The sequence below is a fragment of the Lathyrus oleraceus genome, chromosome 1 (assembly GCF_024323335.1).
Source record: "Lathyrus oleraceus cultivar Zhongwan6 chromosome 1, CAAS_Psat_ZW6_1.0, whole genome shotgun sequence".
Taxonomy (NCBI): Eukaryota; Viridiplantae; Streptophyta; class Magnoliopsida; order Fabales; family Fabaceae; genus Lathyrus; species Lathyrus oleraceus.
The window spans coordinates 415,056,242-415,128,330 of NC_066579.1; the positions used below are offsets into that span (position 1 = coordinate 415,056,242).

Below are 72,089 nucleotides of genomic sequence, written 5' to 3' on the forward strand. Positions count from 1 at the left end.
AATCCCAAGACTGAAATTGACGGAAAATGGCGATATTAGGCGTTTTAGGAGGCCATTGGAGCCACAAGAGAGCATTTTCTAAGTGATTTTTCATGTGCTTTGAATCTACACTTATGTTATATCAATTTTACACTACGAGTAGCTAGGTTTCTTCTAGGTTATGTATTTTTATATGATGCCTATACTTTTATTCTATTGGAACATATGAGTGGTTGATATTAATGTTATTTCCCTGACATATTGTTATTAGTCAATCATCACTTGTGTTCATTACCTATTGTATGTTACATCACGCAATCTGATCTAGGTAAGTAGTAACATACTGGCGTAGGGTTGATTATCGAAAATATGATGATTGTTTGATTCTCTAATTAACTAGGCATGATCTAATTAAGAATTGTAACTTAAGGATTAACGTGCTATAATGCATAGTCTGGCATTTTAATTGGTCTGAGGAATTTGAGAATTAACAATTAGACTGTAATACCCCAATTTTGACCCTAAGGTCCCTCATGTTATCTCATCATATGCATTGACATTGGGATCACACCTTGGCATCCTCCTTACCCCTCATTCATTGGGTTTCATTGGGAGAGGTCACCAAACACTTTTTATTATATCACTTTGTTTTTAATTATTTTACTAACCAAAATACCAAAAATATGTCAATGTATAGTATGTTGCTTTTATAGGTAGTGTGTATGCTCACCTATGCTCTATCAAGCTCATATATGGGGTTTAAGACCCTCAGTGCAAGGAGCACAATCAAGAAATGATTCAAATTGACTCTAAGCATCATATATGGATCCCCATGATCTTCACATGTTATTTTGATCAAGAAATCATCAAGAGTTTGAAGTTTGTTTGCCTTGGAAACCCTAATTCATCTGGGTATCTTGTATGACTTCTTCAACAAGTTTCTTCAACAATTGATCAAATATTTCAAGGTATACTTCAAATTACATCATATTATGCATACATGATCCTCCATGAGTCCCAAAAGTCAAGATAATATCAAGCTAGCAAGTTGGTTCATGGTGGTTGATTAGAGGAAGTCAACTAGTCAAAACTGGGGTTCCCTAGACCCCATCTCTTACAATTTTTGTCATATGAAAATTATTACAAGAGAAAAGTTACTTAAAATGACATTCTAAACAAATTTTATGTTGAGTTAAAGATCTAGTTTTGCTTGGAAAGTCATTTTGTATGGTGAAAGATTATAGGTCATTTTGTCTGAACCCTAGTTTGAAGGTCAACTTCCCAAGACCATAACTTGCTCAATTTTTGTGAGATGTAACCCATTAAAATTGCATGATCAAATTCAAGATGTCTACTTAAACTTTTATGTTTAGAGGAAGTGAAAAATCAACTTGAAAATGCATGTGCCAAGAGGAAACATTATAGGTCATTTTGGGCCAATATCATTGAACAAGTGATTTTCCTCAACTTCTAAAATGCATAATGCCTTCACGATAAATCCAAACAAGGTCAAATTTGTGAAAAAATTTAAGGGTTTTGAAATAGATACAACTTTGATGAAGGAACTTTTCTCATTTTAAGTCCATAGAAAAAGTTATTCAAGGTGGAATAAGTGAACATTTGACTTGGGACTTAGAAAATTTTCAAATATGTTTGATTTACCAAAGTTCCACCTCAAATTTCATCATGATCCAAGCTTCAAATTAAAAAGTGTTCAACATGAACGTTGTTCCCCTTAATCTCACCTTTCCAAAACATCCAAGATCATCTCATTTGGCCAAAGCATGAGGGACTGGCGCATGGTTCCACTGTGGGAAGTGTTTTGGCAAGTTTTGAACTTAAATGATCATTCTTCTTTGCATGCTTCCACATGATGAATTCAGTACACTTTGCACACGATTTGGAAGTGGATTACATCACTCCTTATGCCCAAACCATTGCCCATGCATCCATGCAAGAAGCTTTCCAAATTTGGCCAAAATTCAAGTGGTGCAAAAATCAAATGCATTGCCTATTTAAACAAGCTCAAGGCTTCAGAATCAACATCAACACCTTGCACAAGCTTTGTTAGACTGATTCAAACCCCCACTGCCATAGAATTTATGAAGATTTCTCTTGAAATCGAGCTTGAACTTTATCTTCTGTTTGGAAGTTCAAACTCTAGAAATTCACTTCCCTTTTCATCTCAATTGGTTTCTGCAAGCAAGAGGAAGAGACAACAATCAAATCCAGATCAAGATCAAGTGGAATTGGATCAACTCGAAGCTGATTTTTCAGAAACTTCATCTCTTTGATTCTCTCTCAATTCTCCACCATTCTTTGTGATTTTTGGTTGTCTGAAGTCCTATCAATGTAGGCAAGAAGATTGAGTTGCTTTGAGGTCAAATTGAAGCAACTCAGTTCATGATCCTCAAAATTCAAATCCCTGTATCTTTTTATATACTTGGAATTAGACAAAATTGAGGACAGATTCGTGCTCCTGAGCATTTTTCCTTCAAATTAGTGTACTCACTTTTCATTTTCCATTGAGTTGAGCTTGGACCAGTCCGGTGGTCCTCACCGGAGAAGATGACCGGAGCTAGGGTTCCGGTGATGTGTTGGCAAAGTTCCAACCATCTGATCTGGTCCATAGCTTCTAATCTCATCCATCCAAATTGATTACCACGCGTGTGGGACAGTTGACTGAAGTATTGGTGTAACATGCGTTTCCAACCATCTGATCTGCCACCTCAATTAATGAGGGAGATCAGATGGCTTTTTTTTTGAATTTCTGATTATTTCATTTAATCCATTATTTGTAATTAATTCATATCAATTTCATTTTTAATCCAAAAAATATGAGACTTTCACCAAAAAAATTCAAATATTTTACTCTTTCATTTTCTGAATTAAAATTATTTTTTGGATTAGTTTCGATATTTTTCACGATTTAATTGTTTTTGTGCATATTTTTAATTGTTTAAAAATACTTTTGACTTTTCAAAAATAATGATTTTTTTTGTCTAAGGTCATTTGACCTTATTTGACCTAGGATAAATCTCCTGGCCATTTATTTGGTATTTTGAAGAGGTTTTAGGTTTTTGATCAAACATAATTTAATTTAAATGCATTTTAATTTGATTTTTAATTGATTAATTGTGTAGAAATTATGTTGAACCATTTTTATTGACTTGTGAAATTTGACTATGTGTTTGGGCCTTGGTTAAAATTGATTTGACTTTTGTTGGATTAAAATCATTGGACTTAGGGGATTGATGAAATGTACATTTCATCTCCCAAAATGAATGAATGATTTTAATTTGATAAAATTCCTCCCATGACCAATTTGTGTTTGTCTCATCTCCCCTCCTCTTCATCTTCAATCCCATTCTATCCCATTCCTTTCATTGACCAATGAAGTCTCAATATCCTAAGGCTAATTGGTTCATCAATAACTTCATGTTAGATGAACCAATACAAGTATGAATGATATTAGGTCCATCCCTTGATCATTTTCTTTTTGTGTGTGGTACGTTTTAGGAGTATGGTTCATTATACCATATCTCTAACATGCATTAACACCAAAATTTCTATTGCCCGACCTCAGATAGTTGTGATTTTTACATAAGTCCAATTATGTTTGCTTAACATAGTGCTAAATTTTGACCAGAAGACATAGCATTCTAGTAAGTGAGATTGTAAGTCTTCCCCCTTTCATGGTATTGTGTGGAAACTTGACATTTTTTCCTTCCTTTGGAAGATGTCTTGGTTCAAGGATCCATGCTTATGAATCGACAGTCGAGTGTTCTCCAAAGAATGACTTAATTAATTGAAAAGCAAAACTTCACTAACATCTAATCAACTAACATTTGACTAACTTTTATTATTATTTCTTTTAATTTTAAGTCATTTACTTTATGCAATTTAAATTCAAGTCATTTACCATTCCATTTGCCATTTTACATATCCTTTAACTTGTTTATGTTTATGCCATTTTCACTTTGCTCACTTGACCCATATATTGTGATTGTACATATTTTTTTGTGTATTTTGTTTTTGTTTGTGGTCTTAGGACCTTAAAATACCTAATAAACAACAAAAGCCCTAAAAAATGTTTGTGTTGACTGTTGGATTTGATCTGAGCTTTGAACTTAGAATTATGCAACATTTCCTATGCAAAAGGACTTGACCAATGCCAACATTTCTGAAACCAAGTTATTGTGATTTGAGCTTTCATCTGATGCAAGTATTGGGATCCATTTGAGTTCATCTGCTACATGGTCTTGATGCAAATGTTACTTTGAACCTGTGTCTAATGCCTTATTCTGAGCTATTCAAGGAGTATGTCATCTGATACATGGGAAGATTATGAAGAAGACTATGAAGTTGCTAGCTTGGATGTGACTATCTTTATTTGATGTCTTGCTCTTCATTTTGCTACTTGCTTATTGATATTGCTTGATTTAAAGTCCAAAGGAAAATTGGGGTTCTATATGACATTCTTGTCTATTGGATTGCATCCCATTGGTTAGATCTTTTCAACTCTTAACTTTTAAATTTTTGCTTAGGATTAGTCTCTTCATCTCCTCCCATTTCTTAAATTTCAAATCTCCCCCCCTTTTTTTAAATCTTCTTTGCTTGTGATTTCTAACTTAGACCTTATTGCAAATTAGAAACTTTGGCCTTATGCCATTGCATTTTAAACTTTTTTCTTAAATCAAACTTGTAAATGAATCTAATTATATTGCCTTAAAATTTCAAAAGACAAAAAGAACTAACACTCATTCAAACTTTTTTAGGCCATTTGTGCCTCATTTAAAATTTAAATCTTTGTTAAAGTAATTCACTCACTTTGAAATTGATACCACGAACTACGAGGTTTTGATCCCTCATTTTTATGTTGGTACGTCTGAAGGTCTTGTCAAACACAAAAATATAATTAATGAATTCTTTTCTCATCCCCACACTTTATTTATTACAAACATCTTTTATACCAAAAACACATACACACTAAAAAAGGACTCCCTAGGAGTACCTAAGACACTTTGGGTGCTAACACCTTCCCTCTGTGTAACCAACCCCCTTACCTATAATCTCTGGCATTTTATTAGTTTTGATTTGAAAACTTCTTATCTTTGGGTTTTGTTCGTACTTTTCTCTTTTCCTTTGGAAACAATAAAAGCGCGGTGACGACTCTGGTTTTACTGACGTTAAGTTTATCCATAGCTTGATGGTCATGAATTTATCGCTACATAGACAAGTGAGCTGCACACTTAGGGATTGGGTGTAGTGCTAGAGTTAGTCTTTAGTGTAACTCTTATGTCTCTACATATTTGTTAATGTACATTTTATCAATAGAATAAAAGTAGGAGATTCTAACGAAAAGACCTAATCACATTTATCATCTTATGTTTTTCAAAGTCAATTTTCTCTTGTTTTCGGATCAAACAAACAATTTTCAAACAAAATCTTCTTTTTAGTTACTTTATCTCGCACTCGTTTATCTTATTAAAATTTAATCTTCGTGAATACGAATTCTATAGAGACAATGTCTAGATTATTATAAAATTTTCTCACTTATAGCTAGACATGAAACTATCATGTTAGTCATTGCTCTAACTTGTAGCATAAATTGGTTCTTATTCAATTTATATATCAAATAAACATTTTTAAATGGACTATTAGGAAAAACTATATTTGTTAAGTAACCTCTAAGGATTGAAATTAATGATAAAGAAGATAGGGTGTAACAAACTCATTAAAGATTTATATGGCATAAAGCATGCCTCAAGAGCATGGAGCAAGAAAATATAAAAGTTCATTGTTGAGCAAAAATAAAAAAAGTGAAATGTTGAGCATGATGTATATGTGAATGAACAATGAAGAAAGCACGCACTTTTCATATGCTTGCATGTAGATGATCTTGTAGTAATATGCAACTGCAAAATTGATATTGAGAGCTTTAAGGTGGCAATCAAGTCCAAAATAGAAATAACAGATCTGGGAAAGATTGCTTGCTTTCTTGGAATCGAATATCTTGAAACCTCAAAGAGTTGAATACTCCATCAAATCGTTGAATACTTAGTCAAATCAAATATGAAACTGAGATTTTGAGGAAATATGAGATTCTTGTCTACAATTCTTCAGTAACACTTGTTGAAACAATATCAATAACTAGAAGATGAAAATAAATAAGTTGAAGACCCTATATTGTTTAGACAATTCATTGGTGCGTTAAGGTACTTGTGCCAAAGCGGGTAATATATATCTTCCTTTCAGTTGGGCTGGTAAGAAGATTCACCAGAAAACTATTATGACTCGTTTGTTTTCTCTTTTTAAAAAATAACTTTTATAATGTAATATAATTTTTTATAAAAAATAAATTTTAAATAAATTTTTCATAAAAGTTTTAAATAAAAATTTAATTTGGATAGTAAATATAAAATATTATTATAAATATTTTACTATTTTATTGATTTTTTTTTAAAAATCATTTAATTTTAAAGCTATTTCAAATAATTTTTCATAAAAATCATTTTTAAGATATAATTTAAAAAAAAAAATCAATTTCAATTATTTTTTGATCATCGATATTCTATATTTATGTTATATGATGTCAAAATTAATTTTTTAATTTAAAAAAAACTTATAATATTTAAAAAAAAACAGTTTTATAAAATCCATTTTAAAAAATATAAAGAAAAAATCTATTTAAAAAAAATGAAACATAGATGCGCTAAAGCCTCATCTACTAGCTTCCAAAAGTGTCTTTAGGTATATCAATGAAACGAACTATTATTACGTTATATTTTCTACATCGTTAATGACTGAGAAGTTGGAGTTAGAGGGACTTTTAGATGATAATTGGTGTGAGGATAAGGTGAATACAAATGGCTACCTATTCAAGTTTTAAGGAAAAGATCATCAATCTCTTGATTAAAAAAACATGTCATTTCTCTGTCAAGCCGTGAAACTAGATATATTGTAGGATCACTAGTAACGTCTCAAGCAAATTATTTATTGATAAATGAGTTGAAGATTAGTGATAATCTTCCGGCCAAGCAAATGATTGACCATAAATCTTTCATAAATCTAGTAAAGAATCCGATCTATTATGAAAAGAGAAAATATAATAAAGTTTCATTTTTTAAGAGATTAAGTAAACTAAGACAAATTGATTGTGGAATATTGTATAATACAATAGTAACATGTTCATTCGTTTAGAGAGAGAGATAGAGAAAGAGTTTTTGAAGTTAACATAATTTGAATTAAAGAGTATTAGTTGTACTTCAAACTAAGTAAAGTTAGTTATTTACTTAGTAGTTGAGTTTCTTACAAGTATGTTGGTTAAATTCTAAAGGTGGTATCTCATAAATTATATTGTTGCAGAATTTAGAGTAAATTTTTTTGTTGAAATACTCTGATTTTATTGAATTCACCACACACTCACTACATACAACTTAACATTACAACACCTTTATATAGGTTTGAAGGAAACTTACAGAGAAAACAATAAGTTGGTAATCATGATAAAGACTCTTTGGTTCTCTCAATCTTAATGATACAACTCTATTTTAAATCTAAATAAAGACAATAATTATAATGTGATGGTTACAATTCTCTCATAATGCTTACTAAAGATAGTGGTGGTTAGAACACATTAATTTTAACACTCCCCCTTAACATGTTGCTCTTTAACTCTCATTGCTTCTCTAAGTTGCTGAAATATTCCTCTTGATAGTGCTTTAGTAAAAATGTATGCAATTTGCTCTTGTGAGCTGCAGAAAGCTAATTGCACATCTCCTTCTTCAATCACACTTCGAATGAAGTGATGCTTTATATTAATGTGTCTGGTCCGACTATGAAAAACATGATTCTTTTCCATGACAATAGCTGATTTGTTGTCACAATGAATCTGTAGACTTCCCTCTTGCTTCTCTCCAATATCTTCTATTATTCTTCTCAACCAAAGTGATTGTTATGTAGTCAAATCAGCTGCTAAACACTCAACTTCAGCTGAAGATTGTGCCACAATATCTTGCTTCTTTGAGCACTAAGAGATCACACATGAACCAAATTTGAATACATAACCTGAAGTGCTCTTCATATCATCAAAACTTCGGGCCCAATCACTATCACAATAACCTTTAGCTTCGAGTTTAGAATTCTTCTCAAATTTGATTCCATACTCCATGGTTCCCATGACATACCTTAGAACTCTTTTTGCTTCCCCAAGATGTAAATGACTTGGTTTACTCATGAATCTTGAGAGTAAACTAGCAACAAACATTAAATCGAGTCTTGAAGCTGTAAGATAAAATAAGCTTCCAACCAAACTTCTATACATGTTTGCATTTACTAATATTCCACCATCCCGCTTTTTTAATTTTTCATTCACCACTAAAAGAATATCAACAGGTTTGCAGCCATACATGTCAAACTTTTTCAAAATATTTTCGACATATCTCTTTTGACAAATAAAAACTCCATATTCATTTGGTAAATCTCAATACCAATAAAATGATGCAACAAGCCAAGATCACTCATCTCATATTTTTTCATCATTTCTATTTTAAATTTTCAATCATTTTCTTGTTGTTACTCGTATACTCTAAATCGTCAACATAAAGGTCAACAAGAAGGATATCATATTTATCTTGATGCTTCACATACAAGGTAGGCTCACTTTGACTTCTTTGAAATCCTTACTGAATGAAGTAGCTGTCAATTTCATGATACCACACTCTAGGGGCTTATTTCAACTCATAAAGAGCTTTCTTCAACTTGTAAACTTTTTCCTTTTGGCCTTTAGTCACAAAGCCTTGAGGTTGTTGTACATATACCTCTTCTTTTAATTCTCCATTCAAGAAAGCTGACTTCACATCAAGTTGGTACAAATTCCATCATTTTTGAGATGCTAACACAATGATTGTTCTCACAGTGTTCAAACGTGCAATCAAAGCAAAAGTCTCACTATAGTCAATTCCATGTTGTTGTGCATAGCCTTTAACTACTAATCTAGACTTGGATCTTTGGATTGAACCATCTGAATTATGTTTCAATTTACACACCCACTTTACTCTAATAACTTCTTTGTCATTTGGCTTTTCAACTAGCTACCATGTTTTGTTCTTCTCAATTGCATTTATTTCTTCTTGCATCACATTCCTCCAAACATCTTCTTTGATTGCTGCTTCAAAATGTTCTGGTTCCACAACACAATAGTTTCACCTTGCATAAATATCACTCGAGTTCTTCAATTTTATTGGAGTTGAGCTGGGAGTTGATGAACTTGGAATTGGTGAACTTGGAGAGGATGAAGAACTTGGTGTACATGGGACTGGTTGCTCATTTTCAGTTGTTGAATTTTGTTGTACTAAAATTGCAAGGAATGTTTTGTCCTTCATTTTGTCTTCTTCCGAATTCCAAGAACCCTTCTTATCAAATACAACATCTCGACTAATGATCACCTTGTTTGTCTGCAAGTTGTAAAGTCTATAGGCCTTTGACATGGAACTATAGCCAATAAAGACACATTTTCACTTGTTTCTTCAAGCTTTGTCCTCTTTTGTTTAGGAATTTGAGCATAGCAAACACACCCAAAAACTTTAAGGTGGTTAACTGAAGATTTTCTTCCACTCCAAGCTTCAAATCGAGTTTTATTCCATACCTTTGTTGGACATCTATTAAGACAATATGCAATAGTATTAAGAGCCTCATGCCAAAAGGTTTTAGGCAAACCTTTCTCAAGTAGCATAGACTTCGCCATCTCCACCACGATTTGGTTATTTTTTTTAGATACACCATTTTGCAGAGGTGTATAGCCAACAATGAGTTGTCTTTCAACACATTCATCTTCATAAAATTTGTGAAATTCATTTGAGGTGTACTCCTTCGCCCTGTCACTTCTCAACATTTTTATAAACCTACCACTTTGTGAAATTCATTTGAGGTGTACTCCTTCGCCCTGTCATCTTCAAAAAAAGCTTTAAACTTCGTAAAAATGACAAAAACATAAGATTTTTGTCTCATAGAATATACCCATGGCATGCAGGTAAAATCATCAATAAACAAGATAAAGTACTTGTGTTTTCCATGAGACAAAGTATTCATAGGACCACACACATCTGTGTGTACAAGTTCCAACACTTGTTTGGCTCTCCATACCCATTCCTTTGGAAATGGTTAGTGGTGGTGTTTGCCAAACATACATCCTTCACACACACCCGATTTTTCTTCAATTATTGGCAGCCCATACACCATCTTCTTTTGATAAAGCAACTTGAGACTATTGTAGTTCAAGTGTCTAAGTCTCTTGTGCCATAAACACGAGTTATTTTCTTCTCTAACCATCATGTTGAATTTTTTTCATAATTAAGAGAAAGTGGAAAGCTTCTATTGCTAGTCATTTTTGCAACAACAATATTTCTTCTCTTTGAATCAAAAATTTTGCACTCTCGATTCTCAAAATTAAGAGAATAATCATGCTCCAAAAGCTTTCTAATGCTTAGCAAGTTCTCATCTAACTCCGGCACATAAAGAGTGTCATGAATGACTTTGCTTCCTTGATTTGTTGTAACTCCAATGCTACCTTTTCCTTTTACTTCAACATGTTCTTCATTGCCCAATTTAACTTTTGAGCCAAATGAAGAATCAATGTTGATAAAAGCTTCTTTCTTTCCGATCATATGATTGCTACAACCGCTATCCAAATATCACAAGTTTTTATCTTCTTGAAATGATTTTTGGCAAGCAAAAAAAAAATTACCTTCATCATTTTTTCCTTCTTCAAATGAAGCATGTTGTTGATTGGAAAAACGAAAATCCTTTTGAATGTGCCATAATCTCTTGCAATTGTGACATTATGGTTTGGCCTTGTCCCAACAATCCTTCTTGTCATGAGTGTTACTCTTACAAATTTTGCACAATTTATTTGATGATCCTTCATACCATCTTCCGTCATTCGTGCCTCTTCCTCTTCCTCGTGAGTTTCTTCCTCCGCCTCTTACAAATCTGCCACCTCTAGAAGGCTCACCTCTATTTTGTATTGGGGACTTATTTTCACCATTGTTGGGCTAAATGTTGAGTTTAGATTTAAAGGCACTCTCAACTGATTTTTCAGAGTGTCGTAACAACCTTTGCTCATAGGACCTCAAAGACCCCATTAACCCTTGAACAAACATAGTTGATAGGCCCTTCATTTCTTCTATATCAGTCACCATAGGATCAAATTTTTCTGTCAAACTAATCATAATTTTATCAATAATTTTGTGATCATCTATTGTATCTCCATGCGACTTTATTTGATTCACCAATTCAGAGAGTCTATTAAAGTATTCATTCAAACTCTCATTCTCTTTTATTTTTTTCATTTTCATAGTATCTCTTAAGAGATTGGAGTTTCACAATTCTCACCTTTGAGTCTCCTTCAAACTTTTGTTGTAAAACATTCCATGTCTCCTTTGATGTTTTTGCTCTCATAATCCTTGAGAAAATGGATAGAGAGACTCCTATTTAAATCATCCCGAGAACTCCAACATCTGTGATCTTCTTCTTCTTCAATTCTTCAAATCGTTGGCTTGATTCGTCAATCTTTTCATTTGATTCTTCAACCTCTGTTGGTGCTGGTTCTTCATACTCGTTTTGGACGAGCTCCAAGACATCCAAAGTGGTGAATAGAGTCTCCATTTTAACAGTCCAAAAATCATAATTCTCTTCTTCAAACAAAGGAACTATAACATTGTTATAAACTGTGGAAGAGTTGCATGTGGAAGCCATATTTTTTTGTTGTTTCTGCTGCAGCTGTAAGGATCTGCAGCTCTAATGCCACACTGTTGGTGGTATTTTAGAGGTGGTATGTGATAAATTATATTGTTGCAGAATTTAGAGTAAGAACAATTTTTTTTAAATACTCTGATTTTATTGAATTCACCACACACTCACTGCATACAACTTAACATTATAACACTTTTATATAGGCTTGAAGGAAACTGACAGAGAAAATAATAAGTTGGTAATCAAGAAGAGGACTCTTTAGTTCTCTCGATCTTAATGATACAACTCTACCATAAATCTAAATAAAGACAATAATTATAGTGTGATGGTTACAATTCTCTCATAATGCTTGCTAAAGATAGTGGTGATTACAACAAAATAATTTTAATAAAATTAAAAGTTAGTTAGTTTAACTAACTATGTTTACTGGTTTACTTGTGTACATCCCTGAATTCTCTGAGGCCGAACTTTGGAAAATCGAGTACGAAGAGACAAGTAGGCCGAACAACCATAACCTTACACAAGTTGGAATCCGATTAGAGTTCATTTAAATACAAAGCAAGCACATCGAAATCGGTCTCATAATAACACTAACAGAAGAACAAGTCGGATCCGACCTCAGTACTAGAAGGTCATATGAACAATCACAATGGATAGTTACAAGATATCCCCATGATTGCATGAGAGTTACATAAACTAAGGCAAAAAGCGTCATTGATAATTACAGAGAGTGACAAACGTTATCCAAAATCACCTTAATAAGGGGTATGAAGAAGCATCTCTTAAAGATCATTGATGGGTGAAGGAGTATAAAAAGAGACTTTCCCCATAAAAAAGAAACAACAACTAATATATCCTAACTAAATAGGACAACTCTGATCTCTCCCGATTAAATTTCAGAAGATTTCTCCAAATAGTGTTTAACCAGAACTACCTGCATTACAAAGAAATCAATTTATTAGTTGGAAACTCACCGATAAAATGTGACCTATACTTATAATGATTATTCAATTTATACTCATAACTCAATTCAACAATGCCTCTCATTTTCTTATAGCTGGTTTAAAATCCAACAAACTTTACATTAATCTTGATAATTGATATTCTAAAAAAATGGCATATGTATAGGGAAAGTCATAAGATTCAATGAATTATGACCATTATCAAATTATTTACTTTCATACTCAATATTTAAAAATTGTTGTCTGGTTCATCGGTCACACTTGGATTGACTACACCTTATAAGACATTGATGATAAAAGGTGGTGGGGCTTGTAGTTAGGTCCTGGCTTTGTATGTGACAAATCAACCAAAGCCTTGCAAATTTTGTTAGTGATTATTTGTACATGAAAACACATCTTTCACTTTCCTTCTCTTATATAAAATCCATTCATAATTTCATACGCATACAAACATAGATGCCTTATAAAGAATACATATTACATACATCACAACATGTATCAAGTCTTGTTATAACTTGAAAGGTTTGTGAGTTGTGACCAATGTTTTAAATCAAAACCACAAAGTCGCAATTTTTAACATTTGTGAAAATTTTCAATCAAATGACCTATGCAATTTTTGGTTATTTCGACCTAATTTCAATCAAATTTTGAAGTTACACACCTTCAAAGACGAATATGTCTCTCACGAACAATCCGATTTAAACTAGATCTTGTTAACAATTTGAATTCAACCACATTACTCTCTCAATTGTTGTTACATTTTCTAAAGTTTTTGTTTGATTGTGACTCAAATAAATGTGCATAGTATGAAATTTATTGAACCATGCACATGAGCTAATTCACATGTCTCACCAATATGGTGTTAAAATAGGGTCCATATAATACTGTAAGTTTATGGAGAAATGGTTAATGTCCAACACGATACCTAGCCGTATCACTTTGGAAGCTAATAAAACATATACAAGCATTCAATTCACCTCTCTCTCAGCTTTTCTCTGCTTCACTTATTTTTCTTTCCTTTTACACGAAATTTACATTTTTAGTGATGTGCACTCTTGCTTTGAATATGCTGAACCGAAAAGGACATTCACTTTTTGAGTTTTTTCTGTGGAAGAAACAGCATGCGAAAGTTTTATCTGCTTTTTTGATAATACATAGCTTGTTCCTTCACATGTTAAGCTTTATATGACTTTTTTTGGACTGTTCCACTTACCACGTTATGGAACATCAATGGCAACTGCATGTATGTAGTAATCTGTCTTTTTAGCATGGCAATTATGTTCTTGTCATACCTATAAATGTGCAATGGTGCACAAAAATAATAAAATTTAAATGTGAAATGATAGATCGTTTTTAGAGGTTACCACTCTACCTTCTTACAGAATTTCAGTTGCCGAAAAGTCAGTTGTATTATATATGTTTTTGATCTGAGTGAAATTGGCAAAATTAGGATGACATCTTGATTTAGTTTAAACTTTAAAATGTAGTTTTTCTATAAATAAAAATCATCATATGCACCACAATTTTGTTAAACTCACGTCAATCCAAATTTATATACTGTATAAATTAACTTTTTATATTATTATTATTATTATTATTATTATTATTATTATGCATACATAAAAAAACATAAATATTAAATTATATATTTTTATCATGTAATTAGCCGTGCCAAATTTTTAGAGCCTTTAGGTAGGTTAATACGGTTAAACCATGACAAAATAATTAGAGGTTCAATTTAATTAAATTTTAACAATAACAAAGATCTATGAGGCTCTATTTAGGTACAACTTAACTATGAAAATTTTGAGGTCATGTGCGGTAGCTTACCTTACACGCCCTCAAAGACGATCTATCATAAATTAAAAATACACTCTAAAAGTTATAGGCCGACAAATGCCTAATAACACCGATCAAATTCAGAGGTCCAATTCAATCACAAACTGACATTTGACTGATGAACAAATAGAAATTTGCATTGAAGCACCACACTGAAACATAGCTCTATTTTTATTCCAATTGTTGATGCTCATCCAACGGCCTTCTGCATCTCAAGTCAGACCAACCGATGACGGTTCTAATTGTTACCCTTATATAAACGTGACTCTGAGTCACGTCCAAGTTTTTAACCATGCTCGTACTTGCAAGTTTCACCTCCCTTATATTAGTGACCTGAGCGTTGAAGTGTTAACCTTTCGGATATTTCTTCTCTCAGATCACCAGACATTTACCACCACACCGAAAGTCTTTCCACGATGGGCATCTTCAAACTATCATTCAACTTTTATTCTGGTACAAAATAGTGGCGCCATTTCTGAAAACTATTTTCTGATTCTCGCGAATTACCATCACATTTTCCTACTATCTACCGTTGTGCCACCAAAACAACTTATGTTTACCGATCCAGACACTTTAACCGTTTAGGTTATCAAATTTCGACCACTGTTAACCATTTTGCAACCATTTCACGCAATAATCTCAAATGGTAGGATCAAATTGGACTCTATCTACAAATCAACGCAACACATTTCCCATACCTGATGGACGATCACCACTCTAGATGCTCCAAGATGTTGTCCTGCCGATCCTCACTCTCATAGTAGAAAAATATTCTTAACAACAAGATGCATAAGCTCTAATTCTAATAATTTTTCAATCATAACACCATGTCAAATTCCAATTTCTAAACCGATCAAACAACGATTTCATCATTCATCTCCATTCCAATCTTCTAGACCAGATGTTGAAAGCACAAAGTACATTTGATCTCGTTTATGTGCTTTGAATATCATTTGTGTGTGTTTCGATGTTCTTACAATTCAATTATTAATTGATATAAGTAGATTTGCGTATTTGGAATTTGGATGTTATTTAATTTGTGTGCTTGTACGCTTAATCATTTCTATTTGATTGTAATCACTTCAGATACTATTAAATTGTACCACTGATAATCTGCTACATCTCATGATTATATTCATTTGATCCTTGTTGGTATTTCATTTTTTAGCCTATGAAATTGATCTTTTGCCATTTCCACAGGCGTGGCTTGAATCACAAGTTAGAACATTTGAATTTAGATGCTTTGGTATTTGATTTGAAGTATATGTTATCTCTAATTCGAATCATTCACCTTTGAAAATTGGAATTCACTTATGGACCAAGTGATTCGGATCACAAATTGAACATTATTCGATTCATAACTTCATTTGATTAAGATAAAATGAAAATCATGATTCCAATCATGAGCTTTAAAAAATGCCCCTTTTTAGGCCTGTCTAGATTGATTTGAATCATAAATCCTTCTTGATTTGAATCACGAATAAAATAAACTAGTTTTCCATCACTTATTTAAATACTTGTTTCTTTTTGTGAAAGTAACAAGTGTGTGAAACTTATGGTGAAATCCAAAGAGACAAAAATATGATTTTATCTTCTCTTCTTGGTGTGTTCATCCTTACATCGTGTTTCTCTCTTCTTCTCCAAAACCAACTTCTTAATATTGAATCCATGTCAATTCATTATCCTTTTTGGGGTTGCATCTTGTTTTTGTGCAATTTTTTTGTTGTCTTTGTGTGAATTAGAGAGTGAGTTGATTAATCTTGTTGTGATTGATCAAGCTCTTGATATCAATAAAGAACTAAGACCTATTCATCTAGAAACTTGATAGAACCTTGTTTGTATGTTCTTCATTTACCAAAACTAAACTACCTGACTAACACCTTGTAATGTCAGTAGTTGGTTGATATTATCTGGCACTATTCATCATCTTCATCCTTAGTCTTTTTCCTTTGATTGAGGACCCTCCTCTAAAGATTGGGTGCAAGGGAGACTAGTGGTACATTATGGTATCTAATGTTTTTTGTGTGGAGATGGTTGTTGTGTAACAGGTGCAGGCATCACTTTTTGAATTCAGTTTGGTATTTATTTGTTATCTATAAAGAAGAGAGTTTCCAATATACTCTAAGGAAGACTTTGGCGAGATCAAGTATCACATAAGACGGAGTTGGAAGTTGTCCTTCTTTGGTCGCGTTGGAGAAAGACTAATCACAAACAAAGTTGGAAGTTGTCCAATATACACTCGGTTAATAGCAATCACTCAGACAAGAAATCAGTAGGATCGGGGGATCATCACACATGAATACTTGGAGCAGGTTATTGTGGATAGCGAGGTTATTTGATCAAGATCTTGAGGGATCTTTTTTTTGTTAGAAGTCCAGTTCCTGCAACAACAGAGGGAATTACCGTGTGATAGTTCTTTATAATTAAAACACTGTAATCAATTTTATCAAAATAGTGGAAGACCGTGATTATGTTACAATGGCATCATCCATTGAAGAGTGCACGTAGACAAAGTGAGGGAGAATGCCGAAACACTATATATCTCTGTGTATCTTTCCTTTTCCTTATCTCTTTTATTTTGTAAGTATTTATTCATATTTTTTGTTGCATCATTGCATGATTGCATTGTTTGTATACCATATATGTTAGACCGTGCTTAGAACGATTTAATGTATAAGCCTAGGTCTGTGGTGTATCAATCTTATGGAATCATCATGAAACGACTTCGTCAAAAGAGACTTTTATTGGTGATACTTAACTTGCACTAGAAACAATCAATCTCATGGTAACCTCATGTATCATTTCACATGACTTGATTCATTGAGATGCTTCCAAGTTCTCGTGTTTTTGTGTTTTTCTTCCGCGCTTCTTAAAATCTCCGATTTAGTTTATGGGATCTAAAAGTTCTTCAAATTATCTTAAGGTAATAAGGGTTTATTCAAACCCCCTTCTAGACCTTTTTGTATCCATATTCTCATCAAACAGATGTATCACACAACCTCTAACACCAAGCAACATTAGGAACACACGATGCTAATGAACTTGTGACGATCATCTACAACTTAGTGCAATATCAACATGTGAATTTCATAAATAAGAGACTCTTTTGTATATAAGAGAATCATCATAAAATTTCCTCTCAGATGACAACTTAGCTAGAGGTGCTGCAACACGATAGTTTCAGGGCTTCCTCGAGGTCTGATCATGTCGACGCGGTGTCACATCCAAAAAGAGCGCCAACCTTTCCAAAAAGACACCATCATCGTTTCCATGTCCATATTTATCCTCCTTATAACTCTAATGTCGGTGATACCATCTACACTTCTTCTGAGAACTATCGTCCTAAGAAGTATCCCTGACAACGTTCTCAAAGGGGAAACTAGCATGATAGAACTAATCATATCTTTTTTTACCACCGAAAAACCTATTCACCAAGCATATTATTGATTGTAGGACCCCTAAGTCACTAGAAAACCCATTGAATATGGAGATTTACGACTAGATCGGGGATCCTGATGAGTGCATTACGCACATGAATAAGATACTTGATTATCACTAGGCCATGAGTATAGTGAAATACAAGTTGTTTGTATTGACTCTCAAATGAGTTACTATAACATGGTTCAAGAATTGGAGGGAAATTCCATCAGTTTATGGATAAAGTTATATGATGAATTCACATCACAACTTATGATTATATTCATTTGATCCTTGTTGGTATTTCATTTTTTAGCCTATGAAATTGATCTTTTGCCATTTCCACAGGCGTGGCTTGAATCACAAGTTAGAACATTTGAATTTAGATGCTTTGGTATTTGATTTGAAGTATATGTTATCTCTAATTCGAATCATTCACCTTTGAAAATTGGAATTCACTTATGGACCAAGTGATTCGGATCACAAATTGAACATTATTCGATTCATAACTTCATTTGATTAAGATAAAATGAAAATCATGATTCCAATCATGAGCTTTAAAAAATGCCCCTTTTTAGGCCTGTCTAGATTGATTTGAATCATAAATCCTTCTTGATTTGAATCACGAATAAAATAAACTAGTTTTCCATCACTTATTTAAATACTTGTTTCTTTTTGTGAAAGTAACAAGTGTGTGAAACTTATGGTGAAATCCAAAGAGACAAAAATATGATTTTATCTTCTCTTCTTGGTGTGTTCATCCTTACATCGTGTTTCTCTCTTCTTCTCCAAAACCAACTTCTTAATATTGAATCCATGTCAATTCATTATCCTTTTTGGGGTTGCATCTTGTTTTTGTGCAATTTTTTTGTTGTCTTTGTGTGAATTAGAGAGTGAGTTGATTAATCTTGTTGTGATTGATCAAGCTCTTGATATCAATAAAGAACTAAGACCTATTCATCTAGAAACTTGATAGAACCTTGTTTGTATGTTCTTCATTTACCAAAACTAAACTACCTGACTAACACCTTGTAATGTCAGTAGTTGGTTGATATTATCTGGCACTATTCATCATCTTCATCCTTAGTCTTTTTCCTTTGATTGAGGACCCTCCTCTAAAGATTGGGTGCAAGGGAGACTAGTGGTACATTATGGTATCTAATGTTTTTTGTGTGGAGATGGTTGTTGTGGAACAGGTGCAGGCATCACTTTTTGAATTCAGTTTGGTATTTATTTGTTATCTATAAAGAAGAGAGTTTCCAATATACTCTAAGGAAGACTTTGGCGAGATCAAGTATCACATAAGACGGAGTTGGAAGTTGTCCTTCTTTGGTCGCGTTGGAGAAAGACTAATCACAAACAAAGTTGGAAGTTGTCCAATATACACTCGGTTAATAGCAATCACTCAGACAAGAAATCAGTAGGATCGGGGGATCATCACACATGAATACTTGGAGCAGGTTATTGTGGATAGCGAGGTTATTTGATCAAGATCTTGAGGGATATTTTTTTTGTTAGAAGTCCAGTTCCTGCAACAACAGAGGGAATTACCGTGTGATAGTTCTTTATAATTAAAACACTGTAATCAATTTTATCAAAATAGTGGAAGACCGTGATTATGTTACAATGGCATCATCCATTGAAGAGTGCACGTAGACAAAGTGAGGGAGAATGCCGAAACACTATATATCTCTGTGTATCTTTCCTTTTCCTTATCTCTTTTATTTTGTAAGTATTTATTCATATTTTTTGTTGCATCATTGCATGATTGCATTGTTTGTATACCATATATGTTAGACCGTGCTTAGAACGATTTAATGTATAAGCCTAGGTCTGTGGTGTATCAATCTTATGGAATCATCATGAAACGACTTCGTCAAAAGAGACTTTTATTGGTGATACTTAACTTGCACTAGAAACAATCAATCTCATGGTAACCTCATGTATCATTTCACATGGCTTGATTCATTGAGATGCTTCCAAGTTCTCGTGTTTTTGTGTTTTTCTTCCGCGCTTCTTAAAATCTCCGATTTAGTTTATGGGATCTAAAAGTTCTTCAAATTATATTAAGGTAATAAGGGTCTATTCAAACCCCCTTCTAGACCTTTTTGTATCCATATTCTCATCAAACAGATGTATCACACAACCTCTAACACCAAGCAACATTAGGAACACACGATGCTAATGAACTTGTGACGATCATCTACAACTTAGTGCAATATCAACATGTGAATTTCATAAATAAGAGACTCTTTTGTATATAAGAGAATCATCATAAAATTTCCTCTCAGATGACAACTTAGCTAGAGGTGCTGCAACACGATAGTTTCAGGGCTTCCTCGAGGTCTGATCATGTCGACGCGGTGTCACATCCAAAAAGAGCGCCAACCTTTCCAAAAAGACACCATCATCGTTTCCATGTCCATATTTATCCTCCTTATAACTCTAATGTCGGTGATACCATCTACACTTCTTCTGAGAACTATCGTCCTAAGAAGTATCCCTGACAACGTTCTCAAAGGGGAAACTAGCATGATAGAACTAATCATATCTTTTTTTACCACCGAAAAACCTATTCACCAAGCATATTATTGATTGTAGGACCCCTAAGTCACTAGAAAACCCATTGAATATGGAGATTTACGACTAGATCGGGGATCCTGATGAGTGCATTACGCACATGAATAAGATACTTGATTATCACTAGGCCATGAGTATAGTGAAATACAAGTTGTTTGTATTGACTCTCAAATGAGTTACTATAACATGGTTCAAGAATTGGAGGGAAATTCCATCAGTTTATGGATAAAGTTATATGATGAATTCACATCACAACTTATGATTATATTCATTTGATCCTTGTTGGTATTTCATTTTTTAGCCTATGAAATTGATCTTTTGCCATTTCCACAGGCGTGGCTTGAATCACAAGTTAGAACATTTGAATTTAGATGCTTTGGTATTTGATTTGAAGTATATGTTATCTCTAATTCGAATCATTCACCTTTGAAAATTGGAATTCACTTATGGACCAAGTGATTCGGATCACAAATTGAACATTATTCGATTCATAACTTCATTTGATTAAGATAAAATGAAAATCATGATTCCAATCATGAGCTTTAAAAAATGCCCCTTTTTAGGCCTGTCTAGATTGATTTGAATCATAAATCCTTCTTGATTTGAATCACGAATAAAATAAACTAGTTTTCCATCACTTATTTAAATAGTTGTTTCTTTTTGTGAAAGTAACAAGTGTGTGAAACTTATGGTGAAATCCAAAGAGACAAAAATATGATTTTATCTTCTCTTCTTGGTGTGTTCATCCTTACATCGTGTTTCTCTCTTCTTCTCCAAAACCAACTTCTTAATATTGAATCCATGTCAATTCATTATCCTTTTTGGGGTTGCATCTTGTTTTTGTGCAATTTTTTTGTTGTCTTTGTGTGAATTAGAGAGTGCGTTGATTAATCTTGTTGTGATTGATCAAGCTCTTGATATCAATAAAGAACTAAGACCTATTCATCTAGAAACTTGATAGAACCTTGTTTGTATGTTCTTCATTTACCAAAACTAAACTACCTGACTAACACCTTGTAATGTCAGTAGTTGGTTGATATTATCTGGCACTATTCATCATCTTCATCCTTAGTCTTTTTCCTTTGATTGAGGACCCTCCTCTAAAGATTGGGTGCAAGGGAGACTAGTGGTACATTATGGTATCTAATGTTTTTTGTGTGGAGATGGTTGTTGTGGAACAGGTGCAGGCATCACTTTTTGAATTCAGTTTGGTATTTATTTGTTATCTATAAAGAAGAGAGTTTCCAATATACTCTAAGGAAGACTTTGGCGAGATCAAGTATCACATAAGACGGAGTTGGAAGTTGTCCTTCTTTGGTCGCGTTGGAGAAAGACTAATCACAAACAAAGTTGGAAGTTGTCCAATATACACTCGGTTAATAGCAATCACTCAGACAAGAAATCAGTAGGATCGGGGGATCATCACACATGAATACTTGGAGCAGGTTATTGTGGATAGCGAGGTTATTTGATCAAGATCTTGAGGGATCTTTTTTTTGTTAGAAGTCCAGTTCCTGCAACAACAGAGGGAATTACCGTGTGATAGTTCTTTATAATTAAAACACTGTAATCAATTTTATCAAAATAGTGGAAGACCGTGATTATGTTACAATGGCATCATCCATTGAAGAGTGCACGTAGACAAAGTGAGGGAGAATGCCGAAACACTATATATCTCTGTGTATCTTTCCTTTTCCTTATCTCTTTTATTTTGTAAGTATTTATTCATATTTTTTGTTGCATCATTGCATGATTGCATTGTTTGTATACCATATATGTTAGACCGTGCTTAGAACGATTTAATGTATAAGCCTAGGTCTGTGGTGTATCAATCTTATGGAATCATCATGAAACGACTTCGTCAAAAGAGACTTTTATTGGTGATACTTAACTTGCACTAGAAACAATCAATCTCATGGTAACCTCATGTATCATTTCACATGGCTTGATTCATTGAGATGCTTCCAAGTTCTCGTGTTTTTGTGTTTTTCTTCCGCGCTTCTTAAAATCTCCGATTTAGTTTATGGGATCTAAAAGTTCTTCAAATTATATTAAGGTAATAAGGGTCTATTCAAACCCCCTTCTAGACCTTTTTGTATCCATATTCTCATCAAACAGATGTATCACACAACCTCTAACACCAAGCAACATTAGGAACACACGATGCTAATGAACTTGTGACGATCATCTACAACTTAGTGCAATATCAACATGTGAATTTCATAAATAAGAGACTCTTTTGTATATAAGAGAATCATCATAAAATTTCCTCTCAGATGACAACTTAGCTAGAGGTGCTGCAACACGATAGTTTCAGGGCTTCCTCGAGGTCTGATCATGTCGACGCGGTGTCACATCCAAAAAGAGCGCCAACCTTTCCAAAAAGACACCATCATCGTTTCCATGTCCATATTTATCCTCCTTATAACTCTAATGTCGGTGATACCATCTACACTTCTTCTGAGAACTATCGTCCTAAGAAGTATCCCTGACAACGTTCTCAAAGGGGAAACTAGCATGATAGAACTAATCATATCTTTTTTTACCACCGAAAAACCTATTCACCAAGCATATTATTGATTGTAGGACCCCTAAGTCACTAGAAAACCCATTGAATATGGAGATTTACGACTAGATCGGGGATCCTGATGAGTGCATTACGCACATGAATAAGATACTTGATTATCACTAGGCCATGAGTATAGTGAAATACAAGTTGTTTGTATTGACTCTCAAATGAGTTACTATAACATGGTTCAAGAATTGGAGGGAAATTCCATCAGTTTATGGATAAAGTTATATGATGAATTCACATCACAACTTATGATTATATTCATTTGATCCTTGTTGGTATTTCATTTTTTAGCCTATGAAATTGATCTTTTGCCATTTCCACAGGCGTGGCTTGAATCACAAGTTAGAACATTTGAATTTAGATGCTTTGGTATTTGATTTGAAGTATATGTTATCTCTAATTCGAATCATTCACCTTTGAAAATTGGAATTCACTTATGGACCAAGTGATTCGGATCACAAATTGAACATTATTCGATTCATAACTTCATTTGATTAAGATAAAATGAAAATCATGATTCCAATCATGAGCTTTAAAAAATGCCCCTTTTTAGGCCTGTCTAGATTGATTTGAATCATAAATCCTTCTTGATTTGAATCACGAATAAAATAAACTAGTTTTCCATCACTTATTTAAATAGTTGTTTCTTTTTGTGAAAGTAACAAGTGTGTGAAACTTATGGTGAAATCCAAAGAGACAAAAATATGATTTTATCTTCTCTTCTTGGTGTGTTCATCCTTACATCGTGTTTCTCTCTTCTTCTCCAAAACCAACTTCTTAATATTGAATCCATGTCAATTCATTATCCTTTTTGGGTTGCATCTTGTTTTTGTGCAATTTTTTTGTTGTCTTTGTGTGAATTAGAGAGTGAGTTGATTAATCTTGTTGTGATTGATCAAGCTCTTGATATCAATAAAGAACTAAGACCTATTCATCTAGAAACTTGATAGAACCTTGTTTGTATGTTCTTCATTTACCAAAACTAAACTACCTGACTAACACCTTGTAATGTCAGTAGTTGGTTGATATTATCTGGCACTATTCATCATCTTCATCCTTAGTCTTTTCCTTTGATTGAGGACCCTCCTCTAAAGATTGGGTGCAAGGGAGACTAGTGGTACATTATGGTATCTAATGTTTTTTGTGTGGAGATGGTTGTTGTGGAACAGGTGCAGGCATCACTTTTTGAATTCAGTTTGGTATTTATTTGTTATCTATAAAGAAGAGAGTTTCCAATATACTCTAAGGAAGACTTTGGCGAGATCAAGTATCACATAAGACGGAGTTGGAAGTTGTCCTTCTTTGGTCGCGTTGGAGAAAGACTAATCACAAACAAAGTTGGAAGTTGTCCAATATACACTCGGTTAATAGCAATCACTCAGACAAGAAATCAGTAGGATCGGGGGATCATCACACATGAATACTTGGAGCAGGTTATTGTGGATAGCGAGGTTATTTGATCAAGATCTTGAGGGATATTTTTTTGTTAGAAGTCCAGTTCCTGCAACAACAGAGGGAATTACCGTGTGATAGTTCTTTATAATTAAAACACTGTAATCAATTTTATCAAAATAGTGGAAGACCGTGATTATGTTACAATGGCATCATCCATTGAAGAGTGCACGTAGACAAAGTGAGGGAGAATGCCGAAACACTATATATCTCTGTGTATCTTTCCTTTTCCTTATCTCTTTTATTTTGTAAGTATTTATTCATATTTTTTGTTGCATCATTGCATGATTGCATTGTTTGTATACCATATATGTTAGACCGTGCTTAGAACGATTTAATGTATAAGCCTAGGTCTGTGGTGTATCAATCTTATGGAATCATCATGAAACGACTTCGTCAAAAGAGACTTTTATTGGTGATACTTAACTTGCACTAGAAACAATCAATCTCATGGTAACCTCATGTATCATTTCACATGGCTTGATTCATTGAGATGCTTCCAAGTTCTCGTGTTTTTGTGTTTTTCTTCCGCGCTTCTTAAAATCTCCGATTTAGTTTATGGGATCTAAAAGTTCTTCAAATTATATTAAGGTAATAAGGGTCTATTCAAACCCCCTTCTAGACCTTTTTGTATCCATATTCTCATCAAACAGATGTATCACACAACCTCTAACACCAAGCAACATTAGGAACACACGATGCTAATGAACTTGTGACGATCATCTACAACTTAGTGCAATATCAACATGTGAATTTCATAAATAAGAGACTCTTTTGTATATAAGAGAATCATCATAAAATTTCCTCTCAGATGACAACTTAGCTAGAGGTGCTGCAACACGATAGTTTCAGGGCTTCCTCGAGGTCTGATCATGTCGACGCGGTGTCACATCCAAAAAGAGCGCCAACCTTTCCAAAAAGACACCATCATCGTTTCCATGTCCATATTTATCCTCCTTATAACTCTAATGTCGGTGATACCATCTACACTTCTTCTGAGAACTATCGTCCTAAGAAGTATCCCTGACAACGTTCTCAAAGGGGAAACTAGCATGATAGAACTAATCATATCTTTTTTTACCACCGAAAAACCTATTCACCAAGCATATTATTGATTGTAGGACCCCTAAGTCACTAGAAAACCCATTGAATATGGAGATTTACGACTAGATCGGGGATCCTGATGAGTGCATTACGCACATGAATAAGATACTTGATTATCACTAGGCCATGAGTATAGTGAAATACAAGTTGTTTGTATTGACTCTCAAATGAGTTACTATAACATGGTTCAAGAATTGGAGGGAAATTCCATCAGTTTATGGATAAAGTTATATGATGAATTCACATCACAACTTATGATTATATTCATTTGATCCTTGTTGGTATTTCATTTTTTAGCCTATGAAATTGATCTTTTGCCATTTCCACAGGCGTGGCTTGAATCACAAGTTAGAACATTTGAATTTAGATGCTTTGGTATTTGATTTGAAGTATATGTTATCTCTAATTCGAATCATTCACCTTTGAAAATTGGAATTCACTTATGGACCAAGTGATTCGGATCACAAATTGAACATTATTCGATTCATAACTTCATTTGATTAAGATAAAATGAAAATCATGATTCCAATCATGAGCTTTAAAAAATGCCCCTTTTTAGGCCTGTCTAGATTGATTTGAATCATAAATCCTTCTTGATTTGAATCACGAATAAAATAAACTAGTTTTCCATCACTTATTTAAATAGTTGTTTCTTTTTGTGAAAGTAACAAGTGTGTGAAACTTATGGTGAAATCCAAAGAGACAAAAATATGATTTTATCTTCTCTTCTTGGTGTGTTCATCCTTACATCGTGTTTCTCTCTTCTTCTCCAAAACCAACTTCTTAATATTGAATCCATGTCAATTCATTATCCTTTTTGGGGTTGCATCTTGTTTTTGTGCAATTTTTTTGTTGTCTTTGTGTGAATTAGAGAGTGAGTTGATTAATCTTGTTGTGATTGATCAAGCTCTTGATATCAATAAAGAACTAAGACCTATTCATCTAGAAACTTGATAGAACCTTGTTTGTATGTTCTTCATTTACCAAAACTAAACTACCTGACTAACACCTTGTAATGTCAGTAGTTGGTTGATATTATCTGGCACTATTCATCATCTTCATCCTTAGTCTTTTTCCTTTGATTGAGGACCCTCCTCTAAAGATTGGGTGCAAGGGAGACTAGTGGTACATTATGGTATCTAATGTTTTTTGTGTGGAGATGGTTGTTGTGTAACAGGTGCAGGCATCACTTTTTGAATTCAGTTTGGTATTTATTTGTTATCTATAAAGAAGAGAGTTTCCAATATACTCTAAGGAAGACTTTGGCGAGATCAAGTATCACATAAGACGGAGTTGGAAGTTGTCCTTCTTTGGTCGCGTTGGAGAAAGACTAATCACAAACAAAGTTGGAAGTTGTCCAATATACACTCGGTTAATAGCAATCACTCAGACAAGAAATCAGTAGGATCGGGGGATCATCACACATGAATACTTGGAGCAGGTTATTGTGGATAGCGAGGTTATTTGATCAAGATCTTGAGGGATCTTTTTTTTGTTAGAAGTCCAGTTCCTGCAACAACAGAGGGAATTACCGTGTGATAGTTCTTTATAATTAAAACACTGTAATCAATTTTATCAAAATAGTGGAAGACCGTGATTATGTTACAATGGCATCATCCATTGAAGAGTGCACGTAGACAAAGTGAGGGAGAATGCCGAAACACTATATATCTCTGTGTATCTTTCCTTTTCCTTATCTCTTTTATTTTGTAAGTATTTATTCATATTTTTTGTTGCATCATTGCATGATTGCATTGTTTGTATACCATATATGTTAGACCGTGCTTAGAACGATTTAATGTATAAGCCTAGGTCTGTGGTGTATCAATCTTATGGAATCATCATGAAACGACTTCGTCAAAAGAGACTTTTATTGGTGATACTTAACTTGCACTAGAAACAATCAATCTCATGGTAACCTCATGTATCATTTCACATGGCTTGATTCATTGATATGCTTCCAAGTTCTCGTGTTTTTGTGTTTTTCTTCCGCGCTTCTTAAAATCTCCGATTTAGTTTATGGGATCTAAAAGTTCTTCAAATTATCTTAAGGTAATAAGGGTCTATTCAAACCCCCTTCTAGACCTTTTTGTATCCATATTCTCATCAAACAGATGTATCACACAACCTCTAACACCAAGCAACATTAGGAACACACGATGCTAATGAACTTGTGACGATCATCTACAACTTAGTGCAATATCAACATGTGAATTTCATAAATAAGAGACTCTTTTGTATATAAGAGAATCATCATAAAATTTCCTCTCAGATGACAACTTAGCTAGAGGTGCTGCAACACGATAGTTTCAGGGCTTCCTCGAGGTCTGATCATGTCGACGCGGTGTCACATCCAAAAAGAGCGCCAACCTTTCCAAAAAGACACCATCATCGTTTCCATGTCCATATTTATCCTCCTTATAACTCTAATGTCGGTGATACCATCTACACTTCTTCTGAGAACTATCGTCCTAAGAAGTATCCCTGACAACGTTCTCAAAGGGGAAACTAGCATGATAGAACTAATCATATCTTTTTTTACCACCGAAAAACCTATTCACCAAGCATATTATTGATTGTAGGACCCCTAAGTCACTAGAAAACCCATTGAATATGGAGATTTACGACTAGATCGGGGATCCTGATGAGTGCATTACGCACATGAATAAGATACTTGATTATCACTAGGCCATGAGTATAGTGAAATACAAGTTGTTTGTATTGACTCTCAAATGAGTTACTATAACATGGTTCAAGAATTGGAGGGAAATTCCATCAGTTTATGGATAAAGTTATATGATGAATTCACATCACAACTTACAACACAAAAATATAAGCAAGACAATAATTGTTCTATGTGGGATTCATTAGAAGAGGAAGGAGATTCTCAAAGAATACATTGACAAATTTACTAAGGTAGTTATTGAAGTAGGAGGGGGTAAATGATGACTTGAAGTGTTGGGTTTTCGAGAAAGGGATAACGTTGTTCCTTTTGGATTGGATGAATTATATAAAACAACAATGGGGATTTCAAGTTGTTCTAGAGCTGAAGGACATATGTGGGAACCGATGTCCCAACATGTGTGCAGTATCTGCCCCTTGTCTGCAAAACAAGAATGTGGCTATGTGCGCGCGTTTTTTAGTTACATGGAATGCATTTTTGATGATGTGTGTAAGAAATATTGTTGCTATTTTTTAGAAATTATATTTATTTTATTATTTAATTAGTTTAAATTTAAATAAAGAAGATTTAAATTTGAATTCAAATCAAATTAAATCTTATTTTGTGGGGCTGATTTGGAGCAACAAATCTCAACAATATCTTCATTGATTCTGGATGAAGTCAGATCTTTATCCAAGGAGAAAAATTTCAAAAAATATTGCTATATAAGGAGACTCAATTAACATGTTTTAGTTAAGAGTTGTATACACAATATTAAGTTATTTGTGTCTAAAGTCTGTGAGTCTTTTCTTTCTTGTATTCCACACTAATGCCCTCATAAGGATTAATGTTGAATATACTGTTATACACCATTTTATATTTTAGTAACTTGGCACAGTTGTTGGTTTGTCTTAGTTGAGTTGTAAATTCAACAATCAATAGACTTGTTATTGAGGTTGATCACTAGGGGTTAGTGATTGAAGAAAGTGAGTGGATTCTTATATTTAGGAGGATACCTAAATAGAAAGTCATTAGGATTAGGGAGAGCCATAAAACTTCATAGGGGTTGAAGGTTCTTATAAGACTAATTTGTTCTAATTCGAAGTAGTGAATTTCCTTTCTTGGATAGAGTGCCCCCAGACGTAGGTATGGTTTCACCGAACTAGGTTACCAATCTCTTGTGTTATTTTATAACTTTTTACATTGTTTATTATTGTCGTATCATTGTTATCAGATTATTTTTAAATTTGTTTTAAAAGTTGGACAAGTTGTCTCAACATTCGGTCCAACATATGTCCCTTGTGGAACAAAATTTAAATTAGTATTAAAATAGGCACCTTGTTCTGTTCGGGTGAGCTTTAGGAACGATATTTTTTGTTCAAATGGACATCACTAAGGATGGAGGGCCTGTCAATTGTCTACCTGATTCGGATGGCACAAATTATGATTATTGGAAAGTCAAGGTGGTGTTTTTTCTCTCAAATACATATACAACAAGACTTTGAAGGTCTTGATTAAAGGTTGGAAACATCACAGGGTTACTGCTCAAGATGGTACAACAGGGTTGAAGCTTGAAGCTGATTGGTCCAAGGATAATGATGATGAAGTGCTTGCAAATGATACAAAATTGAGTGCTATATTCAGTGGTGTTGATAAAAATATGTTCATACTCATCAACACTTATATTAAAGCTAAGTAAGCTTGGGATATTCTGAAGACTACTCATGAAGGCACATCTAAAGTGTGTATATCTAGGCTGCAACTTCTCACAACTGAGTTTGAGAAGCTATGAGTGATGGAAGATGAATCCATATATAATTTCAACACCATTCTTTATGATATTACCAAAAATTCATTTTCCTAGAGAGAGAGAGAGAGAGAGAGAGAGAGAGAGAGAGAGAGAAGATGTCATAAGAGAAGATGATCAGAAATATGTCATAAGAGAGAGAGAGAGAGAGAGAGAGAGAGAGAGATAGCAATAGAGAGAGAGAAAATGTCATAAGAGAAGATGATCAGAAAGATCCTTAGATCTTTGCCTCAAAAGTTTGACATGAAGGTAACATCCATTGAAGAAGCTCAAGACATAAGCACCTTGAAGGTGGATGAAATCATTGGCTCTCTACAAACATTTGAAGTTTCTATAAATGGAAGATCATAAAATTTGTATCCAACACTCAAGACAATGAATATCAAAGTGAGAAGGATACGGATGAAAGCTTTTTTGATGCTCTACTTTTGTTGGAATAGAGTTCAATAAAGCTTTAAGAAGGTTGGACAAAAGATGGAGGACAAATGTGCCAAACAAGATGTATGACATCAGTCCTTAGAGCAAGAGCAAAGATGAGAACAAACTTAAAGGATTCAAATTCTTTGAATGCGAGACATTTGGTCATATCAAAACTGAATGCACTACCTTTATAAGAAAACAGAAAAAAGGACTATCAGTTGCTTGGTCTGATTCTTATGATAAAAATGAAGAAGTCATCACCAGGTCCACAAATATGATTTCAAATCTTGATTTATCTCCAAGGTTGAACCTAAGAATTTCAAGTAAGATCTAATTGATGAGTTCTGGATAAATGTCATGCAAAAGGAGTTGTGACAATTCAGAAGAAAATGCGGAAGATAGTCCCTAGACCTAAGGATGTGAATGTTATTGCTACCAAGTGGATTTTTAAGAACAAATATGATGAAAATGGTAATGTTACAATAAACAAGGAAATGTTAGTAGCCCAAGGGTACACTCAAATAGAATGAGTGTACTTTGATGAGACTTTTGCTTCAATTGCTAGACTTGAGTCCATTAGATTAATGCTAGTAATTTCATGCATGATGAAATTGAGATTCTATCAAATGGATGTCAAAAATGCTTTTCTGAATGGTTATCTCAATGAATAAGTCTATGTAGAGAGATCAAGGGGTTTCATTGATCCTAGTTTTCTAGACCATGTGTAAAAGTTAAAGAAAACTCTTTGTGGGTTACATCAAGCTCCAAGAGTATGGTAGTAAGATTAATTGAGTTTCTCATCAACAATGGCTATAAAAGAGGAGGAATAGATAAAGTTCTATTTGTGAAGATATCTGAAGGAAAGCTCATGGTTTATTTATGTTGACGACGTTGTGTTTGGAGGGATGTCAGACTTGATGGTGGAGCATTTTGTCCAACAAATGAAGTATGAGTTTAAGATGAGTCTTGTAGATGAACTCACTTAATTTCTTGGTATTCAAGTTAAGCAAATGGAAAATAATATTTTTGTATCTAAAATAAAGTATGCTAAGAGTATAGCAAAAAAGTTTGGCCTTGAGAATGCTAGCCACAAAAGAACTCCTGCTGTTACTCATGTGAAAGTGACCAAAGGTGAAAATGGAGTGGATGTAGATTAAAGCCTATACATAAGCATGATTAGAAGTTTGCTCTACCTCACAACAAACAGACTTGACATCACATTTTCTGTTGGTGTGTATGCTAGATATCAAGCAAAACCTAAGGGAAGTCATCTTGCTCAAGTAAAGATAATCTTGAGGTATGTCAATGGGACATCTGACTATGGTATTTCTACTCACATGACTCTAATCCTATACTCGTAGGATATTGTGATGATATTTGGGATGGAAGTGTTGATGATAGAAAGAGCACGCCTAGTGGATTTTTCTTCCTTAGCAATAACTTAATCTCTTGGTTCAACAAGCAAAATTGTGTCTCTTTATCTACTGCTAATGCTGAATATATTGCTGAAGGGAGTAGTTGAACTCAATTGCTCTGGATGAAATAAATGTTGAAGGAGTACAATGTCAGAAAAAATGTCATGACATTGTTTTGTGACAAATTGAGTGCTATCAATATTTCAAAGAAGATTGTTTAACATAGTAAAACCAAGAATGTCGACATTCGTCATCACTTCATTAGGGAACTCATTAAAGATAAAGTTGTAGCTCTTGAACATGTGGCAACTGAAAAATAGTTGGCTGACATTTCAGTAAGGCATTAGACGTAGTCCACTTTGAAAAGTTAAGGGGTGCACTTGGTGCCTGCATTTTCTAGAATCAATAGCAGTCAAAGCTAAAGGTGTGTACAGGAGTTTCTCTCTCTCTCTCTCTCTCTCTCTCTCTCTCTCTCTCTCTTGGTTTTTGCTGCACGTGAAATAAAGCATATTTATCTTGTTTCAAAACATCCTTTTATATGGACCTTCATTATAAGTAAGAGCAACTTCCACTTATATTTATCTTGATCTCAAAAAGTTGTTTCTTATCTTCACCCTCAAGTGCTTATTGCTTTCAAAATGAGTCACAATTCTAAAAACCCAAAGATGAGTTCTTCCACCAAAGGAATCAACATCACAAGGCCGGGGGAAATAAGAACAAGGGAGATGGTTCTAATTCTTCTGCAAATAGTGTGAAGGAAAATGCTAAACCATCAAGTGGAACATCTGTAACTGGGAAGAAATATGTGGCCAAGATGAAGTCCTTGACAAAGAGACATGTTCAAGCTCATGAATCTGACTCAGAGGTTGATGAAGACTGGGTTACCTACATGAATTCAAAAGGATGGATGGATGATCAAATCTAAAGGATGTTGATTTCAGGCATTTTTTATTTCTTAGCTTGTTTTTTGCTCTTACAAATGTAAATGTTTTATTTCCATGTCCTAGATTTGTAATGGCTTGATAAGCGTTTATAAACTTGTTACCAATAATTGACCCGATGGTTTAACATTTTGTTCAACATTTGTACTATTGGTTATTTTTTGCTACCTTGTTCAGTTGTGTGTATGAGCTAACATACTAACCTGATCTTTGAGAAACACTTTTCCCAAATTGTGGCAAAAAAGGGGAGCAATGATGCGTGTAATAAAGTATAGTGGAGTAGTGTGACTACTGATTTGACTAATGATTTTTGTCTTATGTGGTGTATGAAGACATGTCCTTCTATTTGGGGCTTAGTACTGGCTACTTTCTGGTACTAACTAATTTTATGTGTGCACACTTTCTGATGCATCTGACGTCACCCACTGAGTGACTACGTGTGCTGACTGTTTGTGTTAGTAGTAGCCTTTGTTTTTTACTACTGATTATTAACCTTGTGTGCATGCATGAGTAACTGATCAAATAATGATTAGTATGGAGAATTAAATATTATGTAGACTCTATCTATGCTACTTATTTATGTTATTGGATGTGCTCTAGTGTCTGATGTGTATGATATGATATTGCTCAACCTTATGTTTTTCACATCTTGCATGTTCTTGAAGAATGTTGTTTTGCCAAAATTTTCGAAAGGGGAGATTGTTGTGCCTTTTGGCTTGTCTACATTATGCAAAACAACAATGGAAGTTTCAAGCTATTTTGGAGCAGAATGACATATGTAGGAACCAATGTCCTAACATGTGTGCAACATTTGTGCCTTGTTTGCAGAACAAGGATGTTGCTATGTGCGCGAGTTTTTCAGTTGCATGGAATGCATTTTTGATGATGTGTGCAACAAATATTGTTGCTATTTTATTAGCAATTAGATTTACGTGATTATTTAATTAGTTTAAATTTAAATCAAGGACATTTAAATTTGAATTCAAATCAAATCAAATCTTATTTTGTGGAGTTGATTTGGAGCAACAAATCTCAACAATATCTTCAATAATTATGGACGAAACTAGATCTTTATCCAAGAAGAAAAAACCCAAAAGACATTGTTATATAAGGAGACTCAATTTTCACGCTTTAGTTAAGAGTTTTATACACAATATTAAGTTCTTTGTGTCTCGGGTTTATGAGTCTTTTCTTTCTTATATTACACATTAATGCCCTCATAAGGATTATTGTTGAATCTATTGTTGTACACCACTCTATGTTTCAATAACTTGGCATAGTTATTGGTTTGTCTTAGTTGAGGTTTAAATTCAATAATCAATAGACTTGTTATTAACGTTGATCACTAGGGGTTATTGATTGAAGAAAGTGATTTGGTTCTCATATTTAGGGGGAGACTTAAATAAAAAGTCACTAGGATTAGGGAGAGGCATATAAGTTTATAGGGTTTGAAGGTTTTTATAAGTCTAATTGTTCTAATTTGAAGTAGTGATTTTCCTTTCTTGAGTAGAGTGTCGTCCAAACGTATGTGTGGTTTCACCGAACTGGTTTACCAATCTGTTGTGTTATTTTATAGATTTTTGCATTGTTTATTATTGTTGTATCATTGTTGTCAAACTGTTCTTAAAATGGCTTTTAAAGTTGGACAAGTTGTCTCAACATCTGGTCAACATATGTCGCATGAGGAACGCGATTTCATATAAGGGTGAATTGTATGTTCTGTGATAATCTCAGTTTGAAAGGCATGGGGAACATAAGCGACCTTCTCACTCGAGCCCAACCTTACATTAACTACAATGAGAAGCTATTGGCCAAATACATAGAAAGAAACAATGTCTTAAGAAATATTGGGAGTGGAAGACAAAGAGATAACACACTTTTAAGGACAAAGATCCAAAAAGTCACAAAGAACCATTGACCAAAGTTTACAAATACACACCATTGAATCCCTCTAAATAAAGAATTATGCAATAATGCATAAACACCAAGTTCAAGGAAGTTGGACTGAAGGTTCCAAAATTTGTAGATTCCACAAGAGCCATTGGCATGATACCAGCGAGTGAATCCACATAAATGATACAATACAAGAGTTGATAAAAAAGGGAGACTTGACAAAATGCCAAGAAGGAGGCATAGAGGGGAAACTACAAGAGACATAGGGATTTTCACCAAAGATATCGAAGATAAGGTGAATGTCCATGCATAAAACTCTCATCTCATCGGGGTGGTACACTACCACATAAGGCAATCGAGGGTGTTGCAAGCCCTAGTAAGGAAAAGTGAAGGACATTAATGGAATAAAACTATTGATAGCATCCATAATTAAGGACTATCATTTTATTACATCTATCGCATAAGGTTTCCCATGACCAAAGGCACTGTTTGATGGAGTTGTAAAGCAAAAAATTACAGAGTTTATGGCAGTAGATTAGAAGGGAGAACCATTGTCATATGCAAAGTTGGAGAGACTCGTCGTAGGGTTCAAGGATAATTTTGATATGTCAAGGATCCATGATGATTACGGCTACCATGACTTATTTTGATGTGTCAAGGATCCTCGTTGGCTGAGGAAGCTCATGCAATATTATGCATGCCAAACTTTTTGAGAATTAAGACATGAAGAAAGAGAAGTTATCACTCTATATGGACACTGATATGCAAGCCTTTAACAGTTCAGTGACCCTCCCTTAGGGTTTCATAGAACTTATGGAGACCTTTGTCAAAGGGAGAGATGTTAGAGCGTTGGATATTCAATTCCTGATGGGTCATTATAGAAGTGTTTACAACTACTTCTTCAGAATACTTTTTGCAACCAGCTTTGATGTAATTGCTTCCACCATCCACCTAAAGATGAAATATCATAATGTTGATGATGAACTAGTGACTTTTTGTGTAGACCTGACAATAGCATAATTCTTTCACAAAGGAACCTGGACACAATTGTTGTCTAGTAGAGGGAGAAGGTAGAAGTCACTAGTTATTCTAGACAACACCCTCTAGACGTTAACATCACAAACTTCTACTCCTTTCTAAGGGAATCCATGTTTGAGGATAAACACGACTAAGAGATGCCTCTCAGTGTCAAGGCTCAGATGAATCTCCAAAATCTAGTTCCTGACTATGACTTCGTATCTATCCAACTCGACTTTAAACTATCAAGAACTGTGAAAATTGGAGTTAATATCCCCATATATATGGAGGAGTAACTCATCAAGTGTCTTAAAGACAATGATGATTTGTTTTCTATTTCACCCAAAGAGGTATCAAACATCGATCCCAACATTGTATGTCATCAGTTGAATATTGACCATTCCATCAGGCATATCACCCAAAGGAGATGACATAAATCACTAGAGAAAGTCAAAGTTATCCGGAACATGATCAAGAGACTTCTTCAAGAAAACTTCATTTCAAAATTTAAGTACACTAAATGGTTTTCCAACATAGTATTGGTAAATAAAGCATCAAGAAAATTATGCATGTGCGTTGATTACATTGTCCTCACTAAGGCGTATCCTAAAGATTCCTACCAGTTGCCCTGAGTTGACAAGCCAGTAAACAACTCTATTGGATACAAGATGTTGTCATTCATGGATGCTAATTCCATATGCAACTAAAATCCCATGCATGTTAAATAATGGGACATGATTCCCCCCACGAAGAAACCTGGAAATTACTAGTGTAATTTAATTTAATTTGGACTGAAAATACATGTGCAATCTAATTGAAGATGACAAACATGATATTTGAAGGCGAATTTGATGATATGTTATATATAATTGATGATATGTTATATATATATATATATATATATATATATATATATATATATATATATATATATATATATATATATATATATATATATATATATAGAGAGAGAGAGAGAGAGAGAGAGAGAGAGAATACATGATAGTCAAATCCAAAGAAGAAAAACTGTATGAAAGCTGTCACAACCTGAAAAATGAAATGCGAAAAAAACAACCGGCGAAGAAAGACAGGAGAGTCGCCACCGTGCGTTATTTATCCCAAAGGAGGGAAAGGAAATGCTCGAAGTAAACCTGGAAAAAGGAAAGGACAAGACGGGGTCTCGCAACCAAATCTTGGGTTCGGGAGTCGATTATGCGAAGGGAAGGTATTAGCACCCCTACGCATCCGTAGTACTCTACGGGATCCACTTTTGTAATTCTTGTCTAAAGGGTGTGGGTTTATCTAATGTGTTATTTACTAAAAAAAGGGGTCAAAAGAAAATGACTCGCACGGATGTCGCATCCACTGCATACGTATCTCATCTAAATATGAGAATCAGAGTCTTCGTAGCTCGGCTACCTAGGGGTTAAGGGTAATTGTGCTCGCTAAGACATTGCGTCTTATGCCTACGTATCTCATCTGGAATGAGAATCAGAGCAAGCCGTAGTTAGGCTAACTACGGGGTTATGGATTGGGTTTTGGACGAACGACGTTACTACGCAATCTACCGGATGCTCGACCTTTGGAGACTTACTCGCCTGTAGTAGAAGGAGTTAACGCGTTCTTAGGAGAAGAAAAATCAATGAGTTGGTAGGGTTAGGGATGCTCATGCAGAAGGGAAATCCTAGACGAAGGAACCTGCATAAAGTAAACACACAAAACATTGCCTCCTATCGAGGTCTTCCAGCTAAGAAAGCGGTAAAAATACGAGAAAATGAAAAAGTACCACACGGATAAAGATCCGAAGTAACAGTAGTTAACGGAACAAGGAAACCCTGAGATCCTCCTAAGCTAACACCATCAAAGAAAGTGAGTCAGTACAGGTAATCGGAATGAAACATCCAGGCGGTATCCCACAAATAAAGTGGAACACCAGGCAAACCATCTCTGCAAGAGTCATATGAGCCCTCACAAAACAAAACTCAACAAATAGGTTAGAGAAACAAAATAGGGTAACCAAGAGTTGCCCCCAAATCAAAATATAACCATATGAATCATGCCATTAAAATTCACAAAAAGCTCACAAAAAGCAACCAAGGGTAGGAGGCCTAAACCTCTTGTCAAACACATGCATCAAAAGGATATCAAATTCACCCATAATACCTCATACATTTAGAGTATTCAAATTAAAGGCATAAAGATGATGGATATAGGGCAAACCTGATTGGAGAGATCGGTTGAAATCAAATGGCACGGCTGGATTTGCAAACCAATGTTAGGGTTTACTTGAGCTGAAAGTGTGTGAGTCAGAATGAACCTTTCAGAGTTGCCTGGAGGTTGCTGCAGATTAATTCTCACTCTCTCTGTCTAGGTTTCTCTCCAGGTTTTTGTTCAGGGTTTTGTTCCAAGGAAACCTCAGAGTGTTTTGCTTCTCCTCCTTTTTCTGTCTGTTCTCCCTCTTTTATAACCTGATTTTCATGGCTTTGTGGGCTCAACTGAGAGAGATCCAAGTCCAAGATTTTCTATTATATTTTATTTATTTATTTAATTAATTTATTTTATTTTATTTTTCGTTTTTTTTCTTCGTTTTTTTTTCAAAACACGTGGGCTTCGCCTAGCGAGCATGACAGTTCATGAACAAACCTTTGCTCCTTCAAGATTAACGTTTTGACTGACGAATAGACCCCTGTTGGAAGTAACTCAAGTCTTTCCCTTGTGTTGACTGATCATCTAAATAGAACCCACAAAGTGTCCTGGATGATGTTCAAGCTTCTTGGAGCTAATCCCGATTGACATGATGAAATGCAATGTATCTAATGTTAAATGACCTAAAAATGAATGCGTGAATAAGGAGGGAAAATTTTGGGGTGTTACAGCTGCCCCTATTCAGTCATCAGCTAACCCGAGCAGGATGAAAGCGAACAACTTATCAGACAAATAGGGTGAGCTGTGATTGAATACCAAAGACAGACCGAAAATTTGCGCTCCGAGAACACCCACTACAACAAACAAGACCTTAGACAACGCTTTTTTTAGCCTTAGACAGCGCTTTAAAGCGCTGTCTAAACCTCCGCTGCTAAAGGTTTAGACAACGCTTTTTTAAATCTTAAAAGCGCTGTCTAAGCCCCCCCCCCCTTAGACAGCGCTTTGGCCAAAAGCGCTTTATAAGACCCTCTTATTTTAAATTTTTTAGGTATACCTTAGACAGCGCTTTTGAAAAGCGCTGTCTAAGCCCCACCCCCTTAGACAGCGCTTTGGCCAAAAGCGCTTTCTAAGACCCTCCTATTTTAATTTTTTTAGGTATACCTTAGACAGCGCTTTTCAAAAAGCGCTGTCTAAGCCCCCCCCCCTTTTAGACAGCGCTTTTGCCTAAAGCGCTTTCTAATCCCCCCCTTAGACAGCGCTTTTTACAAAAGCGCTGTCTAAGGTATACCATCAAGAAAAAGGCAGTCAGTGCTACCCAAATCCGAGCTTTAACCCCTTCTGGAGTATTCTGAATGTCAGGAAGAGGACGTGTTCCTGTATTGAAAATCATTGTTAATCTTTGCTGGACAAAATCATATTAAATACTAACTCACATCAAGAAACTAAGCAATGCCTACAATCCCCAACTCTCCAAAAATCTAGAACTCTTGGAATATAAGTCGACGAATGGTTTAGATCTTAAACAGACACTATCATCAAAAGTCTTTTTGAAATTTAAGTGCAATATAAATAATCTTTACAACCATGAACGCTAAACCTAAGTTATAGTGGCATAGTCCAGAAACAGTCATCATAGACCTATTTGTGCAATTGGGTGAAAGTTTAGTGAATAAGAAAAATAAGAAGATAGATCAAAAGGGTGCATCAATAAATGCCAAGAAGTCACCAACCTTTAAAGGTATAAGTCCTCTGTAGAGATACCTGCCTCTTCCATTCAGCATCAACAGGTTTGTCTAACATTGGGACGTATTCATCATACCCGGACAAGTTATTAGCAAAGCTTGTCTTTCCTACCACCTTAGCCTGACAAAAACACAAAGTGAATGAGAATCTTAATGTTATACTTTGATTACATCATCGTCGTCTCACAATATCTTTAAATATTGTGGACTGCAACAAACAACAACAACAGCCAAAGCCTTTTTCCACAATATGGAGTCAGCTACGTAGATCAAACAACACCACAATATCCTGTCAAATTAGTTATTCTTATATATCTGAAGCAAATAGAAATTTGTATAACAGATCAAGACTCACTTCCTCACGAACAGGGGTCAACCTAAGGTTCGAATAGCTCTTCCTTGCTTTTGGAGAAGCTATATCTTCAGCTTCTGACCCTGATTCAGCAGTAGATGTATCGCTTCCTTTTACCTGTAGGTGGGAGTAGCATAAGTGAGAGTGATATATGACAAATAGACCATTGAGAAAAATGTGTGAAGCACCAAATTGGCTCCACTTGATCAAGGTAACAATCGGCCATGCAAAGAGTTACCATTGGGTATCGAGGCTTTGCATATGCAATTACCTTCCCATCGCTGTTGAGAACCTTTACTACTTGCCTTGCCCGACGTGGTTCACCATTGAGAACCATCTACAAAATTTTGCAAACACAATCAACTGTCAGCATATTACAAGTCAGACTGGTATATAGTATAACATCCGCATCTTTATTGTCCATGAGGATCCGAAGAACGTACTCCGTCACGGTATCCGGTCTACTTAAGATTAAACCTAAGTTGACGGTCGCGGGTGCTAAGAATCCGAATGACACGTCCAAACCATTGGGGCGCATCAATTTGTCATACAAAAACCTAATATAAAAACATCATTAACATAAATTAAACATCATTCACAATCAAAATAACATCTTCATTGTATATATCTTAATGTCAATTATCATTTATAATCAAAATAACATCTTTAAAATGACCATCATCTATTAAAAAAATTTAAAAATTTAATCTCTTCATCTTCAATGGATTGAAAATCTTCATCAATATCATCATTCATAATCTGCAAAATAAAAGTAATATAATTGAAATAATATTATTATTTGAAGACTATAAAATAATTAGAATGTAAAGCATAAAACAATTCAACCTTACATGATTATTATTTGGAGCATATATTGATGATTCTCTCTTTCATGACCAATACTTGTAGCAAAATGTAGAAAGATCTTCAATACTACATAGCCATCACAGGAGCAACATATCTCATATTTTCCTTCTCCAATCCAACATTTATCTTCAATGAGAAATTGGTTAGGAGCTTCTGCACTTGTAAAAACAAAGTAGATGAAGTGTCATCTAAGTATAAAAACAGAGTGTTCTGAAACACTTAACAAGCAGAATACTTAAGTAAGTAAATTTGTCCCATTTAGGTTTGAATTCAATTTGATTCCAATACTTCCTTCAATTTGATTTCAATTTTAATAGATACTTACCTCTTGGAGACAAATCCAATTTGCATCAATACAAAGAATTTAGTGCCCTTGTAAGTTGTGAAGGCACTTGAGTAGTTCCACCTCACTAGTCCTCGCTTGATGTCTCGTCATTCATCAATAGTCTTATGGGTGGCTGATTTGCATAGCAGCAAGAAAATAAAGAATTAGAGATATACCCACGACAGTGGTCATGAAAAGTTCAAAAAGTCCTACGAAATTATAACATTATTTTTCAAGTTCTGCTTACGTAATTGTGGACCAAGTTAATAGGTATGAAAGTGTCTTTTTGACAAAGTCCTACGAAATTTTAACATATCTATATGAGAACTAGCACCATAGGATATTTCTTACTTAGTTCTTTTGAGCTTTCTAATAGAATAATATACTAGAGTTGAAGTTGAATATGTCTTCCAATACAACAGGCATAACGGTTACCAAATACATACTAAGAACATTCATCCATATAAGAGTAACACATTGCATCAAAAGGAATTTAGCTAGTTGAAAAGTAAATTATCATTCCCTACAGACTAGTGACCAACCATCAAGTAAATAGTGAATTGGATTATAGGATCATATACCTTAAGTTGCTTCCTTATGACATAAGCATTCTCCTCCTCAGCATCATTGTTGTACCGTAATTTCTTTGTGAAGAAATGAAAAGTTGCAGTGTTGCTCTTGGGGACATGCACTGCCATGTACTCAAAATTAAACTCTTCCGACTAACACAATAAAAATACACATAATTAGAATAGAATAGTAAACCCAAGAACATGTGATCAATAAATAGAATCTAAAAAATGCACTACCATGTACTTAGTACCAAAGACCTCTTATGGGTATCAACCACGCTGAGGGAAGTGATAGTAGCATGACACTTACACAATAAAACTAGAGCAGTCCCAAATTTATTTATTCCTATAAGACCAAGGGTAAGCATTCAGCCGTTATTGACATTAAAAATCAAAATTTAATTATACACAATATTTGAAACACATTATTTTAAAAACAAATAAGCCATCATGACTCTAACGAACTCCTCATAGTTGATCTGACCATCACCGTCAACATCAACTTCGCGAATCATCTCGTCAACCTCTTCATATTTCAGCTTTTAGCTGAGATTTGTCATAACATGACAGAGCTCAGCTGCAGTGATGAAACCATTTTGATCCTTGTCGAACACACAGATTAGTATCATGTCATAAGAAATACCAAAAGCTTCTCATCTTGGCATTCTATATAATGAAAACCTCTAACCACCCAAATTTAAAACCAATTTAACACTCATTTTATGTTTCATCCCCTGCATTCAAAACGAAAATATCATGGAAAGAATAGGGAAAGTAGTACCAATTAGCAAGGTAGAGCAAAATTTAAAATAGAAGAAGAAAAATTTATTAAATAAGAATAGAAATAACCATTTTTTGTTAGGAATAACATTACCGAATGGAAAAAAATAACTTACTAGTAATGAAAGGTTCAAAAATTCTTTGAGGTTTGAGAAATTTTGAACAAACAAAGTCTTTAATAGTTAGGGTTTAAGACCTGCGAAAAAGAAAGGGTTAGATTCATACAGAGAGAACAAATAAAGTTGAAGGAGAGTTTTTACAAGTTGAAGGAAGCTCGTCCGGGGAAGGAGAGCTCGTAATAGAAGGAAGCATGTTTATGAAGCGAGCCTGCACGGATCCAATCAGTAGTGAAAAACCACACAGGATAAGAATCATACATATAATGGGGGAAAGGGTTAGGGTTTAGGGGAAGAATCTTTCACACAGGATAAACAAGCTCTGATTGAGGGTTGGAAGAAGGGGGAGTGGATTTGGGAGAAAGAGAAGCAAGCTCTGATTGAGGGTTTGGGAGAAGAATGTAGGATTTTTAGGATTTGGGAGGGAATAACTTTTTTTTTGTGACATGGAGGGAATAAAGACTTTAGACAGCGCTTTTGGTTTTAATTTTTTTTTTTAATTTAAAGACTTTAGACAGCGCTTTATCAAAAGCGCTGACTAAGGTCTATATTTAAAAGCGCTTTCTAAAAGCGCTGTCTAAGGGGGGGTCTTAGACAGCGCTTTTAGAAAGCGCTGTCTAAGACCCCCCCTTAGACAGCGCTTTCATTATTTTTTTGGAACATTTTCCGTGTTTTATTTTAATTTTAACCTTAGACAGCGCTTTCTTTTAAAAGCGCTGTCTAAGATGCGCTGTTAAAAGTCATTTTTGGCGTAGTGACCACAAAAAATGCTGAAATACACCGCGTTGTTTATTTCTCTTCCGATCCTCTGGCTGAATCTGAATCAGTCTTCTGACTTAATCTGGAGTTTCGATCCTCTGGCTAAATCTATACTCAATTTAGTCCTCTAGTTGGATGTTAATTTTGATCCTCGGGCTGGATACGGTTTTAATCTTCTGGCTAGATCTTCTTCGATCTTCTGGCTAGATCTTCTTCGATCTTCTGGCTAGATCTCCTTTGTTTCGATTCTCTGGCTGAATCTATTTTCTTTGATTCTCTGGCTAAATCTACTTCGATCTTCTGGCTAGATCTGAATTGTTTCGATTCTCTGGCTGAATCTATTTCCGGTCTTCGGGCTAGACCTGACTTCAATCTTCTGGCTAGATCTTCTTCGATCTTCTGGCTAGATCTGAATTGTTTCGATTCTCTGGCTGAATCTATTTTCTTTGATTCTCTGGCTGAATCTACTTCGATCTTCTGGCTAGATCTGAATTATTTCGATTCTCTGGCTGAATCTATTTTCTTTGATTCTCTGGCTGAATCTATCTATTTTTCGGTCTTCGGGTGTCGCAGCCTGAAAAATACAGTGGTGCGAAAAAACAACCGGCGAGAAAGAAATGACAGAAGAGTCGCCACCGTGCGTTATTTATCCCAAAGGAGGGAAAGGAAACGCTCGAAGTAAACCTGGAGAAAAGGAAAGGAAAAGACAAGGTCTCGCAACCAAATCTTGGGTTCGGGAGTCGATTATGCGAAGGGAAGGTATTAGCACCCCTACGCATCCGTAGTACTCTACGGGATCCACTCTTGTTGTTTCTTGTCTAAAAGGTGTGTGTTTATCTAATGTACTATTTACTAAAAGGGTCAAGAGAAAAAATGACTCGCACAGATGTCGCATCCACTGCATACGTATCTCATCTGAATATGAGAATCAGAGTCTTCGTAGCTCGACTACCTATGGGTTAAGGATAAGTGTGCTCGCTAAGACATCGCGTCTTATGCCTACGTATCTCATCGGGAATGAGAATCAGAGCAAAACGTAGTTCAAACTAAACTACGGGAACAAAAGTCTCGATTGCAACTAGGGCAAGAGAAAGGGAAGGTCTCGATCGCAACGAGGGCGAGAGAAAGGATCGCAACAAGGGCGAAAGCAAACAAGGATTAGTTGTTAGTTGTTAGTCAAACTCGGCAAGACATCGCGTCTTGTGCCTACGTATCTCATCTGAACATGAGAATCAGAGTTGCCGTAGTTCGGCTACACACACGCCAAACAAACAAACACACAAGCAGGCAAACATGGAGCCTGAGTGCCAATCACTGGACTTACATCAGCATCCGAACCAAAACACAAAAAGGCAAACGTGGAGCCCGAACGCCAATCACTGGACTTACATCGGCATCCGAACCAAAACACACGCACACTGGAACCCAAATGCCACTCGATGGACTTACATCAGCTTCCAAGCACACAACAACCAAACAAGTTAATAGGGAGTCGGGAACTCGAGCCTATAACTGTCAAGCACACACACAAAAAGAAAGAAAAGGGTGCCCGGAGAGATCTCGCACGATCTCCTGCCTACGTACCTCATCTGGTATGAGAATCAGGGCGACGTAGTTCCCCTACATAGGGATTGCCATCTGAACATGGGCTTACAAAAGGAGGACACCAGTTGTGTCAAAGGAGAGTGGGCAATGTGTTCACGTCCTGGCAGTAGGTGTCGCAGCTCGCTGAATCGAGTCTTAGGCAGTTACCTCTTTGCAATAGAACGGACTACATACCACAAGATCGGAGACGCTCGGAAAGGTCTAGAAGTGGGGAAACTCTGCCCTAGAGTTGTCATGCAATGTGTACTTAAGTGTTAGGATTTACAAATGGGAATATCTACCTAATGTTAGCATGCAAAGGAAATGGGGATTCCAACTATGTTATCATACAAAGGGTTCTATCTAATGGGTGCTACCTAATCGGAACAAGAATCGACGAATGGAGCAAGGAGAAGTGTTAGGGATAAGGGTAGATGGCGATGCATGAAGCAATCGACTTACAAGGTTGATGGCGATGCAAGAAGCAATCGACTTACAAGGTTGATGGCGATGCATAAAGCAATCGACTTACAAAAGGGTGGATGAATACGTGCTGGTTCTGTTAGGTTTTGAAAAATGATCACTCGACGTTGGATCGAGGTTTTGGTCTTGTTTTGAAATGGTGATCGGGTGTTCATTCTATTTCTTGTATTAGCAGATGAATAAAGAATGAAAGAATATTATACATTTCATGGGAGAGGGATACATTTGTTATGAATGGGGGTTGACATGGCAATCAAGCAATATAAATATATGCCTCAAACACCATACAAGTAGGCCACAGTTAATCAAACAAGTAAGATATAAACAAGTATATAATCGAATCAAATAATCAAAGAATGAAATAATAAAGCATTAAACAAGGTATGAGTGTAAGTGCAAAGGAACCGGCTCATTGTAAGAAAGCCCAAGAGTAAGCTATGTGAGGTCGATGGCGATGCTTAAAAAGCAATCGACTTACAAGGGTGTAAAAAATGGGCTCGATATTAAATCGAGAAAAACATGATTTTTATAGTTTTAAAATGGTTTTGAATTAAAATACAACAACTTTACATTATTAACAAAATGAACATATGAGTGTAATAAAGGCATAAACATAAAAAGAAACTAAAATGCTAAAAGAAAAAATAATATAGCTAAAAGAAATAAAATGCCAAAAAAGGTCACACATGAGTATTGAACCCACCCCATTCAAGAACATACACACTGCCCTTCTCCACTAGACCACTCAGGGTTATATGCTACTGAAGTACTACCATAAATATATGAACTGGGCTGACAAATTTATAACAAAATAAAAAAAACAAAATAAACATTTTTATGGTTTTTTTTATTATCTCTGTTAAAAACAAATTAAGCTAAATAAAAAATAAATAATAATAATAAAAGAAAATAAGAACATATACATTTTTCTGATTTTTGTGTTAAAAATGAAATAAATTAAATAATAAAAGAATTAAAAAAGAAAAAAACAAGAAAATGGAAACGGAGAACACAGAAGCAGCTTCATCGTCCTCGTCCTCCCCATCTGCTTCACACAAAGAACCTCAATGAAATCTCTCTCCGCTCTCGAAAACGCTCATCAACTCTCACAATCTCCCTCACACCAAACCTCACATTTCTCTCAATCTCACAATCGCTCGTACCTCAGCATCTCACTCGCATCTTTCCGTCTCTCACACGAATCCCTCTCTCGCTCTCAACGAACCCCTCTCAATCACTCTCAGCTCTCACAATATTTTCAACAGCAAGCACATGAGAAAGATAGAAAGAAAGAAAAAGAAGTACTTACAAAGTGTCACGGCGGTGGTGGTGAAGGACGCGAAGAAGCTGGCCTCCAGGTAATTGATTTGGGATTTTAGGGTTTTTCCGCCTCTAGCTCTCTGTTGTTCTCTTCTTCTTGGATTAGGGTTTTCTTTGGTCTCTTTTCCGCCTCTCGGTCCCTGTTGTTTACTGATTCATTCTCCTTTTATATTCTGTGAATTAGGGTTTCCAATGGGGTCTTTGCTGTTCAAAAGGAGTGTTTCTGCAAAGCACTTTGGATGCTCAGACACAGAATTACCCTATCCATGTTAGATTCAAGAAAAGGTATCCTTTCTTCTCTGCTTTGACCTCATATCAATTTGGGATGTTTTTTGGACTTTGCCCTCTGACTGTTGGTTAATGGTTTTGCACTTTAGGTTTTGCAAATTGACTGATTAATGTGTTCCCCCCTTATTTTTTTACCGCAGTAAAAAATGGTGAGCTTGGTTTGACTTGGGATAATGGGTATTTTGAAGAGTGATTGTTAATGGTTTTAATGCATAGACTGGCTGCAGTAGGTGACATGATAAATTGGAATTAGGAGATGAGGTTATCAGATCAAAAGTAATCTGCTGAAATGGTAATTGTTAAAGGCAAGTGTGCTTGTGCTTTGGTTTTCTTTGAATTGTTATGGCTAGAGTTAGTGGTTGAAGAATGATGAGTGAAATTGTGGCAGATGGTTTTGTTGTAGGTTTAATGTTGCTCAATTCTGCAGCAAACCTTATCCATGTATTTCCACTCGCCTAAGTTCAACTTTGGTCTGGTTTTACACAGCAGTATTCCCCCAGGTATGTTACTAGGTTGTGGTTGGTCAATTAGCATTGGGTCAGTCTTTGGAATAACACTTGTCCTGGTTTGATAACAGGTTCTAATATAACCGGTCTGGAAGCTGTGTAACACTGTCTAAAAGCATAGACAGAAGCCATTTTAAAGGCAAGTTTACTGGAATCAACAACATGAGCAGCACCAACTGTCAAGACAACTCGGAGATTTTCAACTGGATGTCCAATTAATGCACATGAGTTGGCAGCTTTCTCAATTGCAAGGACAAAATTTGATGGAGCAGCTTGGCCAACACGCATGCTTTCAAATTCAAGCTTAGTTCCCGACTCAGTAAGAAGTGGTTCAATATACCCAATCACACGTCCATATTGTCCTCGCCCTCCAGATTGCTTTTTATGTAAATAATCCAAATCAGCATGTTGAGTAACAGTTTCTCTGAAGTTTACACGGGGCTTTCCAACTGCATCAACCTTGTATTCCCTCACACTGCGTTCATCATAGATATCTAAGTGTGGTTCTCCCATTCCAGAAATGATTGTCTGCCCATTCTCTGGGTCCAAGCCAACACGGAATGTAGGGTCCTCTCTTTGGAAGCAGTTCAAAGCTTTCGAAAATTGCTCTCCAGAATCTTTTGAGACAGGTTGTACAGCTAAAGACATCGCAGGTTTAGGTACATCATAGAAGTCATTGTGTATTTAAACGACCCATCAGTAAAAGTATCTCCTCGGCTTGCTGTTTGTATTAATGTGGAGCTTCTGCGGTTTTTTGCAGGTTGCAGTTTTGGGTTTATGTTATACACGTTTGGATTTGGCTTGCAGTAGATACTAGACTTATAGCAGGTGGTAACAACAGAAACGAACCATGTATTCAATGGCATTTCCCTGGCGCACATGGACTCTTGTTCACACTGACGGCACGGTACTGCTGGCTCTTGGATTTGCAGGTCAGAGATTTTGGAAATTTCCTGGTTTGTTGCAAGTTGATATTCCTGCAGATGGTGACTCACATTGGTGTTTGCTTCCTGCTTGTTGTCATGTTGGATGAATGCATGTCGCATTGCAAGATGAATGAGGAGGCTGCATGTGCAGGGCTTGATTGAATGAGGCTGCAGGGTTTTTGCACGATGGTTTGTTGGCATAATGATGATGATAACATGATGGTCAGCAGGAAGAACAAGGAAGATACTGGTATGTGTGGATTTTGCAGTGGTTGTGCAAGACATATGTATGTATGCAGCAGCAAACAAGGCAAGACAGGGTTCATGTGTCTGCAGCCATGGTAAGCTTCTCTTTCTTGCTAAATTTTAGACAATTGGTCTTCAAGGTATCTCAGGCCATGTTTATGTGGTTGTGTGGATGCAGGGCATGTTTGGCCAGATGGAGTTAGTTAGTATGCGCTTGAACCCACCAACAAAATTGGACTTTAACACCAATGGTTTATTACTTTGGAAATCATCCACCAAGTTGAGCATCAATTTTTGAGCCAAAATTTGCCCAGCCTCCCATCGGTTGAATTCATCAGAATCATTGGCTAATAGGAAAAACAGGTCGTCATCAGTAAGATCAGATTGAAGATGAATAGGAGCACTGTATCCCCTTAACAAAGATGGAACAGGCCTCTCAAAGATATCAGTGAATACAAACTCTTCTTCTTTCTGGAGTGGGTTTCTCCTCCTCTAGAACCCCAACAAATGGTACATCAAACAATACATCAGCAGAATCCTTGCCAACTATCGCCGGTATTTCAGAAGTCTCGTTATCCTTTTCCTTGAGATCGACTTGGGAAAAATCACCACCATGGTCATGAACAATTAATGAAGTCACATTCTCACAAGCAGCCTCGGCAGCAGTATCTGAGTTGTGAATTCCCATTGCAGAACTTTTCTTTGAATAGGTAGAATCAAATTCTGAAACCTTCTGTCGTCACTTCTTGAAGATGAGATGGAGTAGCAGCAAATATTGATTGCACATGTCGAAAATCTGTGCGTTTAGTCAAGTCTAATTTGGTAGGCCATTCGGCAGGCTCAGGTATGGCATTCGAATATCTGCAAATATTTGAATCTGCTCTGCATGCATTTATTATACAGTAGCTGACTCCACTTTTACAGGGATTTCCCTGCCATTGATACTGCAGTGGCTGCTCCGAACATTCCATATTGACTGGTTCTTGGACAGGCAAGGGTGTTGGTTTACCTCGCATGCATAGCTAGTTCAAATCATGTCTTGGCATGCTTCATGGATAAAAATAGTTGTGTCTTTGCATTAGGTCTTGCTTGCTCATACTCACAGCAGGTTTTGGCTTGGACATTGACAACAAACTTATGGTTTTAGTTCATGGCATGTTAGCAACACTTCATGGCTTGGATTTTATATTGGTTATGATTTTGGTTTGTGAAGGTTTGGCATTGTAGCAAGTTGGTACAACAGGGAAAATGCAGCAGGGTGAAAGTTAATTGTCAAAGCAACAACTCCAACTGTTCAAGGCATGACCAAGCATGTTGGCATCAAAGTGAAGAAAACCAAGTCAACATGGGCACAGAGCGTGGAATAAGGGTTAGGGTCAGCCCTTTGGTGATTGGGGTTGACAAAGGATTTAGGGTTGACTTTAGTCAAAGTTGACCAAAAAGTCAACTGTTGACCAAAGTCAACAATTTGTCAAAAATGTGTTTTCTTTATGATTTCTTTGTAAATGGATATTCTATTATTGGTTAGGATGAAAATTAGGATTTGAGGAATTTGGGTTAACTTTGGTCAAAGTTGACCAAAAAGTCAACTGTTGACCAAAGTCAACAGTTGGTCAAAAATGCCAAATTTTGTATTTTTTTTGTATGGAATCAAATGTAATGGTTTAAAATGGATGAAATAGATTGAAATGGTTTGAAAATTATTGGGAATTGGTTTCACAATTGGTTTAATCATGACTTGAATATTTGACTCTTTTTTTTTTGAAAAGAAAATAACTTGACTGATAATGTGTATGAACAAAACCATGAAATGAGACCATAAGGTTAGGGTTTTGGCATAGTATCCATGAACCAATAACATGACTAGAAAGTGGCTTGAAACACAAGGAAACCGGTTGTTCAGATGACCCAGACCATAGACATATTAACAATCTCAAGAACAAACACCATGACTTTGGACCAAGACCAATTCTCACATAAAAACCAAAGTAAGGTTAGGCCAAGTATGCTAAACAAACATAAAAAATCCAGGACCAAAATCGGGGTATGACAGCTGCCCCTATTTAAACATCTTCAACTGGAGAATATGAAGCAGGACGTTCTTCGTATGATCATTGTGGGAGATGGTTAAATACTAAGAAGACCCGGATTTTGATCCTGAATCCCTATGAAATAATTAACAATGCCTGTCAGAATCGGCAAAGAAGCAATCTCGAAAGAAGAGTCTGTCTGGTACGGTGAAAATCGGCCTGAGTACCGAAACAGAAAGTTGACCTGGATACCAAAATAAATGGTAACACAGGAATACCCATGGCCTGAACGCCACACATTAGTCTGAACACTAAGCATTGGAATATGAGAGTATCAATGTTGGTCTGATCACCGGAAATCTGGTCTGAACACCACTTCGATCTGGAAATCGGAAAACTGGCCTGAATGCCACAAGTACTTCGACTTGATTGTCGGAAACTTCTTCGATCTGAAAATCGGAAACTGGCCTGAATGCCAATTCGGTCTGGATACCGGAAAACTGGCCTGAATGCCACAAGTTGCATCGACCTGGATGTCGAAAACTTCTTCGATCTGAATATCGGAAACTGGCCTGAATGCCACTTCGGTCTGGATACCGCCTCGGTCTGAACACCGGAAAATTGGCCTGAACGCCACTTCGGTCTGGATACCGGGAACTGGCCTGAATGCCACTTCGGTCTGGATACCGGAAACTTGGCCTGAATGCCACAAGTTGCATCGACCTGAATGTCGGAAACTTCTTCGATCTGAATATCGGAAACTTCATGGTTATCAGCATTGGCAGAAATAGGGAACATGATAATTGAGGCGGCACGGGGGCCGACGACCCATGCCGGGGATAATAAGTCATGAACAACCTTCAGTCCGAGCACTGGAAACAAACTTCTGGCTTATCACTTGGGATACCGAGAATGTTTTATGCTTACATGCGTATGTTTGAATTTTTCAATGGCGTAATGCTCCATGAGAATGGAAATGCTACGCGATTTGGGAGGATGCAATGCAATATGATTCTACATGCAGGGATGTGAAATGTTGGGGAAAATGCCAAGCTGAAGCAAGGAATCCCGCTGGGGAAATGATCGGCCGTGCGGTGTTCTGGCAATGGCGAGATACCGAGACTCTGACTGGGAGAGAATGGCACTGAAAACCTGTTGTTGGGGGAAGTGATAGTGGTTCTGGCAACCATAATCTATGAGAGATGACTCAGCAGGGGGGAAGCAAACACCGATACGGTACCGAGATTATGCTTCCAAGAGAGAGATCATCGATCTGGGATTGAAAACATCGATCTGGCATCGAACTCTGAGGAGCAGCTGCTTCTGCTGGGAAGATACAGTCTGGCACTGTTAACTCCGCTGGGGATATACAGTCTGACACTGTTAACTCAACTGGGGAGTGTATAGTCTGAAACACATGCTTGGGAAGCACCGTAGTGAGAACCTGCTAGGGATTGAAGAATCCAACACTCTGATCAGCTCTGCAGGGACAAGACACCGGATTCGTCTGTTGGTGACTTCACTGGGGAAGATATTCACGGTCATCTGCAGGGGATTTTAAGGAAATGCCCCGAGGGTATCTGTTCTGAATAGACGATCCAAAGCACTTAAAATTTACAGCAATTTTAAATGTTCATCGAGCATGTACCTGTAAAGCTCTTATGTTTCATGATGCAATGTTTATCAAAAATTCGGACGTCATTTTTGCAAACAAAACAGTAAAATGAAAATGAACACAGAGATGTACTGAATCACATGATTTTATTGATTGAATGGCCTCTGAATAGGCATTTACATCAGGAAGCAATCCCTGGAAAGAGGTAATTGCACAAAAGATAAAAACAGAAATTAATGGCAATGTGAAATGGATTTCTATTGGGTTCCAATTCTGCTATGACCCGCTCGTCTTCACGATCCTCCAGATGATCAGCCTTCTGAAAAAGTGATTGGACTGTTTCCTACCCTTTGAAAGTTTCCAGTCATCGACATGAGATGAGATTCAGAACTACTCAGAACGCAGTCATTCGCTTAATCCCTAACTTTTGCCTGGATCGCCCTTTCGGGTTTTCAATCCACCGGGATACCCATTTTTGCCTAAGTTGCCTTTTCAGGTTTTCAACTTACCGGGTGTACGATCTTTTCATTTTTAAATCCCTAATTTTTGCCCGAACCTTTTCATTTTCTTGGTTCGTCGGGATGCCCATTTTTGCCTGGACTGCTCTTTTTACCGTCCAGCGGGTCTATTTTATGCGAAGTATTTTTTAACTGCGTCTGAGTTTACCGGGGAAGTGAAGTCTTCACCATCCATCATTGCAAGCATTAAGGCCCCATCATCGAAAACCTTGGTGACGATATACGGTCCCTCATAGTTAGGAGTCCACTTGCCCTTGTGATCCGTCTGAGGAGGAAGGATCCTTTTCAACACTAAATCTCCAACTTGGAAACATCGAGGACGCACTTTCTGATCAAAGGCTCTCTTCATCCGACTCTGATACAACTGCCCATGACAAATGGCTGCCATTCGCTTCTCTTCAATAAGACTCAACTCGTTGAACCTTGTCCGAATCCATTCAGCTTCAACTAGCTTGACATCCAATAGGACTCTTAGAGAAGGAATCTCCACTTCAACAGGTAGGACTGCTTCCATACCATACACCAGGGAGTAAGGGGTTGCCCCGGTCGATGTACGTACTGAAGTGCGGTACCCATGCAAGGCGAAGGGTAGCATCTCATGCCAATCTCTGTACGTAACTACCATCTTCTGCACGATCTTCTTTATGTTCTTATTTGCTGCCTCAACAGCACCGTTCATCTTAGGACGATAGGGGGAAGAATTGTGATGCTGAATGTTGAAGTTCTGGCACAACTCCTTCATCATTTTGTTGTTGAGATTAGAACCATTATCAGTAATGATTCTTTCGGGAACCCCATAACGGCAAATGATTTCCTTCTTAATGAAACGGGCAACCACATGTCTGGTGACATTCGCGAATGATGCTGCTTCGACCCATTTGGTGAAATAGTCGATGGCAACAAGGATGAAGCGATGCCCATTGGAAGCAGTCGGCTCAATCTTTCCAATCATGTCAATGCCCCACATTGCAAACGGCCACGGCGAAGACATCACATTCAGAGGATTCGGCGGCACATGCACCTTATCAGCATAAATATGGCATTTATGGCACTTCCGAGCATACTTGAAACAATCTGATTCCATGGTCATCCAGTAATAACCCGCCCTTAACAATTTCTTAGCCATTGCATGTCCGCCGGCATGAGTACCGAAGGAACCTTCATGAACTTCCTGCATTAACATGTCCGCCTCGCGTTTGTCCACGCATCTGAGCAAAACCATGTCGAAGTTCCTCTTATACAGTACATCGTCTTTGTTCAAGAAGAAACTGCCTGCCAATCTTTTCAAAGTCTTTCTATCATTGTTGGATGCCCCTGCAGGGTACTCTTGATTCTTCAGAAAGCACTTGATATCGTGATACCAGGGCTTGTCATCGACTACCAGTTCAGCAGCAAACACATATGCGGCCCTGTCAAGGCGCATCACATCGATCCTGGGAGCATGGTTCCACCGAACCACCTTGATCATGGAGGATAGAGTAGCAAGAGCATCTGCCATCTGGTTCTCATCACGAGGTATATGATACAACTTTACTGTTGTGAAGAAAGTCAACAGTCTTCTCGTGTAATCTCTGTAGGGGACCAGAGTAGGCTGGAGAGTGTTCCAATCACCATTTACTTGATTGATCACTAGAGCTGAATCTCCGAAGATGTCCAGAGTCTTGATTCTCAAATCAATGGCTTGCTCAATACCCAAGATACAGGCCTCGTACTCAGCTTCATTATTGGTGCACTCGAAAGTCAGACGAGCCGTGAAAGGCATGTGGGCACCTTTCGGAGTGGTAATGACAGCACCAATTCCACTTCCTCTGGCATTGACGGCCCCATCAAACATTAAAGTCCACTTTTCATCTGGATCAGGTCCCTCCTCAACAACTGGCTCTTCACAGTCTTTCATCTTGAGGAACATGATGTCTTCATCTGGAAAATCAAACTTCATCGGCTCATAGTCTTCAATCGGTTGTTGGGCAAGATAGTCTGACAGAATACTCCCCTTGATGGCTTTCTGGGATGTATACTGGATATCATACTCTGTCAGTACCATTTGCCAACGAGCAACTCTTCCGGTGAGAGCTGGCTTCTCGAATATGTACTTGACTGGATCCATCTTGGAGATTAGTAAGGTTGTGTGAGTCAGCATGTATTGTCTCAATCGCTTAGCAGCCCATGCAAGTGCACAACATGTCTTTTCAAGCATTGAGTATCTCGACTCGCAATCTGTGAACTTCTTACTCAAGTAGTAGATGGCATGTTCTTTCCTGCCTGTCTCGTCGTGTTGACCGAGAACACAACCCATAGAATTGTCAAGTACTGTCAAGTACATAATCAGCGGCCTCCCTGGGACTGGAGGCATGAGGATAGGGGGATTCTGCAAATACTCTTTTATCTTTTCAAAAGCCCTTTGACAATCGTCATTCCACCTGATAGCCTGATCTTTCCTCAGCAATTTGAAAATTGGCTCACACGTGGCTGTTAGGTGAGAGATGAACCTTGCAATATAGTTCAACCTTCCTAAGAAACCACGGACTTGCTTCTCCGTTCTTGGCTCAGGCATTTCCTGTATTGCTTTCACCTTGTCAGGATCCACCTCAATCCCTTTTCCGCTAACAATAAAACCCAGCAATTTTCCAGATCTCACCCCGAAAGTGCACTTGTTCGGATTAAGCCTCAGCTTGAATTTCCTTAACCGCTCAAACAGCTTCTGCAGATTCACCAGATGTTCTTCTTCTGTCTGAGATTTGGCAATCATATCGTCCACATAAACCTCGATTTCATGATGAATCATATCATGGAATAGAGTCACTATAGCTCGTTGATATGTTGCCCCAGCGTTTTTCAGACCAAACGGCATCACCTTGTAGCAGAATGTCCCCCATGGGGTTATGAAAGTTGTCTTCTCCATGTCTTCTGGTGCCATCTTGATTTGGTTATAGCCAGAAAAGCCATCCATGAAGGAGAATACCGAGAACTGAGCTGTGTTATCCACCAAAACGTCAATGTGAGGTAATGGGAAGTCATCTTTAGGGCTAGCTCTGTTCAGATCCCGGTAGTCGACACACATCCGTACCTTTCCATCCTTCTTAGGTACTGGAACGATGTTTGCGACCCATGGCGGATAATTGGTAACCGCTAGGAACCCTGCATCCAACTGTTTCTGCACTTCTTCCTTTATCTTGACAGCCATCTCTGGTCTTGTTCTTCTGAGCTTCTGCTTGACCGGAGGACAACCCTCTTTGAGAGGTAAACGGTGTACCACGATGTCTGTGTCAAGCCCTGGCATATCCTGATAAGACCAAGCGAAGACGTCAACATACTCTTGCAACAGTTCAATCAACCCCTTCTTCACAACATCTTCCAAAGCAGCCCCTATCTTGATTTCTTTCTTGACTTCCTCGGTGCCAAGATTAATCACTTCAGTAGCCTCTTGGTGCGGTTGAATGACCCTTTCCTCCTGCTTTAACAGCCTGGCAAGTTCTTCAGGGAGTTCACAGTCTTCATCACCCTCTTCTTCAGCTTGGAAGATTGGATTTTCGAAGTCGAAGCGAGCCATAGCAGAACTGTTATCAATAGGATCCGGTGATGTGCATCTGCATGAGTGATGGTATGTGCTTATGAGTGTGAACAGTGAGTGAAAACTAAACAAAACATTGCCAAATATTTTTATTCTTTTGAAATTTTGAAAACTGTAAAAATAGAAAAACAGTGAACAAGATTTTGAATGCAAAAGACGTCCTTCATTTATGATAAACAATGCAGGTATTCACATAGATGAGCCCTACAATGAGTCATTACGCCCTGGGCGGAACGTAAGACTTGGACATGCATGAATAAACAAAGAAAAATTACTCCTCTAAAAGAGTGACTTGGACAACTTCCTCGGAAGACCAATTGTTGATGACTTCACCCGGGATCCTCGGACGCACCCAGTTGTCGATGTCGCAATCACTATCCCCATCTTCATCATTGATTGCAGAAATCTGGCCATACTGGATGACGCCAGCACTGGAGAAAGTAATCGGCCCCTGGCGAGTCTGAAGTGCTGAAGTTGTAGAAGTCAGCGCTGGTTGATACCCAATCCCAAACTTGTCGTCCTTCATTGGTAACTCCAACAGACGTCCCCAACCGGGAGCAACACCTGAATCCACCAAGGCTTGCGCCTGCTTAAAGGATGAGATAGAGGCACCTGCTTTAACCTCTTCCACCGGAGCTGCGTCCTTGATTTGAACTGACTCAAAGGCCTGACAGAGAGTCTCTTGAATTTCACCTTCCACCTCTATATACTTGAATGTAGATAGGTTACTGACCAGGATGTCTTCCTCACCACAGACAGTGATAATTCTTCCATTGACTGGGAACTTGATCTTCTGATGTAGTGTTGAAGAGACTGCCCCAGCATTGTGGATCCAAGGACGACCCAGAAGGCAACTGTACGAGGGACTGATATCCATCACATAGAATACGGTGTTGAAGGTTTGTGATCCAATCTGAATTGGCAATTCTACCTCTCCAAACACCGACCTCTTAGAACCATCGAAGGCTCTCACCACGAGATCGGAAGGTTTCAATCGTTTTGAGGAGGAAGGATCCTTTTCAGCACCATATCACCCATGTGATACACCCGAGGTCGCACCTTCTTGTCAAAAGCACGCTTCATCCTCTGCTGATATAACTGTCCATGACAGATGGCTGCCAGCCTCTTTTCCTCAATCAGGCTCAACTCTTCGTACCGGGTCCTTACCCATTCAGCCTCTTGCAACTTCACGTCCATCAGGACTCTCAAAGAGGGAATCTGAACTTCAACAGGTAATACAGCCTCCATCCCATATACCAATGCGAAAGGAGTTGCCCCAGTAGATGTACGTACCGACGTTCAATACCCATGCAACGCAAACGGCAACATCTCATGCCAGTCTTTATAGGTTACCACCATTTTCTGCACAATCACACCGTCAGTGCATTCCAACGTTATCCGGGCAACGAAAGCTCATTCACCTTAACCTCCCCATCAGACATCAGAATCCGTTCGGATTCGGGGTCAGGCCCCTCCTCCGGGATCGGTTACTCTCAATCTTTCGATTAGAGCACCTCGAGATGTCCTCATCAGGGAATTCAAACTTCACCGGTTGAAAATCCTCAATGGGTTGCAGAGCGATGTAATCAGACAATACACCCCTTGATTGCTTTCTGAGAGCATCACCAATCAATCAACATTCTTTTGCTCTTTCACAACTTGTCCGGTTAATGTTGGCTTATCAAACACATACTCGATCGGATCCATCTCGGAAATCCACAAAGTGGTATGAACCAGCATAAACTGTCTCAGTCGGCGAGCAGCCTATGCCAAAGTACATCAAGTTCCCCGAGCAGTGAATGTATTGTTTCACAGTCGGTAAACTTTTTGCTAAGGTAAATTGCATGCTCTTTTCGACAAGACGCGTCATGCTGACCCAATACACCTCGTAGACCCCTCGAAGGCTGTCAAGTACAGATTAACAGTCTCTCCTCCACAGGAGGTATCAGAATCAGAGGTTCCCGCAACTTATTCTTTTTTATTCTTCAATGCCCCTTGGCAATCATTATTTCACCTGACCGTTTGATTTTTTTTCTTTTGAATGGGTTCCCACGTGGCTGTTAGATAGGATGCGAACCATGACAGATAGTTCAATCTTTCGAAGAAACCACGAACCTCTCTTTTTCTTTCTCGGTTCAGGCGTTTCTCTTATTGTTCTTTTTTTTTTCTCTTTTTTTTTTTTTTTTTTTTTTTTTTTTTTAGCAGGATAAACCTCGACTCCTCCCTTACAATGAACCCCAACATCTTACCGGATCCACACTCTGATAGTGCACTGATTTGAATTCAACCTCAGTTTGAATTATCTTGTCCGGTCAAACGACTTGCCCCAGTCTGCCAGATGCCCCTCTCCTGTTTGGGACTTTGCTATCATGTCATAGCATAGCATTCAACTTCATGATGAATCATATCATGAAACAAAGTCACCATGGCTCTCTGATACAGGCACTGGCGTTCTGCTCCTCTAGAGGACAGTCTTCTCTCCATGGCAGCTTGTGCGCAATGACACCAGTATCCGCCCTGGCATATCCTGACATGACCAGGTAAAAGTATCCACATGCTCTTTCAACAAGGCTACCATTCTACTCTCGATTCGCCTCTGAAGCGGCCTCATTTTCCTATTTCCTTCCTGACCTCGGCGGTGCTTGGTACAACAATCTCAACCCGCTTCACGTGCGGCTGAATCACCTTCTCCTCTTGTTTAAACAACCTGGCTAATTCCAGCAGATCACAATCTTCTTCGTCTTCTTCTTCAGCGAGATAGACCGGTTTGTCGAAGTCATATGAGGTGTAACCAAATTGTTATCAACGAGATCCGGAGAATTATCTTTGAATTCGGAACGAGACAAATCAAAAAGAGAAAAATGAAAACAAACATTGCCATTTTTATTTGTTTTTAAACTGCAAAAATAAATGAAAAACAGGGAACACCGCTTTTTGACTGAAAAACATCCATTTATTAATGATGCAGAAAATGCAAATTTAAACATGAGGTGGCCCTTACAATGGACCATTACGTGTCGGGCAACACGTATGGCTTTCATGCAGATAAAATCAAATCAGAAATCATTACTCTTTCGGATGAGTGGCAGTGCTGATCTCTTAAGCCTTCCAGCTTCCTGGTACGCACGGCTTTATCCAACCATCAAACTTGCAGTTACCATCAGTCTCTTCACCCACTGTATAGGCGTGATCCGAATCTTCAGCAGTTGCACCCACCATCGCCTGTCCATGCGCCGGCATGGGATTGGCATCAGCATTCAATGACAATGTAAAATTGAGGGCCTTGGAATCCACCAGGTCTTGGACTACGTGCTTAAAAGCTTTGCAGTCCTCTACACTGTGCCCGGGAGCACCCGAATAGAATTCACATTTGACATTTTCATCAAAATTGGCTGGCCTTTGATCAGGTCCCATAGGTGCCAAAGTCCTCAACTGTACCAGCCCCATATCTTTCAGCTTTTTCAATAGGAAAGAATATGTCACAGGCGGCCTGTCAAAATGCCGATCACTCATCCTCCTCCTGACTGGATATCCTACCCTCGGAGACCTCCGCTGAAATGGCTGACGCTGCTGTTGCTGTTGTGCAGGCTGATTGTCAGCAGGAATAGTTACCGCAGCGGTGTGCTGGTAGTAACGACCCCTACCGTGTCCTCTCTGGGCGTACACAGCACTCGATTCACCCTCATCCTTGTGCTGGTCATTACCAAAAGATTTCTTCGGTCCAGACGACGAAGCGTTTCCTTGCATGTTCCCCATCTTCAGCCAGTCTTCAATCCTCCCCACCTTTTCGGCAATTACTTTCTGCCCCAAGGCGAACTCTTGCATGACATTGATCAGCTCTCCCATCTTCTCTTTCAGCTCGAGAACGTCGGCGTTGGACGGATTCATCAGTCTGGGAGTATTGCGTCTGGTGAAGTATCTGTGAGGACGAGTTGAGTGCAAAGGGATGACTCTACGAGCGCGAGCAATGATTCCTGCAAAACAGCAAACAGGTTAATATGCATGAATGCAACGTCTATCCATATGAGGAAGCTTCTGTCCTTCGATCCTGGTTTCATCGAGACAGATAACATTTTGACATCCATATTCTGAAATTCAAGATGTCTCTCAACCAGATTCTCAATCAATACTACTCCCCATATGGCTAGACGTGAGTTTGGTGCAGATGAATGCAAAATGAGAATGATGCAGATGTATGCAATGCACTGGGCCATCCTCCAAGTCATCTAATCATCTGTTGCTCTGAATCACAGCCCTGATTTCTGAACTGATCATAGCCATCTGAGGAGTGTACAATCATCAATCAGACCCACGGGTTCCGAAATAAACGGAAGAAAGATACATCATCATCATCATCATCAGTCTCTGAGCAGACACTCACAACCATCTGAATCGGCCCGGGGAATCCTGAAATAAACGGATCCCCACTGATAAATATCTCGGCCCGGGGAATCCTGAAATAAACGGATTCCCACTGATAAATGCCACGGACAGCACTCCGGCGTCTCAAAAATAAACGGCCATAAATCCGACTTATAAATATGACTCGGATCCACGGAACAAAAAGTCACCATTTGAGTCACCATCAATCACCAACAGTCACCATCCGTACCTGTTAGAATGATCATTCCCTCCCCACTCACGGGTGTCATCTAGGCCAGGGTAAAGTCGGAAAAAACGCAGCATAAATAACCTTTCGCAGAATACCATCATATACACACCCGAAGTATGTAACGATAATATCCCACCAGGGTCTGAACTGCTCGTGATGTCAATGTTCCGCTAAGTGGCGCCATACCACCCGCTTCCCATGCATCACTCTATTCCTAGGTTTCCTAGATTTCACTCATAGCCTGGGTATTGGGCCTTTTACCTCGAGTAACTCCCACCCCAAAACAGAGGAACCACCTGTACAGAGGACGGCAACAACATGATAGTATGATGCATGCAGACATTAATGCAAATATAGATACACGCTGGTTAGAATAATAAATGCAATAAATCAAACATCACAAGCAACCCAAACTAATCCTAAAACGCTAGGAAGGACTCGCTTAGGGACGATGGACCAGCATAGGTCTACATCGTAGACATTCCCCAGCAGAGTCGCCAGCTGTCGCATCCTGCGAAAAATCAACCGGCGAGGCTCAAAAGAAAATACACACACAGAGCCGCCACTAAACGTTATTTATCCCAAGATAGGGAAAGGAAACGCTCAGAGAAACCTGGAAAGACATGGTCTCGCGACCAGAGAGAAAAGGTTCGGGAGTCGGTTACGCAAGGGGAAGGTATTAGCACCCCTCACGTCCTAGGTACTCCTAGGGATCCACGTCCTAGAATAAAGAAAAGGTTGCTAAACATCACACACACACACGGGGAACGCAGGTGGGGTTAAGAGAAGGGAGCTCGATAAGGTATCTCACCTTATGCCTACATATCTTGTCTGGAACAAGAATCAGAGCCACTGTAGTTCGGCTTACGCACGCCAAACAACACAAAACATACAAACAAGCAAGGGTGGCAAACATGGAGCCCGACAACCACTTGATGGAATTACGTCGGCATCCGAACCAAAACACACTCAAAAGGGCAAACGTGGAGCCCGACTGCCAATCACTGGGCTTACGTCGGCATCCGAGCCAAAACACACAGTCAGATAACAAGTAAACACACGCAAAAAAGAAAAAGGTTGCCCGGAGTGGTCTCGCACGACCACCTGCCTACATACCTTGTCTGGAACAAGGATCAGGGCGATGTAGTTCCCCTGAAAGGGACTGAATTGCTAACCAGAAACCGGGGAAAGACACACTACTAGGGAGCTGGACTCGAGCCTAGTGTTGTCATGCATCGTTTACCCTAAGTTCGGTTTTCTATCCTACTTGCATAAGCACGCCTATCCTAATCAGGAAAGAAGCAAGCACACAAGCATACAGAATAATACAAGCATACATCAAATGAGAACAAGCATCTCAAACAGATATCCACACAGCACGCACTATAACCAAACAAGTGGCTCACACAATAGGTTTGACTGCCGAAGCGAGTCGTCTGTACGGGCTGGGTTTGCTCTTAACCTTGTCATTACGAGGCTAAGGTGAAGCAGATGAGAGGTGAAGTGAGGATCAGACCTCACAGCTCTTATCCCTAACCAGGGAGAGCTTCTGACAAATGAGCATGGGTCCAGAATGGGGGAACCCTTCTATACTCGAAGACTCTGACACAACAGATCTTGGGCTTTTGATCTCAATGCTACAACCATGTAATGGGAGCAAGGAGAAGACTCACAGAATAGTGGGGGATAGATTGCTTATCCCTACCTTCCACCAATTGCCTTGATTAAGGACTTTACCTGCTTAGGCACAAAAAATAAACAACCACAATCATTGCCTCTTAAGGAGGACTTCAGACATTTATTTGCCCGGCCCGGTAACAGCCGGGTCTCCAGACTACATGAAGTCAAGAGATTTACCTCAATGCAAGTTGCTTAAGCAAAGCAAAGCAAAAGTTCACAAGGAACTGAGCAACTAAAGGTACCTGGAAACAATCAAACACAGTTAGTACTCAGGCAGACAAAACCAAACAACAAGTGTTCAATCAATCAAACTATACAAAGCAATGCACAACAAGGCAAGCTCAAAGCTCAAGCCTAAGCTTCACAACCTACAAAACCAAGTTATGTTAGTGTACAAACATCAACAACACCAATTAAAATTGATTTGGATCATTCTTCATAAGCATTGCTCTTCTTGTCCTGAAAAACCAAGCAAACATTAGCAACTAGACCACTAGGCCAAGCCTAGGGTCCAAAAGCAAGAAAAATTACTAAACAGCAAGGTATTCTTAATCCAAAGTCAAATTAATGTCAAACAAGAGCAAACACCATTGGTCTCATGTTTATATCATTCATCATGCTCATGTTATGCACAAAACAAGGCAAACTAGTTCAAATGAAGCATCAAGCATGCAAACAGAACTATTGCATTCAAATCCACATCAAAACAATTCCAAAAATTCTCAAATTAAATACACCTAAACAGGGGATATCCAAGGTCTACCATGTCAAATTTGAGCTCATTTGGGCAAATGGAACCATGTCAATGAAAATCAACAAAAATAGTCACAATTATAGGCTCCAAATCACAACATCAACACATACATCCACTTCAAAAATCATATCTCAATGAAAACAATAAAGAAATGGATGAGACCAAAACAGGGAGGTCCTAACATGTGTCTATTACCAGCATATTAAATTTCATGACTATACAATACAATATGAGCATTTCCCAACCAATCTACCAACATGTATCATACAAACTTGCACAATTGGTCAACAGAAATGAAAAATCACAATCAATTTGAAAATGACATGAAAAATTCCACAAAAATTCTCATAGCTTCCTAACATGCAAATCAACATTCATGTAAAATTTCATCTCATTTCAACAGGTATAGGTCACTCAAATAATTCCAGCAAATTGACATCAAGAGGTGTGACACAAATTGTCACACCTAAGTTCAAAAATTCACAACTACATGACCAGGTATCAAAAATGCATGAAATTTACATGGAAATAAACCTCATCCAGTCAAGAATCATCACAAAAATTGGCAAGAATTTATTTTACATTATGTGCATTTCATGAATCAAATGGTGCAAGGTGTCAAAATGTAACACATGTGAAAGAACCTTAGGTCAAACCAAAAATATACCATGCACAACTTTGACCAATAGGTCAAAAAAATTCTACACTCAACAACAAAGTCAACACAACAATTCTCACAATTTTCTGATTTTCCTACTATTTTTTATGAATTATTTAATGTGTTAATGATTTTTTGAAGAATTAATTAAATTAAATAGAATTTTGACAATGGCATTATCGTAATTTCTGGCGCGGTGGAGGGAAACACAGAATTTGAATTTTCAAACAGAAATTTGGATTAAACAGCGTTTCGCGCAAAAGCTCATCGTCTCTTTCCCCAGAATTTACCAGAAACGGCGCGAATTCGAAGAACATCATTTCTTCACCAAAACATGCAAACGGATAGCCGTTAGACTCGTCTCAACTCCTACAATCCAAATATCAACTTATCTAAACCTAATTGTTCCTAAATCGAGCGGATCGAAGAGATTAGGGTTTGTGTTCATAACTTCAAATTGCGATTTCTCCTCCTATGGTCCATCATTTTCTAAGCTACAACTATCATCGTGCTCTACGTGACAAGCTCTTTCAAACGCATATGATTATTGAGCAAATGGTGATGATCGATTTCTGGACATACCTGGAAATTGCAGAATCGTGAAGGTGTTCTTCACGTGTTTTGATCTCGAACAGTTGCGCAACAAGCTTCAAGAAGTTGAGTTCCAAGCTCAGGTTCAATTGTTTCCACTCCTAGCATGCGAATTCTTGATTTACCATTGGAGCACCTTCCTATGACAGCCACGATTCAAGTCTTTTCCACCTTCAATCTCCACAAACAGTTTGAGAAGATGATTATTGGAGTTGAATGCAAAAGAGATTTCGAAGTTTGGTTGAGAATTGAGGAAGATTGAAGGATTTGAGGGTTTGGAGTTCTTGATGAAATTTTGAGAGAATGAGAGGTTTTTGAGATCCAATCTTGGAGTGTGTGAATTCTGTTATGTTTAACATGTGATTAAGCTTATATATGTGAGCTTAATCCATCTCTTAAGTGTGTAATTAACCAAAGGCATTTGCTAAGTGAAATGGTAATTCTTCAAATGAGGGCAAAAGTGGAATTTCACTATGCCAGCTCAATGACACCTGTTGACAGCTCATGCAAACTCTAAATACCATGTGTAATCCATTGCCACTGGTCCCATTCTCATTGGATGCTTATTTCTCAATTTCACTATGTGGTAGCAAAATGTCCAATTTTGCATTTTCACTTTTCAAACCAAATCCCAAACCATGAGGCCTATGCATGAAATGATGATTCCAACACATTCCAAATGCCATTTAGGAGGTGTAGCAAAAAGTCCCATCTCAAAATTCCAATTATTTTGACAGTTGGACAATTTTGCCCCTGATCCAATTTAACAGTCCAGTTGAAAAGTGACTTTTTGCCTTGGCCACTTTTGGGAAAATCCAATTATGCACCATGAAAGTACATGTCAAATGGAGTTTGTGCATATAAAGAACTTGCAATTTGGACAAAGTATGTGGAACTTATGACCTCCTGATTACGGGTCATTTTTGAAATTCACTGAGCCCTAATTTCCAAACCATACATTGGATTTTCAAGTTCTTGGACTTTTTTGGAAATGTGAGAACAAGATCTACAACTTTCATGTTGAACAATTTTTCATTTGAAGCTTCCTTGGACACGTGGCTTTGAGGTCAAAAACTTTCCATTTTTGGAAACTTCAATTACAAGTCACTTTCTATTTCTGGCAGTTTTTGTCCTGACTTGATTTTCTTCATTCTTAAGCTTTGAGATGTCATTCAACACTTGTTCCAACATGAATGAAGTGTATCCAACTCATTTCCACCTCCAAATCTATCAGATCATGTACAGTTGACCACAGTTGACTTTTCATCTGACAGATGAATTTGGCAACGCATAGATCAAATTGAGCCCCAATCTTCAACTGAAATGGCTCAAGGGTGCAACCCTAGCCTCAATAAGCACAAAATAATCATAGAATGAACCCCATAACCATCATAAACCCCATCTCCTGATTAAACCCTGATTGGCCCAATGCAACTGATTAGGGTTGACCAGTGGTCAAAACCCTAATCTCAAGGAATGAGCTTCAATCTCCTGATGATACCCAACCATGATGATGATGATGTATCATTGCAATCAAGATGAAGACCAACATCCATTGAGAATCACAAAACCCTAATTCACAGCCCAATCCTCAGATGGCCCATGATCAGTCAATAAACCCCTAGGCTTGCACTTTTGACTTCCTCATCTCCTGATCAAGACTTGGGAAGATAGCTTGCACAATGTAACCACATGATATGCAATATGCAATGCCTAATGACCTAAAATGAAATGCAATAGATGTTCAGCTAGTCCCAAGAGAGGAGGGCAAATTTTGAGGTGTTACAGCTGCCCCTATTCAATCCACTGTGAACCTGTCGATACAAAATAGCCTCGGCGTTCGGATGATCAGGATGAAGAGTGATTGAATACCAAGAACAGACGAACAATTTGCACTCTGATGGGATAATAATTAACGCCTGTCAGAATCGGCGAAGAAACAAACTCAAAACGTCGACCTGGATACCAAAATAAATGGTAATGCAAGGATAACCATGGCCTGAACACCACTCATCCGCTCGGGATTATTATTCCTTTCTTTTTTCATGCTTTTCTTGAACCCCGAAATTTCTGCTGATTTCTTTTTCTTTTCTTGAACCCCGAAATTTTCTCCGCTCTTTTTCATTTTCTTGAACCCCGAAATTTTCTCTGCGCAAACGACCCTCAGATCTCTGCATTTGAACCCCATTCTCCTGTTTGCCAAAATAAATGGACCCCATTCTCCGATTTGGACCCCAGTCGCCTGACGATAACCCGCGATCGCCAATATGAACCCCGTTCTCCAGAAAATGCCGCAACATCTCCCTTTCTCCATTTGAACCCCATCTCCAGAAAATGTCTCTACATTTCCTTTTCTCCATTTGAACCCCGTTCTCCAATCTCGCGTGATAATTCCGCTGGCAACGCCGGAAATAACACCAAACCACTCTGAGGGCGACATGTCAGAGGGTATACCTTCACAAAAGGAAGGTAACATGTGCATCTCTTCTTCCGAAGACACCCGTAACGACCTCCACTGGCATCCGCCAAAGTCTAAGGTGACACATGAACAGAAGATAATCCCAAGGACCTCATCCTGGATATAATCTTCAACTCTATCTCCATTTGAACCCCAGAAAATGCCTCAGCATATACTCTTCTCTGATTGAACCCCGATCTCCAGAAAATGTCGCAACATCTCCTTTTCTCCATTTGAACCCCGGAATCGCGCTGATCGCGTAACGTCTTCTGATATCATTTCCATCTCTGTCCGACGGAAACATTTCCTCCAATATCGCACTACTGGGGAACACTGCTGATCTGACGCCATGGTACCACACTCCTCAGAGTAACACTTTCAACCAGACACTGACTGATGACTGGGAAGAAACTCGACGTTTTACTGGACATCGAACAATGATGTTTACAGGACATCGAACAATGATGTTGACAGACATCGAACAATGATGTTGACAGGACATCGAACAATGATGTTGACAGGACATCAAACAAGGATGTTGACAGGACATCAAACAATGATGTTGACAGGACATCAAACAAGGATGTTGACAGGACATCAAACAAGGATGTTGACAGGACATCGAACAATGATGTTGACAGGACATCAAACAATGATGTTGACAGGACATCAAACAAGGATGTTGACAGGACATCAAACAATGATGTTGACAGGACATCGAACAATGATGTTTACAGGACATCGAACAATGATGTTGACGGGACATCGAACAATGATGTTGACAGACATCGAACAATGATGTTGACAGGACATCAAACAATGATGTTGACAGGACATCAAACAATGATGTTGACAGGACATCAAACAATGATGTTGACAGGACATCAAACAAGGATGTTGACAGGACATCAAACAATGATGTTGACAGGACATCAAACAATGATGTTGACAGGACATCAAACAATGATGTTTACAGGCATCACACAATGATCGACCAGACATTAAACAATGACTGGGAAATAACTCGACGTTTACTGAACATCGAATCAATGATGTTTACTGACACCAAAGAAAACTCGACCAGACACTTACTGATGACTGGGAAATACTGCTGCTCACAATGCTGAACTCCTCGGAGTATCGTCTTCACTGTCCGGCAAAACCAATCCCAAGCGGTAACCACGGCTTGAATCGCGCTGATCGCGTAACATTCTCCAATCTTCATTCCCATCTCGGCCCGACGGAAAAGCTTCCTCCAGTATCGCACTACTGGGGTACATCTCTGATCCAATCATGAGGCTAAACTCTTCGGAGTAACACCTTCACTGTCTGACACAACCACTTCTCAAACGGTAACCACGGCTTGAGACTAGTTCTATGCTTGCAACAATGATGCATGATCTTTTTCTGCGTAATGCTCCATAATTATGGAAATGCTACGCGATTTATTTTTCTATGCAATATGTTATGCTTACGCTACATGATGAATGCATAAAAACGTCCCCCTCAAGGGGTTCTGCTGGGGAGCACGAGACACTCCGTTGAGGAACTCGTCAATACTCCGATTCCACCCTGCTGGGGAATAAGCACTGCTGCTGGGAAAAGGTAACCCTTGCTGGGGAAGAACCTCCTTTGCACCCAATCCGCCCAAGGAAATGCTGGGGATAGGAACCACCAACACTCTGTGGGGATACAGTCTTTTGACTTGCTAGGGATATCAATCCCCACTCTGCTTCAGGAAACCCTCACAGATACCTGCTGACTTCACTGGGAAATGCTCACAGCAATTCCTCTGGGGAAATATCAATCTATCACCGGCTGGGGATAACCATCCTGACCATGCTAGGGCAACGAATGCTACTCCGCTGGGGATAACCCATGCAATCTATAGGTGGAATCATCTCAGCTGGAGATGCAAAATCCGTCCGCTACGGGAACTTGTTCAATCCACAGGTAGGATGAACACTGCTGGAGATATATTTCATTGAAACCCGCTCCACTCGGGGAATAGCAACCTTCTGGCCTGGCTGCTGAGGAAACACCGCTGTAAACCTGCCGGGGATAACCATCCTGACTTGGCTGGGGAAAGTCTCAGATTGGGAATCTGCTGGGGAGCTAGTCCTAAGATTCTGCTTGGGGATATAGCTGGGAAATGAGAACAATTGGCACAGAACACCCGTCGACTCGTCGAACCACGGTATCCACCTTCCAATCTCGTATCAGCTTTCCACTTTTGAGAACTCCCAGACTTGTCTGGACCTTTTCTGCTCCATCATCTTGTATTCCAAATCGCCCCGCGCTCGACGAGAACGTACTCCTGGAATTATACAGAAATTTCAATTTCTCGATTTTGAAGAGTCTTCTTGATTAATTTCAAGGGTCATCGGACGTCTCGTCGTCTCTCCGTCCCTTCTTCATGCACTCGTCCCTGATCGGGCTCTGCGGGGAATTACATACTTTCCAATCTTCCGATTTTGAAGAGTCTTCTTGATTATCATCAAGGATCGTCGTACGTCTCAACGTCTTCGCTTCGTCATTTCTTTCATTCCTGAGCAAACTCTCTGGGGATCTGTTACAAAGCTTCCACATCACAACCTGCAAGTGAGTGAAGAATATCTAACAGTACCTGCAAAACAGACCGTCAGATAAAACCGTGCCCCAGGCGTGTCAAGATTTCAACACTTGGGTCACTCAACCTTCCAAATAAGATTTCAAGCCTTCAATCTTATAAACATGCATTGGAAGGAACCTGTATGTCTTAAAATGCAAGATTCTTTATCAAAAATATCGGATGTTTTTGCAATCAAAGCGGTAATGAAAACAAAAACAAAATTATTTGACTGAATATGCATTTCATTGATTTGAAAAGTGTGGCTCAAATGAGCAATACAAAGGAAGCAATTCCTGAAAAGAGGTAATTGCGCACAAAAGGAAAAATCTATCCTAATGGCAATGTGAAACCCGTGATCTCATCGAGTTCCAACTCGGTTACACCCCATATGTCCTCAGACTCTCCATGCTTTCTGCCTTCTGAACAAGACGATTCTAATTGATCCCTACCGGGCATTATCCATGATGCTTTAACCAAAGCACAAACGATCATGCTGGACGCAGTTGTTCGTTTCAATCCCTCTTTTGCCTGGACCGCCCTTTCGGGTTTTCAGTCCACCGGGATACCCTTTTTTGCCCAAGTCGCCTTCTCAGGTTTTCGACTTGCCGGGTGTACATTTTTTCATTTTATATCCCTAATTTTTGCTCGAACCTCTTTTCTGTTTTTGGTTCGCCAGGATGCCCATTTTTGCCTGGACTATTTTGTTCTTTTCGTCCAGCGGGTCTCTTTTATACGAAGTATTTTTTAACTGCGTCCGCATTCACAGGGGATGGAAAATCCTCGCCATCCATGGTCGTTAACAACAAGGCTCCGCCAGAGAAAACCTTCTTGACCACGAATGGACCTTCATAATTCGGTGTCCATTTGCCCCTTCGATCGTTTTGAGGAGGAAGGATCCTTTTCAGCACCATATCACCCATGTGATACACCCGAGGTCGCACCTTCTTGTCAAAAGCACGCTTCATCCTCTGCTGATATAACTGTCCATGACAGATGGCTGCCAGCCTCTTTTCCTCAATCAGGCTCAACTCTTCGTACCGGGTCCTTACCCATTCAGCCTCTTGCAACTTCACGTCCATCAGGACTCTCAAAGAGGGAATCTGAACTTCAACAGGTAATACAGCCTCCATCCCATATACCAATGCGAAAGGAGTTGCCCCAGTAGATGTACGTACCGACGTTCAATACCCATGCAACGCAAACGGCAACATCTCATGCCAGTCTTTATAGGTTACCACCATTTTCTGCACAATCACACCGTCAGTGCATTCCAACGTTATCCGGGCAACGAAAGCTCATTCACCTTAACCTCCCCATCAGACATCAGAATCCGTTCGGATTCGGGGTCAGGCCCCTCCTCCGGGATCGGTTACTCTCAATCTTTCGATTAGAGCACCTCGAGATGTCCTCATCAGGGAATTCAAACTTCACCGGTTGAAAATCCTCAATGGGTTGCAGAGCGATGTAATCAGACAATACACCCCTTGATTGCTTTCTGAGAGCATCACCAATCAATCAACATTCTTTTGCTCTTTCACAACTTGTCCGGTTAATGTTGGCTTATCAAACACATACTCGATCGGATCCATCTCGGAAATCCACAAAGTGGTATGAACCAGCATAAACTGTCTCAGTCGGCGAGCAGCCTATGCCAAAGTACATCAAGTTCCCCGAGCAGTGAATGTATTGTTTCACAGTCGGTAAACTTTTTGCTAAGGTAAATTGCATGCTCTTTTCGACAAGACGCGTCATGCTGACCCAATACACCTCGTAGACCCCTCGAAGGCTGTCAAGTACAGATTAACAGTCTCTCCTCCACAGGAGGTATCAGAATCAGAGGTTCCCGCAACTTATTCTTTTTTATTCTTCAATGCCCCTTGGCAATCATTATTTCACCTGACCGTTTGATTTTTTTTCTTTTGAATGGGTTCCCACGTGGCTGTTAGATAGGATGCGAACCATGACAGATAGTTCAATCTTTCGAAGAAACCACGAACCTCTCTTTTTCTTTCTCGGTTCAGGCGTTTCTCTTATTGTTCTTTTTTTTTTCTCTTTCTTTTTTTTTTTTTTTTTTTTTTTTTTTTAGCAGGATAAACCTCGACTCCTCCCTTACAATGAACCCCAACATCTTACCGGATCCACACTCTGATAGTGCACTGATTT

General features: G+C 37.8%; 1 protein-coding gene across 1 annotated transcript; it reads right to left on the reverse strand.

Annotated features, from left to right (window-relative positions):
* Positions 1 to 12,622: 12,622 nt before the first annotated feature.
* Positions 12,623 to 40,404, reverse strand: LOC127112772 (phosphatidylinositol/phosphatidylcholine transfer protein SFH8). Its single transcript, XM_051046391.1, has 5 exons — positions 40,295 to 40,404; positions 40,060 to 40,173; positions 39,724 to 39,825; positions 39,251 to 39,364; positions 12,623 to 12,667 (listed from the first exon to the last, which is right to left on the reverse strand). The coding sequence occupies exons 1-5, from the start codon at positions 40,391 to 40,393 to the stop codon at positions 12,623 to 12,625; spliced, it is 474 nt and encodes a 157-aa protein (XP_050902348.1). The 5' UTR covers positions 40,394 to 40,404.
* Between the last annotated feature and the right edge of the window lie 31,685 nt (positions 40,405 to 72,089).

What these genes read in the sequence shown, in the direction of transcription:
- LOC127112772 (XM_051046391.1), bottom strand. Translation starts at nt 40,393, where the DNA reads ATGGTTCTCAATGGTGAACCACGTCGGGCAAGGCAAGTAGTAAAGGTT. An exon ending in ATGCTGAATGGAAGAGGCAG is followed by an intron (nt 39,365 to 39,723) that starts GTATCTCTACAG and finishes GATTTTGTCCAG; the next exon opens with CAAAGATTAACAATGATTTT. An exon ending in TGACTGCCTTTTTCTTGATG is followed by an intron (nt 12,668 to 39,250) that starts GTATACCTTAGA and finishes TTTGTAATGCAG; the next exon opens with GTAGTTCTGGTTAAACACTA.